General features: G+C 35.0%; 1 protein-coding gene across 1 annotated transcript; it reads right to left on the reverse strand.

Annotated features, from left to right (window-relative positions):
* Window positions 1-6744: 6744 nt before the first annotated feature.
* Window positions 6745-31194, reverse strand: LOC117337800 (iroquois-class homeodomain protein irx-5-like). Its single transcript, XM_033898919.1, has 6 exons — window positions 31041-31194; window positions 17646-17876; window positions 14707-14828; window positions 14266-14573; window positions 7778-8365; window positions 6745-7512 (listed from the first exon to the last, which is right to left on the reverse strand). The coding sequence occupies exons 1-6, from the start codon at window positions 31101-31103 to the stop codon at window positions 7490-7492; spliced, it is 1335 nt and encodes a 444-aa protein (XP_033754810.1). The 5' UTR covers window positions 31104-31194; the 3' UTR covers window positions 6745-7489.
* Between the last annotated feature and the right edge of the window lie 40895 nt (window positions 31195-72089).

Here is a 72089-nt window from a genome sequence, read left to right on the forward strand (position 1 = left end):
GGCGTTTCGTCGTATACATGACAAATTTTTCTTTTTAATAAAATTTCTCGTTTTCTCGATAATTTTTTTTTTAAAAAAAGGTTATGTAAATATATGAATTGAATAGACTTTTTAATTTTCATTGCGGCTATGAATACCAGTAGCTAGCTACATATCCCGTGGCGCGCGGTAGCGCGCCTCGGAGGATATGTAGCTAGCTACTGGTATTCATAGCCGCAATGAAAGTTAAAAAAAAAATCTATTCAGTCCATATATAACATCGTTTTCTGAAAGATAGGAAACAACGAGTCGCTATTCATGGAAATAATTCTGAATGGAGATCAGTAACATCGGGAGTTCCACAAGGGTCTGTACTAGGTCCTATACTTTTTGTCATCTATATAAACGATCTATCGACTCTCTATCTGTCCTTCAGAATTTACAATCACGAGATCCAAAGAATATACTCATACAAAACCTTGTTTTACGAATATCTTGTATCTTAAAAAAATGCAAAATAACATTACTTTGGATTCCGAGCCATGTCGGAATTAAAGGCAACGAACTTGTTGACCGCCAAGCAAAACTTGCTCTAAATCCGCAACAAACAAATATTAAAATACCATATACAGATTTCAAACCTGTAATTAGTTCTGCCATTCAGAGTAAATGGCAGCAACGCTGGTCTCTCGAGACGAGCAACAAACTTTTTAAAGTACAACCAAAACTTAAAACATCAAAACCAAGTCGGAAGGATCGTAGAGAGGAAATAGTCCTCTCTCGGCTCCGTACCGGGCACACATATCCTACTCATTCGTTCCTTTTGAAACGAGAGGATCCATCGGTGTGTTATGCATGTGATGCTCAATTCACAGTGGAGCATTTTTTAATAGAATGTTCCGATTTCAAGCACATTCGTGATAAATACTTTCGAGTCCCGGATATGAAAACCCTTTTCAGTTCCGTGGATTCGAAAACAATATTTAGCTACTTGAAAGAAATCGATCTATTTTATAGACTTTGATGTCTTTTACGTTACTGTCTTTGACGTTCTATTTATATAACCAAGTTCACATAATCTATTCGTACATATACATATTTTACCATTTTTAACCAACTTTTTTTTCATAATGATCTAAATATACAAAACGGATGCTTTTAAAAATGACAAATTTTATCTGATTTTAACTTTAGAAATAAAACATGTTAGTATATTGTTTGGCCCTAAATGACCCTAGTTGTCGATGGGCCGTAAAACATAAACAAACAAACAAATAAACGATCTACCAGACACTCTGAATTCGGAGGTGTACTTGTTCGCAGACGACACGAAAATATATGGTTTTCAAATTCAAGATTGCTATCAATATTACTCCTAGGTCTTTTTCTGATTCCGATCTTTTTAAAGTTGTATCCGCAAGATGGTAAGTAAAATCCTTTATAGTGGTTTTTCCTAGATGCATATGAACACATTTCCCTGGTTGAAGTTTTAATAGCCATGTATCACACCATTTTTCTATTCGATTTAGATTTAGAGCATTTATAGATTTGGACAGAGAAACATTTTTTTTTATTTTATAAATCATTAGTCAGAACTTGATTTCGCAAGCGCTATTTGGTTTCCATTACAGTACAAGTACATTGAAAAAATCGAAGGTGTTCAGAGAAGGGCAACAAAACTGGTCGCCGAAGTAAACATCTGCTATATCCAGAAAGAAGTGATGGGAAAATGTTTCAAATCGGTCTGGAAACAAAGGAAATCCTTTGAAAATATACCCTCAACAGTGTTCACGTATGAAGAGGAAAAATAGCTTTTACTACGAACTGTAAATGTGTGGAATGGCCTACCAGAAAGTGTAGTGTGTGCTAATAATTTGAATTGTTTCAAAAATGAACTGAATAAACACTGGAAAAACATTGATTTATTTTACAATTTCAGGGCCAGTTTATGAACTGTAGTGTCGTTACATTATTATTATAACAATTACCATGTCCTGAGTCTGGTGTAGAGGATGCACTATATCTGTACCAGAAATATATCGTTAAACGTCATTAAACATTAAAAATACTGCGTTCGGAACAACATATATGTATACATTTCAGTATTAATTGCTATCAAGATATTACAGTAAAGGTAATCTATTATTTTAATTCTACGTTTTCTGGAATAATTGCTGTCGATATCCCTGACAGTGGTGATTGTTGTTTTCTATGCTATGTTCCCATTTGTTTACATTACACTGTATGTATCTCTGCTTTTGCGATTTTGAAATGACTTTTTTATATCACCATTTTGTACCCAAAATCCTTGCACACTTCTTCGGGGAAGTTTGTTTTGTAAATTTAAATCACAGTATACCCCTACGTCTCAATTTATATTAAGCATCGGACAATTGAAAGAGCATACATTATGTACCTTGCAATGTTGGATAAATATTTACCTTAAAGATGAAAATTAAACACTCTAATTCATTACTATGATATTAGAGATTTTGCAACAATAGGATAAGCTACCCATTTTGCACATGTACATCTAGTCGAGCTGACAATCGATGGACAATGTCAATTGTAAAATAAACTAAAGATTTACAAAAATAAAATCAAAACCAAGCGTTCCGGAAGGGTAAGAGCACATAGATTGGTGGTATTTTCTCCAATCATTCACGGATTTGTATCCCGTTCAACTGTTATAGATCTTTTCCTCAAGTATGTGGGATGTAAATCGTGCTGGCAATAATACAATGACGTCACGTCGGCAATTCAACGACGTCACGTCGACATTGTACTGCATTACCATATTTGTTTCTAAATATTCGAACAACTGAATGGTGCGTAGATAAGATATTAAAATGACAAAAAAATAAATCATCCTCGTACATGAGGACGTGACAGAGTAAACTCTAACACTCGGGGTGATAAAGTGTAACCCTCGTTGTGATATCGTCTAACCCTCGGGGTGATATCGTCTAACCCTCGGGGTGATATCGTGTAACCCTCGGGGCGATAAAGTGTAACCCTCGGGGTGATATCGTCTAACCCTCGGGGTGATATCGTGTAACCCTCGGGGTGATATCGTGTAACCTCGGCGTGATATCGTGTTACCTTCGGGGTGATCAAGTGTAACCCTCGGGGTGATAAAGTGTAACCTCGGGGTGATCAAGTGTAACCCTGGGGGTGATAAAGTGTAACCTCGGGGTGATATCGTGTTACCCTCGGGGTGATCAAGTGTAACCCTCGGGGTGATAAAGTGTAACCCTCGGGGTGATAAAATGTAACCTTCGGGGTGATATTGTGTAACCACGGGGTGATATCTTGTAACCTCGGGGTGATATCGTGTAACCTCGGGGTGTTATCGTGTAACCTCGGGGTGATATCGTGTAACCCCCGGGGTGATATCGTGTAACCCTCGTTGTGATATCGTGTAACCTCGGGGTGATATCTTGTAACCCTCGAGGTGATATCGTGTAACCCCCGGGGTGATATCGTGTAACCTCGGGGTGATATCGTGTAACCCTCGAGGTGTTATCGTGTAACCTCGGGGTGATATCGTGTAACCCCCGGGGTGATATCGTGTAACCCTCGTTGTGATATCGTGTAACCTCGGGGTGATATCTTGTAACCCTTGAGGTGATATCGTGTAACCCCCGGGGTGATATCGTGTAACCTCGGGGTGATATCGTGTAACCCTCGAGGTGATATCGTGTAACCTCGGGGTGATATCGTGTAACCCTCGAGGTGATATCGTGTAACCTCGGGGTGATATCGTGTAACCCTCGAGGTGATATCGTGTAACCTCGAGGTGATATCGTGTAACCCTCGTTGTGATATCGTGTAACCTCGGGGTGATATCTTGTAACCCTCGAGGTGATATCGTGTAACCTCGGGGTGATATCGTGTAACCTCGGTGTGATATCGTGTAACCCCCGGGGTGATATCGTGTAACCCTCGTTGTGATATCGTGTAACCTCCGGGGTGATATCGTGTAACCCTCGAGGTGATATCGTCTAACCCTCGGGATGATAAAGTGTAGCTCTCAGGGTGATATCGTGTCACCCTCGGGGTGATATCTTGTAACCTCGGGGTGATATCTTGTAACCCTCGAGGTGATATCGTCTAACCCTCGGGATGATAAAGTGTAGCTCTAACACGAGGGCGTGACAGAAAAAAACTCTCGGGTGATATCGTCTAACCCTCTGGGTGATATCGTCTAACCCTCGGGTGATATCGTCTAACCCTTGGGTGATATCGTCTAACCCTTAGGTGATATCGTCTAACCCTTGGGTGATATCGTCTAACCCTTGGGTGATATCGTCTAACCCTTGGGTGATATCGTCTAACCCTCTGGGTGATATCGTCTAACCCTTGGGTGATATCGTCTAACCCTCGGGGTGATATCGTCTAACCCTTGGGTGATATCGTCTAACCCTCGGGGTGATATCGTCTAACCCTTGGGTGATATCGTCTAACCCTTGGGTGATATCGTCTAACCCTCTGGGTGATATCGTCTAACCCTCTGGGTGATATCGTCTAACCCTTGGGTGATATCGTCTAACCCTCGGGGTGATATCGTCTAACCCTCGGGTGATATCGTCTAACCCTTGGGTGATATCGTCTAACCCTTGGGTGATATCGTCTAACCCTCTGGGTGATATCGTCTAACCCTTGGGTGATATCGTCTAACCCTTGGGTGATATCGTCTAACCCTCTGAGTGATATCGTCTAACCCTTGGGTGATATCGTCTAACCCTCGGGGTGATATCGTCTAACCCTTGGGTGATATCGTCTAACCCTCGGGGTGATATCGTCTAACCCTTGGGTGATATCGTCTAACCCTTGGGTGATATCGTCTAACCCTCTGGGTAATATCGTCTAACCCTCTGGGTGATATCGTCTAACCCTTGGGTGATATCGTCTAACCCTTGGGTGATATCGTCTAACCCTCTGGGTAATATCGTCTAACCCTCTGGGTGATATCGTCTAACCCTTGGGTGATATCGTCTAACCCTTGGGTGATATCGTCTAACCCTCTGGGTAATATCGTCTAACCCTCTGGGTGATATCGTCTAACCCTTGGGTGATATCGTCTAACCCTCGGGGTGATATCGTCTAACCCTCGGGGTGATATCGTCTTACCCTTGGGTGATATCGTCTAACCCTTGGGTGACATCTTCTAACCCTCTGGGTAATATCGTCTAACCCTCTGGGTGATATCGTCTAACCCTCGGGTGATATCGTCTAACCCTTGGGTGATATCGTCTAACCCTCTGGGTGATATCATCTAACCCTTGGGTGATATTGTCTAACCCTTGGGTGATATCGTCTAACCCTCGGGGTGATATCGTCTAACCTCGGGTGATATCGTCTAACCCTCTGGGTGATATCGTCTAACCCTCTGGGTGATATCGTCTAACCCTCTGTGTGATATCATCTAACCCTTGGGTGATATTGTCTAACCCTTGGGTGATATCGTCGAACCCTTGGGTGATATCGTCTAACCCTCTGGGTGATATCGTCTAACCCTTGGGTGATATCGTCTAACCCTTGGGTGATATTGTCTAACCCTTGGGTGATATCGTCTAACCCTTGGGTGATATCGTCTAACCCTCTGGGTGATATCGTCTGACCCTTGGGTAATATCGTCTAACCCTCTGGGTGGTATCGTCTAACCCTTGGGTGATATCCTTGAATGTCTAAGCTGCCAAACAATCCAGCCTGTTACCCTCAGGTCGTAATTTTCTCGACGTCCTCAAGAGACTAGAAGATTATATCACCTTTATCTAATCCATGTAATGTGACGTGTTCAAAGTTTATGGAACTCTTACAAGTTGGGAAATGCCGTGCATCACTAAAGGAAACATTCCGATGGAATTCTGATGGTGCTCATACTCTTCATTACATTGTGTGTTTTTGGAATATGGTACATTGCCCGTCAGTAATTCGTCGTGCAATACATGTTATCAGGACTAAGCCGTTTGGGTATCTAATCAGTTGTAACATACGGACACTGTAGGTGTTACCAACAGATATGTTGCTGTTAAGGAAGAGAAATTTCTCGAAATCCAGATTGGCACGTTCATCTCAAATTAGTGATGAGTTATCCCAGTGACTGATTTGGAATATGATGTAATGACCTTGATGTCAAGTTTCAGAAGGTTTAATCGGTCGAAGTAAATATAATAACAAAAAAATACGATGAATTCGTATGAAATTGAAGGACGTGCGTGTGCTGGCTAGGCCTATAATAAATTGAACGACGTTCCAAGTCCTAGATACTCCTATGATAAATTGAGGGATATTCCACGTGCTGGCTAGGGCTATGATAAATTGAGGGATGTTCCATGTGCTAGTTATAGGCCTATTAAAATTGAAGGAGGTCCCACGTGTTGGCTAAACATATGATAAATTGAGGAATGTTCCATGTGCTGGCAAGGGCTATGATAAATTGAAGGGCTTTCGTCGTGCTGGCTAGGGCTATGATCAAATGAAGGACGTTCCTTGTGCTGGCTAGGGCTATGATAAATCGAAAGACGTTCCACGTGCTAGGCCCATGATAAATTGAAAGACGTTCCAGGTCCTAGCTACTCCTATGACAAATTGAAGGACGTTCCATGTGCTGGCTAAGCCTATGATCAATTGAAGGACGTCCCATGTGCTGGCTAAGATGTAAAAGATACCAATGCAATTCATGTGAGTGAACTAAAACAGCTCTTCCACAGTGTTCGAACGTAGAATTCTACTTTCATTGTAACAACAAGAACGATGACGATAATGATATAAACAGATTTATTCAATAAATAGAGTATATAATAAGTGCATAGATTAACCACCACACTGAGTCTGTTTTAGTTAGCACTTCTCTTGTGTTATGTGTTCAGCGTTACAAATATTTAACGCAATACCTGTTCCCTAATACACGTGTTTCACATTACACATATTTAACGCAATACCTGTTCCCTTATACACGTGTTTCACATTACACATATTTAACATAATACCTGTTCCCTAATACACGTGTTTTACGTCACAAATATTTAACGTAATACCTGTTCCCTAATACACGTGTTTTACGTTACAAATACCGTTAAAACGCGTGCTTAATGCCATACCTCTGTTAATTATGTATACCAAACTTCACGTGTAATACATACACACTGACATTTGTATGTACGGGTAACATATCACATGTTCACTATTACTTAACCAACGTTTAAATAGCACGTGCCCATCACGCATTAATTAGCAAAAATAACGATGTAGCTGATAGCACACATGTAAAAACTTCACGGCAAAATATTGAACATAACACACGTTCAATATTTCACCCATCCAATTTCGATTAATGCGGCATAATGTCAAGCAGCACACCATTGACCAATGGAATACATGCAAAGAGACCAGACGAACGACGCCCTTGTCGTATGAGTTCAAACCACATGACCTGGATATTGCCAGAGTAGTCGTAATCTATTAAGCAATGCATCACCCATTCAATGTACCTCTTCCTTCCTGGCTATCTGTTACTGGATTCTGAATCTAAAAACAAAAGAATTATTTTATTAAGTGTTATCGATTTTCTTTATTTGTTTCGTTTAATTAGCAGTACCTCTGTAATATATGATTTTACAGTTAGATGTGTGTATATTATGGCAGGGACATATATACATGTAGGTACGGCCCTGACTTTGTTGTATAATCTCCGGGTAAAATAGCATAGAAACAGAAATCCTCATAGAATTTAAAGACGAAATGTTTTGATTTATTTAACCGTTGTGTATTGTAAAATGATTTATCTTTGTACCTGTATGTTGTGATGTGGATTGGTCTTCTTGTGTCTTTTCTTTCTCGCCCATAGATAAGTTGAGTGCCTTCCCCTGTACACTCTCTCCTCCTGTGTGTGTATGTTTGGATTTTCGCTCTCCCTGTGATACGTCACTTCCGGTGGGCAGTTTTCTGTCGTCGTTTAATGCTGGAATCACTCTTTGTTGTGATAAAGTTTCGCAGCTCTGAACAGTCCTAGTTTCACTTTTGTCTGTTACTTTACTTGATGTATTTACAAATTCAGCAATCGACCAAATCTTTGGCTTTGGATTTATTTGATTACTAATGCTTGATGACGTTGAATTTGATGTGGTATTCCTAGAAACTGCAGAGTGTGTAGTTAAATATCGATGAGGTACAAAAAGTGGTGACGTTTCAGCTGCTGCTCTATTAAAGTTCAGTAACAATTGATTTGATTGGCCCATTGGTGTAGTATCTGGGTTTGGCTGAGTGCATCTGTCGTCGTCTGTGTCCGAGATGTCTGAAAGGTCAGAGGTCGTCACATGGACATCACCATCCTCATCTTCCCGGAAATGTCGAGAAACACCTGTTATCAGTTCCTCTTTACCTGTAAAATAAGTATAAATAATGTAAACACTCAACAGCAACATAGAAGTGAAGATAAATAAATATCCTTAAGTAATTCAGTGTTTTTAGTGCTTCAATGTCTACACATTCCATTGTTTTGTAATATTTTGTTTTTAAAGAGGGTTTGGTTAAGTATTAATATTGCCCAGATCATATAAATAGAATAGAAGATGATTCATGTATATGGAATTCATTATTGTAGATTCAGTTGATATTAATTATCAGCATTATGTGTTTTTCCAAACGAGTATTTTGTTGTTAGGTAGTATGTATGACATACATAAACACCTGTTAAGTGTTAAAAGAAGTCTGTTTCAATAAAATCTTCAAGTATCCAATGACCATAATGAGGACAGAGCTTTCCTATATCAAACCAGGACGATTGTTTTTTATTAAAACATATCACAGATATATGGTTACAAAAAAAAAACGATATGAATTTTAAGTAACTCCTGAGTTTTTCTCTGAATGAATTACTATCGCTGACCGCGTGGTGATTGTCACGGTTTGGCGATTCGGCCGGGTGACATGACACGGCCATATCCCCTGCTGTTTGTAACTCTACACACTAGGGTTGATGGTGCCCTTAGATAACCGGACACGGACACCAAACTGAGGCTCAGGTTCGAATGTCATTTACTCCTAGACTAACATGATCCGTCTGAACACTAACACCGCTAACGGGGAGTAAATACGGACGGGAGTCCAAGTAGCATGGAAGTATGATTAATATTCAATAAAATGCGAAGATAAAATGATATATGCGTCAATTTTGATCTTGATAGAATTAATGTTTTTTACCAGTGGTATTTCAATGTAATTTAATGCACAAAACATATGTTATGCAATTTTATCCTACCGACCATTTTGTGATGCTTTAAGTGCGATAATGCCGTGCTGATCCTATTAAGTATTCTGTATTAAATACAAACTCATTCGCCTGCGGAAAATCTCATGTTCGGTATTGTTGGTAGGGCCATGACACGAGGGGATATCCCGTGCTATCAAATGATATCTTGATTTTAACACATGAAATATCAGCCGCCTTGTGTGATGGGTCCCCGTGAATACTGAAGGCTATCACCGCGCTAGCTAGTTTGTCTGTCCCCATTTCATCTTGAGATCTTATCTACGGATTCTCTGACAATGGACGGTTAGGATTACAACTATTAAAAATGGAAATGAATTCAAGATGGCGATCATGAATATTGCCATAATTCTCCAATATGCATTGTGTACTGGCCAAAAATCTTCTACAAAATTAGGGAGATGGTTTCTTGATCCGCTAGTCTTTGTGTCATTAAATGTTTATTAGTTTTACATCTGTACTCCTGTCAGGGGTTCGGCTTACATAGATTTTTTACTTCTTGACATTTTAAATGATATTGGGGTGTCACTAACTAGACGGACCGGTAATACGGCTACGAGTGTTCTAGGTGAATAGTCCATACTTAAGCTCGTGGTAGGAGGTAGGAATAACATTGATGGGAATGAGAATAAAAATACAGTATAAGATCTCGGGTAATACAGGAATAATATATTCTGTCAGTGTACGTCAGTTGGTCATAAACTCAGTAGATAATGCATACAGTTTTATTCAATGTTTGTCATTCTATTCTCAATGAGTATAATGCGGCTTTTTTCGGTTGTTGTTGATTTGCCTGATAGAAATCAATCATTTTAACGATTAAGAAATTATCTATAACCCCCAAAACATCCCGCAATTTGATTAAGAACGTAGGATTACAAACACGAAAACATCTTGTAAACAGGAATAAACAGGGAATAAAGGCCGCCACAACAGTATCCATACACGATTATATCAATTAGGACTTCCATCGCCACACACATGGTCGAAAACAAGAACGTCAAAGGTGACACGCTATAACAGACCACAGGTGGTCGCTAGAACGGAACAACAATTCAATGTCAAATCATGGAGGTTGTGTACGATAGTAATTTTCGGTAACATTCAGTGGACCGACTACAGAATAAAAAAAATATGTGAAAAAAATTGTTTAATCTATCAAAAATACTTTTAGAATATTGGAGATCAGCAACCATTTTCTTTCAACTTTTAATCAAAAGATATTTTTCTCAGCCTTTCAACCACATTGAGTGTAAATGGATAGCAGAATTAGAAAATAATAACTATATAATCCCATTTACTTAGGCATTTAACGCTTTACACCAACCCAATGTCATTACAGGGGGAAAAACAACAGGAATACGTATTCAAAGACCTAAAACGTTGTGCGAAGGAAGCTGCGGACAAGGACTACATTTGTAGTTTAACTAACAACACGTTTGTGTGTTGGGAGTTTAACTAACATGTTTCTGTGTTTGAAGTTTAACTAACAACATGTTTCTGTGTTGGGAGTTTAACTAAAACATGTTTCTGTGTTAGAAGTTTAACTAACAACATGTTTCTGTGTTGGCAGTTTAACTAACAACATGTTTCTGTGTTGGGAGTTTAACTAACAACATGTTTCTGTGTTGGGAGTTTAACTAACAACATGTTTCTGTGTTGGGAGTTTAACTAACAACATGTTTCTGTGTTAGAAGTTTAACTAACAACATGTTTCTGTGTTGAGAGTTTAACTAACAACATGTTTCTTTGTTGGGAGTTTAACTAACAACATGTTTCTATGTTGGCAGTTTAACTAACAACATGTTTCTGTGTTGGCAGTTTAACTAACAACATGTTTCTGTGTTGGCAGTTTAACTAACAACATGTTTCTGTGTAAGAAGTTTAACTAACATGTTTCTGTGTTGGGAGTTTAACTAACAACATGTTTCTGTGTTGGCAGTTTAACTAACAACATGTTTCTGTGTTAGAAGTTTAACTAACAACATGTTTGTGTGTTAGAAGTTTAACTAACAACATGTTTGTGTGTTAGAAGTTTAACTAACAACATGTTTCTGTGTTAGAAGTTTAACAAACAACATGTTTCTGTGTTGAGAGTTTAACTAACAACATGTTTCTTTGTTGGGAGTTTAACTAACAACATGTTTCTATGTTGGCAGTTTAACTAACAATATGTTTCTGTGTTGGCAGTTTAACTAACAACATGTTTCTGTGTTGGCAGTTTAACTAACAACATGTTTCTGTGTTAGAAGTTTAACTAACATGTTTCTGTGTTGGGAGTTTAACTAACAACATGTTTCTGTGTTGGCAGTTTAACTAACAACATGTTTCTGTGTTGGGAGTTTAACTAACAACACGTTTCTGTGTTAGAAGTTTAACTAACAACATGTTTCTGTGTTGGGAGTTTAACTAACAACTTGTTTCTGTGTTGGGAGTTTAACTAACATGTTTCTGTGTTGGGAGTTTAACTAACAACACGTTTCTGTGTTAGAAGTTTAACTAACATGTTTCTGTGTTGGGAGTTTAACTTACAACTTGTTTCTGTGTTGGGAGTTTAACTAACAACATGTTTCTGTGTTGGGAGTTTAACTAACAACATGTTTCCGTGTTGGGAGTTTAACTAACAACATGTTTGTGTGTTGGGAGTTTAACTAACAACATGTTTCCGTGTTGGGAGTTTAACTAACAACATGTTTCTGTGTTAGAAGTTTAACTAACAACATGTTTCTGTGTTGGGGTTTAACTAACAACATGTTTCTGTGTTGGGGTTTAACTAACAACATGTTTCTGTGTTGGGAGTTTAACTAACAACATGTTTCTGTGTTGGGAGTTTAACTAACAACACGTTTGTGTGTTGGGAGTTTAACTAACAACATGTTTCTATGTTGGGGTTTAACTAACAACATGTTTCTGAGTTGGGAGTTTAACTAACAACATGTTTCTTTGTTGGGAGTTTAACTAACAACATGTTTCTGTGTTGGGAGTTTAACTAACAACATGTTTCTGTGTTGGGAGTTTAACTAACAACATGTTTCTGTGTTGGGAGTTAAACTAACAGCATGTTTCTGTGTTAGAAGTTTAACTAACAACATGTTTCTGTGTTGGGGGTTTAACTAACAACATGTTTCTGTGTTAGAAGTTTAACAAACAACATGTTTCTGTGTTAGAAGTTTAACTAACAACATGTTTCTATGTTGGGAGTTTAACTAACAACATGTTACTGTGTTGGGGTTTAACTAACAACATGTTTCTTTGTTGGGGGTTTAACTAACAACATGTTTCTGTGTTGGGGTTTAACTAACAACATGTTTCTTTGTTGGGGGTTTAACTAACAACATGTTTCTGTGTTAGAAGTTTAACAAACAACATGTTTCTGTGTTAGAAGTTTAACTAACAACATGTTTCTATGTTGGGAGTTTAACTAACAACATGTTACTGTGTTGGGAGTTTAACTAACAACATGTTTCTGTGTTTGGAGTTTAACTAACAACATGTTTCTTTGTTGGGAGTTTAACTAACAACATGTTTCTGTGTTGAGAGTTTAACTAACAACATGTTTCTATGTTGGGAGTTTAACTAACAACAGGTTTCTTTGTTGGGAGTTTAACTAACAACATGTTTCTGTGTTGGGGTTTAACTAACAACAGTTTTCTGTGTTGGGAGTTTTTCCCTATTAGTGTAATTCTGCAGAAGATAAAGTCAAATCTCAAGTGTGTAAATTTTTTATCATTTTTTATAGTAGTCATATTAAAAGGGTTTTAATATTCTTACAAGAATATGGGAGAGTAATAGAATTCTATTTTATATAGATTTAGTAAGTAAAGTATTTAATTCAACGTAAGTTTTACATATATTTGTTAGCTGAAGTTGTTTTTACATTAATATGCTAGGAAATGTGTTTCAATAGCAAATCTATTTGACATGAATACGGTAGGTAAGCCTTATGCCAGGGATTAAGTGTCACTTCACCAATGTGTAGGGGACGGTAAGTCTGAGCGCCTAGCAGAGATCCCTACCGCTGTAAGGTGATACACCGTCACACATATCTCAAATGTAACTTCTCTACCTGTAGGTGGTAAACGTACTTTCTAAACGTCAAAGAAAGATATCATATTTTAGAGACATTAAATGTGTGTATTTCTTGTACAAAAGATGTTTATACGAAGGACTTACAGAATGGAACCATATGCCCCACGCCTGTTTAATGAAAGGAATTAATAGTTAGGGCTTTATATGCAATGCTTTAAATGTGCTAGATGACACCTCAGTATGACAGATATTCAATTTATGCGGACATCTCCTCTGACAAGATACTTATCGCATAATTTGTTGTAATATTATATCTTGAAAGAATAATACTAGCTCGTAAAATTTATGAAACGTTTCAAGGTAGTATGGTAGCAGTGCTACACTGTGACGTACAAAGAGGAAATGTGCCCGATAAGATCGCCTGTCACTGGGCCCCGCGCTAGCCCTGCCGTTGAGGTGTGTACAAGCGTTTATCTTCTTATTGACTAAAGGTGTCCGCTTTCCTAAATAGGTGCGAGTTACTCGCGGCCTTTCATTGTTAAAAAGACACCCGTTTGATAAATCGAACTAAGCGCTCCTATTACAAATTTCTTATGTCCAAAATACATGCATTAGTGTCGAATGTCGTCGAGGCGAGTTTACATCATCGGCTTACTATTCATTGCAGGCATCTGCTACCCAGGTACAGGCGATCAGGTCCAGATTATAGTTTTAATTAAGCAAGTAGGCTTTCAGATTATACCACGAAACATAAATCCCTGGCCTGTATGAGTAGCAATGACAACCTCGCACGATCTCCTCCATACAACCCAACCTCTACGTCTAGAGATGACAAATCGGGTACATCACCGATCCCAGAATTATGTTCGAAAGGAAAAGTTTGCTTTCGATGGCAGTGGGATGTGGATATCTTGCGATGAGTCTATAAGACATATATGACCCCTAACTTGTATTATTAATTTTATATACATAACGAGTAATACCTTCATCGTCAGAATCATCGGCTGTTCCTCTGCCATCCACGTCCACATCGCTGTCATCGTTATCGTCGATATCTTTATCTTTACTCCAACCAACTTTGCTTTCCTTTTTGAGCCTCCTTCTGGCGTTGGCGAACCACGTGCTGACCTGCGTGAGGGTCATCTTGGTGATGATGGCGAGCATGATTTTCTCGCCCTTGGTGGGGTATGGGTTCTTCCTGTGTTCGTATAACCACGCTTTCAGAGCACTTGTTGTTTCCCGGGTAGCATTCTTCCTACGAGCCGCGTTGTTTAGGTCAAAGCCACCATAACTGTTACACAGATGAAGTGCGATATTATATAGATATCGATTTGTAATTGTATTACATTTTTGTACCTTCTCTTATATTACGTATCATGTATATTGACGTGTTACAATATAAATTTACTGATTTGCATACTCACAAGGCACCATAAGGGTGTGTTGCCAACATTGGATCAAAGGGGTACAGCACGGGGGACTGGTGGTGCAGGTTCTTCCACAGTTCATGTGACCGGTCAACGGATAACCCCTGGGCAGCCCCATTCTGGAAAAATATCATCAAATGTGAAAGGAACCAGGGAAAGGGATTTTAAAAGTCGATACATTTGTTATTATCACTACAAATGAAATACCACTGATAACTACTAGTGTCTATGTGTAAGACTCTCGACGCAAGGATTCGTATGCATTCTACGTAACTTACGGTATTATTGTAAACTATTTAGAATAAGGTTTCCGAATACCTCGATAAGATAGTTTAATTTGTAAAGGATCTAATAAAATAGACAGTTGTTTCAGTAATTATTATTCGAATGGCAAAACATACGAGATCTAATTGATGCTAATCAAACATACTTCTACATCAGAAATATTTTCGGAATCAAAGTGATTGATACGAGTGTTTCCTATATTGTTGCTGGTGTATTTTTCATTATATTCTTTTACATAATTGTAAGTATTTATGAAAAGGTCGATGACAATGTTTTGCTTCAAAAGAGTATGTCAATTTTGCATTAAATAGAAGTTATATTGGACAAAGTTTATAAAATGATAATATTTCTATGGTATAGTTTTAAGGAAATGATAATACTGTATTTGGTTTAAATTTTCGACAATGCTGATTGATGAAACACCTTTTACTACAATTCTGATTGGTGAGACACCTTTACGACAATTTTGATTGGTGAGACACCTTTTACGACAATTCTGATTGGTGAGACACCTTTACGACAATTCTGATTGGTGAGACACCTTTTACGACAATTCTGATTGGTGAGACACCTTTCACGACAATTCTGATTGGTGAGACACCTTTTACGACAATTCTGATTGGTGAGACACTTTTTACGACAATTCTGATTGGTGAGACACCTTTTACGACAATTCTGATTGGTGAGACACCTTTCACGACAATTCTGATTGGTGAGACACCTTTCACGACAATTCTGATTGGTGAGACACTTTTTACGACAATTCTGATTGGTGAGACACCTTTTACGACAATTCTGATTGGTGAGACACCTTTTACGACAATTCTGATTGGTGGGACACCTTTTTGACGTTGTCTTGCTGCATTGGTAAACATATGTAAATATAATGTGTTCGCAAAACTGTTTTATAGCTAAAAACAAACCCAATATTACGAATTCAATTTGTTGCAAATATTATGGTACGTAAACATGATAGATAACGACAAACTGGATAGAACTTTTGAGCATTATTTTAATTTCTCAAATATTTCTAGTTATCGATTAACAAATATGATGTAACGATATCGGCTTTTTTTTAACAATAATGTTACTTTACTCAGATGCATATTAAGAAAGGTTGTGTGAAGGTAGAACTAACTGTCAGCCTGTTGATTTAAGGATTGCCTGTTGACATTTAAAAAGTTTTAGACTCTGTTAGTTTGTGTTTTGTATCACTTGGGAAACAGGTCAGTTTATCTAATTCGATAGACTTAAGCGTTCATTCAACACAGTGTATACATTGTAGATCACATGTAATCCTTTTAGTTAGAGTTCATGTTGAAATTTATTGATATGATTATAGCCAGGATATTTATGAAAAAAACTCAATTAAAAGAATTGCAAATTAGACGTTGCAGAAATTAACTGAACAAATCACCAAATGTTGTGTTTGCCTAAGTGGCGTTCAGCTTTTCCCGTCAGTAACTTTGCAACATATTGATACCATTAAATTCAGCAAATAATGATAATGAAATTTAAAGAACTTGTTTGGTGATACATTAGACGATCCAAACGAGATTGATTATTCTGTTTTCTTTTTAAACAAAATATTGATAGAATCTTATTATACATTATGACATAAACTTATTTGTATACACTAATAATATGTTTACGACTTCCATGTAAAGTATGATGTTTGTTTCAAAGTCAAATAAATTTTCAAAATTCTTCATCCACATAGTTATAAAGAGTGATATCGTTATTTCAATGTGTATCCGATTTCAAGCATTAAACTACTTTGTATGTATATAAATATTTAATCACACGTACAATGTATGTACCTTTTAACATGAAATGTTCACGTGTACTTTCTTCCGTAGTATAAACCTTTCAAATTATTTCGTAGATACAACCTTTCTTGGTAAGTTCATGTAAAATAATATAACAATAACACATTCGTGGAAAGTGAATACATAACGAACTTATCATGGTATTCAGTATCTTAGATTAAGTTGAATATAAGAGAAGTTTTGGTTCAACAAATAGTTAAATAAAAAGTTTAAACTGTATTTTATTTTAAAATGTCCATTTAACATTCTATACTACATATCAATAAAGAATCAGAAACAAGTCCCAAAAATAGTTAAATAAATAAATAATAAATATTAATAGGCATTATTTAAGTAAATAGTTAAATAAATGGTTAATATGTAGCTAAATAAATAATAAGCACTGGTTAAATAAAAAAGCTATAAAAAAAAGTTTCGAAAAAAATGTTGAATAAATAGTTAGATAAATAATTAATATGTATAGCTTTCGTTAGTAACAGTTTAACAGATACTTTAATGATTATACACTACAGCATATCATTTCGATCAATTAAAAACAAATTAGTGTTATTAAAAATATTGGTTTTGGTGTAACCTATGAGTTTTTTTATCTGTTTTGTATGATGTTACTTTACCAAGTGCGATGAAATGTTTACTGCGAGCACGCTATTTTTCACTTTCATTTCTATAAAGAATATCTTTATGAACAGGAATGCTACTGTTTAAATACCAATATATTTATGCTAAATAGTAAATACATGTATCATCTAAAATTAAGACAGTAAGCAAACTTTATCAACATGTCAATTATACTTTACCGCGTACAAAGTTAAAGAGACTTACCAGGGCGTAGAAGGCTGAGGGCTCGATCCCGGTACCCGGAGGGCTCATAGCTGCCTGGGCGTACACATTCTCGGGCAAACCAGCCATCCGTGAAAGATACGGTATCGCTGCACCGACGGGCATCCCTTCCCCTGGTAACACAGCACGTCCATCTGCAGGAAGTAGGCCACGCCCACCGTCAGCCACCCCTGGGGAGGACTGCCTGCCGGTTGTCTTTGTTGATAACATCAACTGAAATAATGTAAACTAATATTACACTTTGTGATTATTGATGCCATCAGTAAATCGTGAGCAACATTCTTTCTACGTAACACGATCTCTTGATAGAAACATTTGTATAATATTGATCACCAATACTACTTATAGCAATGTGAACAAAACAGTATGTAAAATTACCATAATTTACATTGGCCAGGTGTCTTTTATAAAGGCCAGCTGACGATATGTGATCCCAGTATGTAAAAACTCATAAATGCGTTAGTATTACACGTTTATGTAAAGACAAACATAAAGAACTACCTTGGCAGGATTGATTGATACAGTAATTGTTTGTTAAAACAGTGCAACAGATGTGAAACACTTCACATGCCACCTAAAACTAAACACCTCATTGCGAGTGTGTTGTTTACCAAGCTTTTATAAATGAATCTCGTTAATCAAAGTGAATCTCGTTCACCAAGGTGAATCTTCAAGATAACGTTCTAAGTAAAACACGAAACATATCCTACAACTAAGATTAAAATAAAATGGCAAGAACGGTCAATGTGGAGATAAGCCATGGGAAAAAACAACACAGTTACCGTGGAAACAACAAGGCACGAGGAAAGGAAACAGCGGTTACTGTGGAGACAACAAGGCACGAGGAAAGAAAACAACGGTTACTTTGGAGACAACAAGGAACGAGGAAAGAAAACAACGGTTACTTTGGAGACAACAAGGCACGAGGAAAGAAAACAACGGTTACTTTGGAGACAACAAGGAACGAGGAAAGAAAACAACGGTTACTTTGGAGACAACAAGGAACGAGGAAAGAAAACAACGGTTACTTTGGAGACAACAAGGAACGAGGAAAGAAAACAACGGTTACTTTGGAGACAACAAGGCACGAGGAAAGAAAACAACGGTTACTGTGGAGACAACAAGACACAGGGGAAAATAATGGTTAATATGAAGAGATACTATGAAAAAAGACAACACGGTTACTGCGGAGACAACAATCAACGGAGAAAGAGAATAACGATTACTGTGGAGACAAGCCATGGGGAGGTGGGGAGTCAACAACGGTTAATGTGGAGACAAGCCATGGGGAGGTGGGGAGTCAACAACGGTTACTGTGGAGACAAGCCATGGGGAGGTGGGGAGTCAACAACGGTTACTGTGGAGACAAGCCATGGGGAGGTGGGGAGTCAACAACGGTTACTGTGGAGACAAGCCATGGGGAGGTGGGGAGTCAACAACGGTTACTGTGGAGACAACAAGCCACGGGGAAAACGACAACAGTTACTGTGTGAGATACCGAGCAATAGAGGATGACAACAACGGGTACTGAGTGAAATACCGAGCCACAGGGAAAGACAACAACGGGTACTGTGTGAGATACCGGGTCATAGCGAAAGACAACAGTGGGAAATGAGACGCCGAGCCATAGGGAAAGACCACAGAGGGTTATGAGACACCAAGCCATAGGGAAAGACAACAGTGGGTTATGAGACACCAAGCCATAGGGAAAGACTACAGAGGGTAGTGTGGGGAAATTATACCCAATGGAAAGATAGTAATAACCACTTATGAAAACCATTATTAAAAGGAGTGACAACTGTAACAATATGGGAACTGAGAATACACAATACATCAAAATGAGACAACTGTGGAACAGAAAAGACATCAATCCAAAATAATAGACAGCAGCGGGTATTGAGGAGACGCACTATCAGAAAGGACGACAACAGTGTGAACTTGAGTTGTTGGAGACACGTTATTTGGCTCATTTCATATACTGATATCATAAACCATGGTTTTCCTTCTTACCTTATATAATGATTTTTGTTTACGTATGTGTTTAAGACGATGTTTGTTTACGTATGTGTTTAAGACATTAACATCCAATTCATATACAACACAAGCTCTTTTGAAATTCAACGTGCATTTGTTTTTGAAATGTATTAAATGTTGGAGGAGTGGAGCCTAATCTAGATTTTGACATTTCTTTTGGCCAAATTTTAACTTACTCACTCGCATTATATCTTTAAAAAATTAACGCACTTAACACCAATATCAAGTCCTAGAAAAACGAAAGTTTAGTACTACCGTGTCTAATTCTCAATTCGTTTAGAAATATGTTAATATATTGTGTATTTTCGTTTAATCTTTCGTATACCTCACATCATAATCATTACAGAATTCCACGATATAATATTTCCATGTAAAATGTTTCTTAATGTATTTTCATGTTGCATCTGTTACAAGACATCCTCTTAGTAATGATGTAAATTAAACACAAACATACTAAAATCAATTTCTTAAGCCATTTTATTAAAAACTCAAGTAGGATGTTTTGTAATCATTTCCACTAGAAACATTATCAAACCTGACAAACATGTTATTTTCTCTCTCATTTGTCAAATCATATATGTATATAATTGCTCATGGATATCCCTTGATAAATAAATATAAACTTTGTTTAGTATCAAAACTTAGTATAAAAATAGTTACTATTCCATGAATAACATTAGATTATAACAGTAAAGGAAATATCAACATTAGTAAAAGAATATTTAAATATTTTAATATCAGACAAAGGTAAGTTTATGTCAATATTTAAGAATGTATAGTATAGTAACTATTGATAATATTTTGGTATAGTTACAATGTCTGTATAAGATACTCTTACCTGTTACATAAATCATGTACATTTCATATTAACAAGAAACTGAATTGTCGTTGTCAGTGCCAGTTAACACAAATATCTAACATTAACTAGCAAACAAAATTGTGTTTGTCGGTGTCAGTTAACACAAATATCTAACATTAACTAGCAAACTGAATTGTCTTTGTCAGTGCCAATTAACACAAATATCTAACATTAACTAGCAAACAGAATTTTGTTTGTCAGTGTCAGTTAACACAAATATCTAACATTAACTAGCAAACAGAATTGTCTTTGTCAGTGTCAGTTAACACAAATATCTAACATTAACTAGCAAACTACAAATCGCAACATTGTGTTTATTTTATTTTAGTGTTGATTGATGATGTATGGTGACTTCTGCGTGGGACCGATCTTCCCAATTGATCTCTGTACGAGATTTAAAATGCTACTCACAGATAACATGACTATCTCCTAAAATCTCAAGTGCGAAAACATTTTTATTGGAGTTTAAAGTTTAAAATGGACTACAAAAATGAAATTATTTTCGAAGTGCCGTTCTCTCCCATTTGTCGTCTCCGCTTAGAACACTCTGACAATTTGCCGCTCAAGATAATGACAAGAATATATTTAATGTAGCAACATTTGTACTCAATAAATAAAACATGTTGTCAACGCTATACCCAGAGCAATATATACCGATCAGATACAGCTATTATACGGCAGACCTTAAGTCATAAAATACCGATATAAAAAGATGGCGTATCTATCAGTTTGGCTAATTTCCTCATTACGTAGAGATCTTCTCAGCGTTTTACTACGATCTACCTGGGTTTTTACCAAGATCGCTTGGCTGACTAATACAATTTATTGACAATGATGAGTTGCACAAATTATTTATAATATCTCGCATAAATATCTTCCACAGAAGGTTTACATTATCAAATATATCCATTAAACCCCATTTAAATTGCCAAGAAGCATCTTATTTAAATGATTTTGCAAGGATGTAAACATGAGAGGCGACAATGGTGTGATTTGCATCTGTCTATTCGAGTCTACATTAGGATCATGCCCGTTCAGATGAACATCAGGGAACACTCCGTACATGTAAGTGTCAGCTTTTATCGGTGATGATTTGTCTATCACCTCGGTCCTGTTATACTGTGTCGTCGTACATCATCACCATTAGTAAACACCACTTAACAAATCTTTATAAAAATACTTAATTTCATTTCTACCGATACGGTGTCTAAGTACAGCGTGACCGGGTGATATAGATACAATGTACATAGCATTATTATATACCCAGACTATCGTAGATATGCAAATGATATATATTGTATGTTGTAATCATAACCGTACACGATACCGCATATATATATACAGACGAATTAAAGATTTATTGAGATAACATTACAAAATATCAGCGCACTTGCTATATTTACTGCGTGATGTAAGTTCATGAAATATATAAAAGGGTTATAAGAGGTATATATTGTTAATATTTAGAAGTTGAAGGTGCTATTTCAGAATCTACCAATACCATACAACATATCTTGTTCAACAAACGGTGAATTTCTTACGTTATTTCCACTATAGGAAAATTCTATCAGGCTTCACATCCCTGCAAAAGGCATGTTGGCTATAGTCTTAACTACTAGTATCATAATTTATTTCTTAATATATATTTATGATACTTTCTTGACTTTTTATCACTAACAACTAAAACATTCTTTTTAGATTTTTAATTGTATTTTCAAAAAGGAGGTAGGGCTACCTCAATTTCTGGTTAAAACATTATGGTAGGTATTGCAAACTTGAGGCAAATTTTCTCGGATGTTTTTTTTTTTATAAATCACCAATCAACATTAACTTCACAGGCACTGACAGCGCTTTACACACGTACAACTATATACAAAATACAGCAAAATGCGAAGAAATCTGGCAGAGGTATTTAACATAAAGATAAATTAAACGGAACAATAGAATATACGTCTTTATTCGCTTTAGACGTGTACATAATCGCTCATTGTTGTATTGGTATTTTGTCACGAGATATATAATGATCTCATTTTAACTGATGTAATGTATTTAACTTATATTCTTCCTGCTCCTGATGTTTTCCTTATATGTGTACTTAAAAAATCCATCGACTGTTTCTTCGACGAGGTATGTATAATGGGTATCCCACATTATATATGTAGGACCAACACCTGACTGATCAATGTACATTTTAATATTATCCTATTACCGTACAGCTGTATTCATAATTGATAACAGGAAAAACTTTTAGCAAAAGTATTGTCACTTTAGAAATGAAATGGAAAAAATATTTATCTTATGTTGACTGCGTCATCATTCCTGGACAATGAGTAAACGATGATACGATAAAGCTACCTAAAACCTAGGTTATACAACCTGTCCCGGAATTGTAAGCGTGCCCTCCTTCTAAATGTTCTATACACAAAGTTATATACTCAGAGGAACAAGCACTCAGGTTAATACAATTACGTATATATATATACAAATGAAATAATAATAATAAAAAAAAAATCCCGGATTTTCCCGCAAGGCCTTTCTTCCTTTATATGTTTCTTCATCTTACACCCTCGAAATGCTAATTACGCATATATTACGAATTACAGGATTTGTGTATGACCATTGATATGAAAAAGGAATGAATTGATTTAATGCATTAAAAACCACAAGACAACGATATTTCGATTAGAGTTATAATGCATCATCAATACATCTCATTTAGCCTGTACTGTTACCTCTGACGACAGTACATGGTTTTTTATTGTTTATTTTAACGAATTTGATCGACATTCATTTGCTTGTTGATTTCAAATGTCTATACATTAAATTGTCAAATATCAATAGTATTAAGAACTAGTAGACCTGAGGGATGAGTATATAATTATAGAAGTATGACCTCTGAATATCATATGTAATTCATTATGAAAGATATCGATCTTTTTAAGGGTATAAAACACGAATTGATAGTTTCGGTATATTTTTCCATGATTAGAAAATAACTAAAAAAATCAGCAATAATGTCCTATTTTGAATTGGCTGCTCTAAACAAGTTCTATTATTTAATATTGGAAACGGAATTGCTTTTAAAACAATTATCAATCGTGTATTTAAACAAACAAACAAAAACGTAAGGTAATCAGCATTAATGCTTATCTGACGAAACAGTAGAGTTAACGTGGTGAATAGGTTCTAATTGATTTAACACTATAACCATACCAGGTATACTGTCATACTAGTTTGATACCAGTGATGATATCAAACTCTTTATATCACCACGCTATCACATGTCGATCATTTCTTATTTTATATGGGTATGTGTATCATTTGGTGATTAATTATCAGTGTTCAGGTTGTTTACATTCCAAATTAAAAATCAATGATGTAGTGTGGCAATGCTATCTAGCTGGTATATCTGATCGTGGTGTTATCATTAGATAAGACAAACGCTACGTAGATATTGCAATCAATATTAAATAACGAAAAATATTAAGTAGGTTTTACAGTATATATTAAATAAGACACACATTGGGTAGTTTTTACAGTATATATTAAATAAGACGCACATTAAGGTAGTTTTTACAGTCAATATTAAATAAGACGCACATTAAGGTAGTTTTTACAGTCAATATTAAATAAGACGCACATTAAGTAGTTTTTACAGTCAATATTAAATAAGACACACACTAAGCACTTTTTACAGTCGGTATTAAATAAGACACATATTAAGTGGTTTTACTATCAATATTAAATAAGATATTATTAAGTAGTTTTTTTTACAGTCAATATCAAATTAGACACACTTTAAGTGGTTTTACTGTCAATATTATATAAGATATAATTAAGTAGTTTTTTTTCAGTAAATATTAAATAAGACACACATTAAGTAGTTTTTACAGTCAATGTTAAATAAGACACACATTAAGTAGGTTTTACATTCAATATTAAATAAGACACACATTAGGTAGTTTTTTTCAGTAAATATTAAATAAGACACACACTAAGTAGTTTTTACAGTCAATGTTAAATAAGACACACATTAAGTAGGTTTTACATTCAATATTAAATAAGACACACATTAGGTAGTTTTTTTTCAGTAAATATTAAATAAGACACACATTAGGTAGTTTTTTCAGTCGGTATTAAATAAGACACACACTAAGTAGTTTTTACAGTCAATGTTAAATAAGACACATATTAAATAGGTTTTACATTCAATGTTAAATAAGACACACATTAAGTAGGTTTTACATTCAATGTTAAATAAGACACACATTAGGTAGTTTTTTCAGTCGGTATTAAATAAGACACACACTAAGTATTTTTTACAGTCAATATTAAATAAGACACATATTAAGTAGGTTTTACATTCAATATTAAATAAGCACACATTAAGTAAGTTTTACATTCAATATTAAATAAGCACACATTAAGTAGTTTTTAGAGTCAATATTAAATTAGACACAAATTAAGTAGATTTTACAGTCAATATTAAATAAGCACATATTAGGTAGTTTTTACAGATAAAGACCTGTTTAGGCCGATTTCTCTCCGAAACCTTCAAATTTCTGGAACTTGTCATCTCTCGTTCCTCATTACGTTACAGTAAATAACAGTGACTTTAGATTTGAAAAAAAAAATATTTCAAAAGTGCAGTATTTTTACACGCCGACTTCATCGATGAAAAATCGAACACCAGATTATAAGTGATGGAAAAATTTCTGCTTTGATTGGAATTTTATGTTTAAGTCTTTGAAATAAAAGTTCATCGGTTTGTTATTCCACTGATCACGGGTTATTTTTTCTCGTTTATTTCACTCTGTGTTAATTAGATAAGGCCAAGATTGCATTATTCGAGGAAAATGTAACTTGATTACCATTTCTGTTTTTTTTTAAATAATAGTCATTCTCAATGTTATGTCATAAAGTTTATAATTGGAAGCTTAATTATTTGTTTCGTTGAGTTACAGAAAACCTGCAATGACATGGTTAATAATAAAACTAATAAAAGTTGAACTATGTACACCGTGTGTAGTTAAATCATTTTATATGAATTATTGCACAAGCTGAATTATTTATATAATATTAGTGTAAGATAAATGTTCCTAATCTATTATAAATTCTAATTTACAACAGATGAAATATGTTCAGCATTTGTAAAGCAAGATATATGTGATATCACTAGTCATACCGATTCATTAGTACGATTGCAATTGATATACTAGAATAGCTGGAGTATATCTTGATGTGAACATTTAGGTAAGTGTTACATAAGAAATTATATGAAAAGTGCATGCTAAGCGATACACTTGACAGATCCATCTCGTGAGAGGGCTAGAGTCATTTCGTGAGAATGCTAAAGTCATCTCGTGAGAGGGCTAGAGTTATCTCGTGAGAAGGCTAGAGTCATCTCGTGAGAGGGCTAGAGTCATCTCGTGAGAGGGCTAGAGTTATCTCGTGAGAAGGCTAGAGTCATCTCGTAAGAAGGCTAGAGTCATTTCGTGAGAGGGCTAGAGTCATTTCGTGAGAGGGCTAGAGTCATCTCGTGAGAAGGCTAGAGTTATCTCGTGAGAAGGCTAGAGTCATTTCGTGAGAATGCTATAGTCATCTCGTGAGAGGGCTAGAGTTATCTCGTGAGAGGGCTAGAGTCATTTCGTGAGAATGCTAGAGTCATCTCGTGAGAGGGCCAGAGTTATCTCGTGAGAAGGCTAGAGTCATTTCGTGAGAAGGCTAGAGTTATCTCGTGAGAAGGCTAGAGTTATTTCGTGAGAAGGCTAGAGTCATTTCGTGAGAAGGCTAGAGTCATTTCGTGAGAGGGCTAGAGTTATCTCGTGAGAAGGCTAGAGTCATCTCGTGAGAGGGCTAGAGTCATTTCGTGAGAATGCTAGAGTCATCTCGTGAGAGGGCTAGAGTTATCTCGTGAGAAGGCTAGAGTCATCTCGTGAGAGGGCTAGAGTCATTTCGTGAGAAGGCTAGAGTTATCTCGTGAGAAGGCTAGAGTTATCTCGTGAGAAGGCTAGAGTCATCTCGTGAGAAGGCCAGAGTCATTTCGTGAGTAGGCCAGAGTTATCTCGTGAGAAGGCTAGAGTCATATCGTAAGAAGGCTAGAGTTATCTCGTGAGAAGGCTACAGTCTCGTGAGAGGGCTAGAGTCATCTCGTGAGAGGGCTAGAGTTATCTCGTGAGAAGGCTAGAGTCATCTCGTGAGAGGGCTAGTCATTTTGTGAGAAGGCTAGCGTTATCTCGTGAGAAGGCCAGAGTCATTTCGTGAGTAGGCCAGAGTTATCTCGTGAGAAGGCTAGAGTCATATCGTAAGAAGGCTAGAGTTATCTCGTGAGAAGGCTACAGTCTCGTGAGAGGGCTAGAGTCATCTCGTGAGAGGGCTAGAGTCATTTCGTGAGAATGCTAGAGTCATCTCGTGAGAGGGCCAGAGTTATCTCGTGAGAAGGCTAGAGTCATTTCGTGAGAAGGCTAGAGTTATTTCGTGAGAAGGCTAGAGTCATTTCGTGAGAGGGCTAAAGTCATTTCGTGAGAGGGCTAGAGTTATCTCGTGAGAGGGCTAGAGTCATTTCGTGAGAAGGCTAGAGTCATCTCGTGAGAGGGCTAGAGTCATTTCGTGAGAATGCTAGAGTCATCTCGTGAGAGGGCTAGAGTTATCTCGTGAGAAGGCTAGAGTCATCTCGTGAGAGGGCTAGTCATTTTGTGAGAAGGCTAGCGTTATCTCGTGAGAAGGCCAGAGTCATTTCGTGAGTAGGCCAGAGTTATCTCGTGAGAAGGCTAGAGTCATATCGTAAGAAGGCTAGAGTCATCTCGTGAGAAGGCTACAGTCTCGTGAGAGGGCTAGAGTCATTTCGTTAGAAGGCTAGAGTCATTTCGTGAGAAGGCTAGAGTCATTTCGTTAGAAGGCTAGAGTCATTTCGTGAGAGGGCTAGAGTTATCTCGTGAGAAGGCTAGAGTCATTTCGTGAGAAGGCTAGAGTCATCTCGTGAGAGGGCTAGAGTCATCTCGTGAGAAGGCTAGAGTCATCTCGTGAGAAGGCTAGAGTCATCTCGTGAGAAGGCTAGAGTCATCTCGTGAGAGGGCTAGAGTCATCTCGTGAGAGGGCTAGAGTTATCTCGTGAGAAGGCTAGAGTCATTTCGTTAGAAGGCTAGAGTCATTTCGTGAGAGGGCTAGAGTTATCTCGTGAGAGGGCTAGAGTCATTTCGTGAGAAGGCTAGAGTCATCTCGTGAGAGGGCTAGAGTCATCTCGTGAGAGGGCTAGAGTCATCTCGTGAGAGGGCTAGAGTTATCTCGTGAGAAGGCTAGAGTCATTTCGTGAGTAGGCCAGAGTTATCTCGTGAGAAGGCTAGAGTCATATCGTAAGAAGGCTAGAGTCATCTCGTGAGAAGGCTACAGTCTCGTGAGAGGGCTAGAGTCATTTCGTGAGAAGGCTAGAGTCATCTCGTGAGAAGGCCAGAGTTATTGCGTCATTTGATGCTTTGGTTAAATTGAAGTTCCATCATTTAAGTTCCATCATTTTAACTATATTTAATACTACAAATAACAGTGACTACGATATCTTTAAGAAGTAATGTTAACGCTACTTCTAGAACAGATAACAATGTGTTATAACAGACATTATTGCTCTACACATTAATGCATTTGCTCATCAATTAACATGCCATATTGAAACATATTGCAACATTGTTACCAATGATAGTGGTATAGAATTCAACATATTACAGCTATGTTGTTTAGTAAATGTATTTGTAGAAACGATTATGTCAGAAAATGTCTGAATGTTGAAATACATATCACATAGAACATACAACCTCCAGTCTCTGTACAATGGACTTGCTGGAAGACCAGGTCAATCTGTCTAAAGGAGACATCATATGTTATTGGTCCATGTGTTCTAGGGTGAATGAGGATCCAATAAGTTATCAAGGCGATGACCCCTAATTAAACTACTAAGTAGATCGTTAGACTGAACGCGCATTACTTATTACAATGTCGACAAATTAAGATTATGTTTATTCACTATTCATATATTTTTTTAAATCACTATTCTTTGGTGTATGGCATTAAAGAGTTAAAATATAATTATCAGTCATTCTTTCTGTCCATTATTAAATATTTTAATTTTTATTGCAGTATCGTCAGCTTATACAACAATTGTCTACTTAATCCTAACTTTTCAGTACTGTACATATTTTAACTTTTAACACTCTACTATTTCTTGGAATACATGTATACTGTACCATTTGACATCATTTTGTGTTCTATACTAAATACTATCTAACTTTACTGTACAATTGATGTATATATATTCTACAAATGTACCACCATATACTATATATGCAAAGGATGAATAAAAAATATTTTAAAACTGAAAAGATTTGTTAATGTTTAAGAGGAATGGCAACAAAGGAATGAATATGATTCTCAAAATTCCCTCTGTGTTGTTTCATTATAGAGTTTCTTAACTTTCACTACTCACAATCCAAAAATAAAAATGTTTGGACTTTTTCTGCGATACATTAACATAGATACGTGGTTTTACGTAATTTCGTAATTATCAATAAAAATGATCCTTAGCTGCGCTACAGTGAACTTTTAAAGCAGAGATTTCTAAAAGCAAATTGAAAATAAATATTATCTAAATATAATCCCGTGAACATATTCTGACGGATAATTACTGAAAGAGTCTCTCTATGTGACATTGTCATGGACAATCTGACGGAAGGAGACTGAATCCTGCTGTTGTTCCTCGTACTGTACCACATTGGTGTATATAACTAGTATCGTCAATACTACCTATCAAATTAAGTTCGAAAGTTACTTCGCTTTTAAACTATTTTCAACCTTATTACACTTGTATGGTTGACGGATTTTAAAAAGGGTGCACATATGAATATAATAATCAAGTATGAATGTCGAACAATGAGTATTAAATGTAACAATGCCTCGTACAGCCGTTACTCTTCAGTGACGCTATCGGATGGGCCAGAAATGTGGAAATCAAGAGCGGAAGTCAGTATATGTTAATAAATGGTTTTCGACTTTTGATGTGTATGTTTTAATTGTCTCTCATAAAACTGATTAGCCTGTTTGTACAGTGATGACATGAGATATGTTGTATCCAGATATTGTAGTCATGGTGTAACACTTAAGGCGGGAAAACCACAGTAGGTAAAATCAATAGTTATCAATACTTAATTATCCTAATTGTATTACACTTGTTGAGGCTAATAACGATATTAATTTACTGCAAGTCTCACTTTGTTTTCAAATCACAGCTTACTGTTGCTGGGTATTGTTATTGAAGATAAATGTTATTTATTCTACACAAAACATGTAGTATTTAGACTTCATATATCTATCTAAGTACTTCGCGAATTATTGTTGTTTTATTTGAGTTATATTGAATATTTTTATGCAAAAAACACAGAAAAGGAAAAAGAAATATTTGTTATCATTATATGTTGATTTCAATTTAGTTGTGATTTTTAATTTGGCACCATATTACAGAAACTGTCATCTGAACTATAAAATAATCACTTTTATAGTTTGTGTAATGAGCTCTAAGGTACGTAAATATATATCCATACTCTCATACGTGCCAACGCATTTGCATACAATATTTTTAAGTTATATCTCCCATATTTCTTAGTTGCATAATTGTCTGTATACATGTATAAACCAGAGTTAGAGGGGCCTTATATCCGTTACGGCGAGGATGTTTAGGCCTTCACTCGGTAATAATAATGAAATATTTCGTTCGCATTGCCTTTTTAACTTTCCGTAAATGATCATTTGGTTATAATGTGAAATGATGTTAATGGATGGAATTATACGGTATACATATCCATGTTTCTACTTTTCTACTAGATAAGTTATATCTCTATTTCCTTAAATTAATAAATACTTTCTTTTCACTTCACTTAAATAATGTTTACATTTTCCCCAAGCTATATTAGTAAACGATATTTCTATGGAGTCCAAATAGATGTTGTGTAGATACATAGTATAAAACAGTTAAACTTCATATATTTATGTATGTATGTATGTAAATACAATTAGTCAAATGTGTATAAAAAAATAACCCAGTGTTGTTTCACTTAACTTAAGATGTACAGCTTTCTTCCTTATTTAGCTATTATTTTGTTTATCGATAGTATCAGGTTTTTAAAAATTTTGATGGGCATGTACATACTCTTTTGGTTATTTTCCTCTTATTAATTATCGACATCCGTGTTTATTATGGTTTGTCAATATATTTTTATTCAAATTTCGACTCCTTTATGATGATACTTATCAAATAAATATCACGCCTAACTCAGATGATGTATCCGACACACTATATACACGGTTAAGGTACAGTATGTAGGGATATCGGCTGTCTGAATGAAAACACATGGTATATAGAGGGCTACACAAAACATAAAGGAAGTGACGATAATACGACCCAGGTAAGTATGAGGATCTATAGGATGAGGATGCTGACTTACCTGCTGTGCCTGTAAAGCCCCGGATGTTGGAGGCGAGAAGCCGAAATGGGCAGCAAACGCCATGGTAGTATATTGTCACAGGACAAGGTAGTGTTTATAAAGAGAAGCTAGGTATAGTCAGTGACAAGCCTAACGACCTGATTATGTTTGTATTCTAATATCTCACACGTCTTCACTTCCACCGAACGGAAGGTGTCAAAACATGGCGGGGAGGGGCACAGATCCTAACTCCAGACCACCACCAGCCACAGGCGCATTGGTCCCTGTCAACGGCGCCGCGCCCACTGACAGGTTCGCTCCGCCCCTTTATGGTCGGGTAGGCCGGGTACAGTAGCGCCCAAGGCCCGCCCATTTATCATTTGTTACTCGTTTATGCTCTATCGTGATCGCCGTTATACAGCGCTGTGGTTTTAGAGCATAAACAGTTTTTGTTTCGATATAAATTAGATATTGACACAATATTAATTAATTCAGTTGTATGACTGGACGATTGTAAACCATGTATTGTAATTACTAAGCAATTCAATTGCGTGGCCGATCAGCGCCAGACTGCCCAGGGCGATTGGCGTCAGAGCCTACTACAGTGGCTACAATGGCCGGGTGACAAGGCCATAAAGAGGATCGCTTATCTTATCTATTACTGCATGTATTTACTACAGGATTTCTACCTGTGTTAATGTTATTGACCAAAAGTGACCATTAGATTAGATGACAAAGCCGAATATATGCCCAATAACGGTGATGTGAGAATGCAAAGGTGGAGCATTATTGTAGTGGTCTGCCTCGCGTAATTTCTCATTACCGTACACAAAGCAGTATTGACCAGACCGTGAAAGGACCTGCCGTCTCGCGCCGTAATATGCAGTATAAGTGTCACGTTGTCACCAATACCGATAATAACGTCACGAGGACAAATTCTGTTGAGTTGCCCTCATTTATCATCCAGTAGTATCCCTATTGATCTGCTCATGTTTTCTGTTGTGTTGGCCGATTACCGAGGTCGATTAGTGTTTAATGCGACTGTAAACGAGGACCACCCTTATAAGTCACACCAACAATCATGAAAACAAAACCTTTCCATCCCGGCGTCAGTCTATCACCATTACTCCTTTCCCGTTTATTTTTACGAATAAAACAAACAGGGTACAAATACTTTCGTTTTGAATGGAATTAAAATTTGACATGCGACAAATCAATACACCGACATGTACAACCAGTGCTTACTATTCAATTACCCAATAGATCGCTCATATTTCCTAATTTGCTGACTGAATTCTATAATATGATTAATGTATCTTGTCATTTCCGGTTCCGGTTTGTGTAAACGGCACAAGAGTGTACCCATATATAGAAACAGAGATTGGGTTTATAACAGCATATCAGTTTTTATTTGTATTGTATTGTATAATATCAAAACCTTTGAAGGCCACATGGCGTCAATCTACCCGATGGTTCGCGGATCTTTTTTTTCAGTAATCTTTAATTGTGTACAAGTCGAATCAAAGTTTTATTTATAGTCGGTAACATATTAAAAACACATCAACATTAGCTCTATTGAGCTATTAAAACCGATTCGTACGGTATAATACATACAAAGTTACATAATAAATAAACCATAAAAAAAACAAAAGTTTGGGGGATACATTGCAGAAACTTCAGAAATTAGGCATTATTTACTTTCATTTATTTGTTTTATTTATCTTTTGTTCGTGTTTATTGATTTTATATATTGCTACTACTTAATACCAATCCAAACATTTTCATTTTAAATCCTTTTTGGTAGATGCATTAATAGCTATATATGGATGTTCATTATGATTTGATTCAATTTAACAATTTAGTATTTAGGGTACTTATGAAATATAATTATATTGGGTACATCGGTTATGGACCTTATATATATCCTAATGTAGCAACATTCATCTTACTCTTATAACTGTCTTTCTTCCTGTTTATCATTAAAAGTATACTGTGTCGCTATTACAATCTTTGTAATATATATTTTGTGGGGAGGGCTTTTATAAGTTGTTAAAAACTTGTGCCCAATCCAGTTGTGTCTAAACAATAAAGTACGTTCAAAGATTCTTATGATTATTAATTAGCTTATACTGGAGAATGAAATAAATTGAAACTACAATTACATTGCGCGAGATGAGAAATCGATCTTGAGCCATTTCAGTAATTAGGCATTATAAAATCTATCACTCTCTCGACTAGCTCGTTCGAGAAGGTGTATTAACGTGTCGTGATGTACCTGAGAAAATTAGCAGTCAATGCTGTTTAACTGTAGTTATATCTAAATTATATTATCATTATGTATATCTAATTGTCAGAAGAACGTGCATACGGACTAAGATAAACATTAGGCTCACAAACTACGTTAAAATGTCAACGGAAAATGACGCAATACGCATAACTTCTTACATACCTGTAAGTGAACCATCTTTAAAATTAGTATTTATAACATTTTACGTTCTTGTTAAATTCTACCTTCTGCATAGAAATGCTATAATACGAAAATATTAAATGAAGTTGTGCTTTACGCTGAATGGAAACATATCTCTTTGAAATAATTAAAATAGAAAAGTGAATGGATTACGCCTCAGTGATTTTTTTATTTTTTTTTTGTTCTTGTTTGTTTTTAGTGTGATAATAAGTTTGAAATAACCTTTACGGTAACAGTAATCCTGATGAGGTTTACTCTACTAGTACATGCAGTATAATTTGATAGAAGTCAAGTCATTTGAAATAATTACCTGAAATAATTAACTTGTATTCGGAATATAACGTTATTGCTTGTAGGAATGATTTACTACAAGATTGATATACATATTTGAGAATCACTGTCTCCTTAATACTCAGAAGGGAGTAAATTACATGTAGTATACGCGTAGGATGACCGTAACACGCGCTCACGTGAAACATTGATTTTAAGAAGGAATGTCCCATTACGACAAGGCATGTACACACGACAACAACACTTTAATACCCAGTTAGTTCACATAATTACATTTAACTGATAAACAGACATCAGCTGAATCTTTATATTCTCTCTGGTGCAAAATGATTTTTACGGTTTAGTAAAGTGGTGTACATTCCGTTCCGTTAAGATGGCGGTCCTGATAATATACTATTAACCTGTCATGCCATGATGGACCCAATCGTATACGAAACCACGTCTGTACTACATCGTCGCTTATTACAGCGTCTGTATGACACGGATCGCCGCTGCTTCATCGTTGGTTATTTTAGAGCTTCTACCACCCGGATCACCGTCGCTTCACCGTTAGTTATTAAAGCGCTTCTACCACCCGGATCACCGTCGCTTCACCGTAAGTAATTACAGCACTTCTATCACCCGGATCACCGTCGCTTCACCGTTAGTTATTTTAGAGCTTCTACCACCCGGATCACCGTCGCTTCACCGTTAGTAATTACAGCGCTTCTACCGCCCGGATCACCATCGCTTCACCGTTAGTTATTAAAGCGCTTCTACCACCCGGATCACCGTCGCTTCATCGTTAGTTTTTAAAGTGCTTCTACCACCCGGATCACCGTCGCTTCACCGTTAGTTATTAAAGCGCTTCTACCACCGGGATCACCATCGCTTCACCGTTATTTATAACACCGTTTTCACCACCCGGATCACCGTTGCTTCGCCGTTCGTCATTAAAGCGCTTCTACCACCCGGATCACCGTTGGTTATTACAGCGTTTGTACCACTGGGACCAAGATTGCTTATTTCAGCACGTGGGCGACCGTGGTCGCCATCGCTAAACAGTTTTGTTTATTACAGCGCATGTTTTGAGTTAGAAATATTGTATTTCAATAAACAAATGGGTACAGATTATAACAACTTACTAATCCCGATTTTAGAATTGATGGTGTGAAAAAGACAAGGAACATAGCAAAACAAGGGAAAAAAGCATCTTTTCTACAGATTACAGCAATTTCTTATAGCAACATTACGACAGAGATTACAACAACTTAATATATCGCCAGTACAACACATATTACAACAACTTATTATAGCGCCAGTAGAACACAGATTACAGCAACTTATTATAGCGCCAGTACAACACATATTACAGCAACTTAATATAGCGCCAGTACGACACAGATTACAGCAACTTAATATATCGCCAGTACAACACAGATTACAGTAACTTAATATACCACCAGTACGACACAGATTACAGCAACTTATCATAGCGCCAGTACGACACAGATTACAGCAACTTATTATAGCCCCAGTACGACACAGATTACAGCAACTTAATATACCACCAGTACGACACAGATTACAGCAACTTATTATAGCCCCAGTACGACACAGATTACAGCAACTTAATATACCACCAGTACGACACAGATTACAGCAACTTATTATAGCCCCAGTACGACACATATTACAGCACCTTAATATATCGCCAGTACAACACAGATTACAGCAACTTATTATAGCCCCAGTACAACACAGATCACAGCAACTTATTATAGCGCCAGTACAACACAGATTACAGCAACTTAATATATCGCCAGTACAACACAGATTACAGCAACTTATTATATCGCCAGTACAACACAGATTACAGCAACTTATTATAGCGCCAGTACGACACAGATTACAGCAACTAAATATATCGCCAGTACGACACAGATTACAGCAACTTATTATAGCGCCAGTACAACACAGATTACAGCAACTTAATATATCGCCAGTACGACACAGATTACAGCAACTTAATATATCGCCAGTACGACACAGATTACAGCAACTTATTATAGCGCCAGTACGACACAGATTACAGCAACTTATTATATCGCCAGTACGACACAGATTACAGCAACTTATTATAGGGCCAGTACAACACAGATCACAGCAACTTATTATAGGGCCAGTACGACACATATCAGTGCTTCTTATTGTAGCACGTACGTGTTCGACGGCTAAAGAAAGACCATTACTTGCAACTATAAAACCGTCTTTACGACGCAGCTGAAAGTTTGGGATCAACGGCCGTTCGGGGATCATCGCCATTATTGCAGGTACACCGCTGCTGTTGAGTACAAAGGGCCTGTTTCCAAAATGGCCCCTTCTCTGATTCAAATTTCCTGTTGGTGGTGCATTGCCCATGCCGTTGTGGTCACAAATCTATAAAGTATAAAGATTTAGGTCACTTGGTTTGTTTTTTATGGTTCCTCAAAGTTGTACCTTTCAGAAGCTGTCTAAGTGTTGATAAAATGTGCATGTTATGTAAAATATTAATGAAAATCTAATCAAATGATGGTCACCGTAAAGAATACGTTCATGGCATGATTGTGACAAGAAATCATGTTTCCATCGCGCCATTTGGCTGTTTTATGGAAGAAACAATCTCAAAAATGCCATTTTCGATAATAACATTTTAGACACAAAAACTGTGTTTTTTAGAGAATACACCCTTTTATGGGCGTTGGATGCAAACCAATTTTTATCCTATTAAACAGTACGTAATATGCTATTGATGAGAGGAAAAATCATCAATATGTAAGTGGTGGAACATTTTCAAATCTTGGGTTGAATTAGCCTATGGTTGAATTGCCGATTTTCCACTTTCTTTAGATAATTAACAAAAACACGAGAGTATTTGCTCGGTATGTTGAGAATATGTACACAGATATGAAAAAAGTGAGAGAAACACTTTTTCATAAAAAAAATCCAAGATGGCTACTTCACAAGTCCCCGTGGTTGAAGACATTGGCTGACAAATAGACATAACAACAAACAAAACTAGATCAAGATCAAAACACAGGATTACCAACTAGAAAATGATTGCAGACATGTTCTCGTTCTGACGAACGCTTTTGTACGTTTTACCTACGATTTCTCTTCGTTTTCTCTTCGCTTCCCTTCTTTAACCGATCAATTGACTTTCAACCCTCTCTGTGACCTTGAACTTCGAAGGTCAAGGTCAAATATATGCATACCTTTTGTAGCCAGTCATTAATGCTTTATATGTGCCAATTATCAAGTCTGTTGGTGTCAGAGTATTGGAGGAAAAACATTTCAAGTGTAATTGTAGGATAATATTTAATTTTGGCAGTTAAATGTTTTCCTATGTATTTTTTCTGAGATAAAGTTGACGTTTTGACCTGGAAACGTTGCAAACATCTTCAAACAAACGTTTTCTTAAATATACAATATAAATTAACCGTTTGAAAGAGAATTTGACATTTTCGATTTTTGATCATTTGACCTCTGTGACCTTGAACGAAGGTCAAGGTCATTGAAAAGCAATCAAGTTTGTAGGCATCCGTACATGCTATCACTGTGCCAAATATAATATCTGTGTATGTAAAAATTTTGGAGCAGAGGGTAATTAAGGGCATTTTGGGGAAAATTTGAATTTTGGCGGGAAAACAAACATTTTTCAAAGTGCCATTTCTACGTCATTTTTTATCGCACGACCATAAAACTTGCACCGTTCGTCTTCATTATTCATGCACTTTGCAATGCAGTCAAAAATTAACTCATTTTGAATTTTGAATTTTTGACCTTGATTTGACCTTGCGCTTAGACCTTGACCTTGACATATTTTCTGATAACATATCGTGGAGAAAAGTGAGCCCCGCCAATGAACTACAAGATGCATTGATTGTTTAAGGAAAAAAACGAACGAACAAAGAACCTGATTCAAAAGAATTTTAAATCTTTATATCGATACTGTTTATTTAGTCGTTAGATATCATAAAACTGTCATGAAAATATCCGCTCTGATATTCAATATAAAATTTTGTATATAATAAGCTATATAATAGGGTTTCAGACAAGGTTGTTACTCATTTCCCCTTTTCTTTCAATTTACAACCACATTCAGGCGGCGATATGAGAACGTTCCACCACATGGAATTAGCTGATTTTTGGTACACATATGAAACAAGTAAAGCTCTATCCGATTTTGTGATGGAAATTTGCATCCAAAACTATATAACTGGAGAAAATTGCAATTTTATGGTATTTTTCTTCATAATTGTGTCTCTGCAAGTGCATTTTCATCCGAGAAAATTTTTGTTTTATGTTTTATGAATAAACACGATTTTTTGGAAATATTTATCAAAAGAAATTTATACTATGTTGCGAATTACAATTTCGAGATAACCTTCTTTTATTTACGACCTTATGTCTTTGATGCTCAAAATGACAACTTTATAAAAATACATTTTCACTGACATTATGAAATCTGGGTGTCGGAAAGGTGTAAAATTATTCTTCGGAAAAGAAAAAAACTGTAGTTGAGCTAGATAAGAAATTATACGGGGGCAGGCTCCTATGGAGAATTAACATTACTGGAAACAGGCCCTTTCTACCAAAGCGTCTATATGATACAGATTTTAGCTGAAGCTTATCATTACTCAATCTAAATGACGCATCCTCATAAACGTTTAAAATACACGGGAGGGGGTGCATGGTTTATTGACGGAACTGTTTGTTATCTTAGGCATTTTAATGCACGTCTTGCTGATTGTAACCACCATTAGCTGTACCATCAATATCCACTACCTAATTATGTACCTATGTAAAGTGCGGTCTCTTTGTCATCGCTGCAGTTTAATGTATTTAATTAGTCACTTAGCATAAACTATTGTACTGTTATATTTTAATGATCGTCCGTCATATATCTTACACATATACACAGGAGAGGTGACGCCGCCACACAAATTTACTTGTAAATGAAAATGTTAACAGCAAACCTCAAAATAATTCTATCAAAATGTATCTGAATACATTAGATAATCATTACTTATTTTGCTGTGGGAAAATAATGTAACCATGTACTTATAACATTACTATATATTATGACTTGAGTTATCAATTTGACTGGTAAAGGAATGCCGTGCAAATGTAATACCCAACAAACACTTGTAGTTTAATAATTAATAATTTATTGAATGATTATAATGTAGGGAACCAGACATTGTATTTATACTGTATGATGATGATCATATAGGCTTTATTTGCCAAAAGCATTACCAGGTATAATGTTACTACTTATTGCATAATGCGTTTGATTTTCCTTAACTATACGTATAAGCCATGAGACGTTTCGGAATTTAGACTTTCCCTTTCAAGCGTCTAAGTCACTCAGATGTCAACATTGCCAGACAAAAGCCATGGCGCCTTTTAGGCCTACAGGAAAGTCGAGATTTCAGTGATTCTAAGTGTGTTTTAGTGATTATGTAATAAAACAAGTATATCATGGGTGTCTTCGGCTTCGTGCAATCGAACATTGGTCCATTACCAATACCTCGTGTGAAATATTCTGGACTTTTGCACAGACACCCATGATATGTTTGTATAATAGTGAGCGAAGGATGTTATAAGCATAATTTCACATATCCTTTAGTTAATAGCATTTAACTTCATTCTATTTTTGTAAATAAACAAAAGTTTTAATTATTGCTATTTTCTGATGTCGTTTAATATAAAACATATATATTTGAACATATTCGGTCTAACATAATGTTTTCTATTTAACAAAAATGACCAATTATACTGATTTTCAATTTGAGTACAATCACTAAAATGGTACATATTTTTGTATGATATATAGGGGAGTCGACTGAGTTCGAACCAACAACCTTAGAATAGCTGAATGGAAATCCCCCAGAAAATGCTGTGGTCGAGCTATATATTTCTCATTTTACAGTTCTATCATCAATGGAAAGGAAACAAAAGACATTTTGTAAACTACCAGAAGTTGAACTTGCAAGTGACAGTCAAGTCTGATGCTACACAAACTGACCAAACAGGAAACACAAGAAATGTATCGATTTTACAAGTAAGAGAAATTTTCCAACTAGTGGCTTTATCAAGTTATATGAAACAAATTTTGTGAACCCTAGTACAAAAATTAAAATCCAATTAAATCAGAATAAGGCAACATTATAAAGACATGTAACCACAAGACTATTTTGACAGTAACACGAATTTCCGGTGTCACTTAGGCCTTTCTGGGACATATCCACTACTTATAAGGTGCGTTGGTCTCGTCACTAATAGACTCTAATTCCTCAAGAGCGAAATGTCCTTTTCTTAATCTATTCCAATCAAAAATGAAATAAACAGCGTCGAAATGTTTGCATAAGTCAGAGGATGATTGGCAATTTGTGCGTGTTTTTATCATGATAGAAACCCGGCGAACACATCAGGACAGGTAGGTATTGCAGAACACATGTAAACAGTCTTGTCAGTGCTACATTTATCACCCCCACTACCAAACATTGGTCCGTGTTTGTCTCCGGTAATAAGCTAGTGGCGTACACAACACCGATAAGTTTACACGACTGGCGACCCCCGATACCCCGCGCCATGGCAGTATAGGACAAGTGGAGGGCTAGTTTAGCAATCGTTTGACAGTGGCAAAACATGTGACCCTGTCGCAATCTCTAAGTTTGCTTATTTTTCCCATAATGTTAGTTGTAGGATTAGGTTGACGTGTGATGACTTTTGGCCAGGTAAACAGTTCCCACAACAGTCAGTGCCTCCGTCCTCCCCGAGGTAACCAATGACCCAGTACACATTTCTCATAGTTATATATTTAAATAACACCGAACCCTCCTCCCTCCTTGGCCCAGTCGTTCAAACGGCAATTAGGCTAATCACAGTTCAACAACAATTTTAAAATCCTGATAAAATCATTGCTGGTAAAACTAACTTGACAAATTTTTATGAAAACTCTAGCACTCTCCAGTCTCTTCCTACTTGCTTATTTCAAGAAAAAATACACACTCAGGTTTTTATGTAAAAAAGAACTGAGGTTTTCACTAAATAAGTGATTAAGCTAATCACCTTTTGAACAACAGGGCCCTGGTGTTTAGCGTAACGTTACTACGGCGTCCATTACGTCTTACGTTGATTTCCTAAAGCTATCCCCAAGGACAGTGCTAAGTTGTTTTTTTTAAATCAGTAGCCCTGTCTTGCTCGGGGTAACTTAGCATGGAAATGGTTTATCGTTGTGTGTACATGTATTTGTGAGAGAGAGGAAAAAATATAACCGTCATCTTTTTTAAATTCTTAAAATTTATTGCTGGTTTTAATGAAATTTTAAACATGCAAGAATATTTCTGAATTAGAATCAAACGACACAATTGCATTACCGAATAAAAGTAATTCTACGTCACAAGCTATTTTTAAATTCATATTGTTTAGATGTTGCAAAAGGACAAGCGTTATTCCCCTCTGTATATACCTAAGCATCGGTTTCATCAATATACCTTAACTTAAGGAAGTTTCATTGGAGAGCATAAATCAATATATTAAAGCAAAAATGCCCTAACTTAGATTTGCCCTTAAGTCCCAAAATTTAAAAGTTATTTCATAGGAAATTAAAGGAATTTCCTGACGTTGGAGATCGGTGACGAAACCTATTGTTGTCCAGTATAAGCAGTTTCCTTCTTACTTCTTAGTTCCCTCCGTTTGTGTTCGTCAGAGACGACTAATGTAGGAAAACCCTGCGGAATTCAGGCTTTGCATTCTTGTCCTTTACTGTGGGACACGAAAGAGACCAAATTATTCGTAATACTTAGGATGTATGATTTCTCTCCTGTTCTTGGAACTGCATGGATCTGACCGAGTTTACTGCTTTCTCGTAGACATTTCGTTTAAACAGATTGGCGATGAGGACTGGTTAGCCCGTTGTCAGTAAAGTTTGACCTAGAGAGGTGCCATACCACGTGCCGTTATAATGGCGTTTCGGTGCACGTGTCTTCACGTTTGATCTCCTCATCCCTATACTGTATCATGGCAAATTTGAAAGCACGTTGGTATCTATTAAATTGGTATTAGGAGAAACAAACCGATCAATCACTAAGCCATTGCATGTCTTTTCGAGATTACAGACGAGCGACAGTAACGTCTAAAGCCAGTCTGTATAACGAACGGTATGGTGACCCGAGGATTGGTTAAGGATCAAAAGGTTACCCTATCTATTTCAACATCAACCTATATTCCAACGATGTAGATCGAAGGTAAACGTATCCCCTATCCAGGTTGGGGATGTAAAACAGTAAACAGTCAGACATAAAACAAACAAATTTTGTAAGTTAATGTAAAGAAACCAATTTAATTATATCGTTATCAACTGAGGAACACAAATACTACAGAAAGCGTGTGATGTATGGCACAGTTTATATTTTAATTGTCGATAAATTGCAAAATAGTTTTATTTCCGTCATCATTGAGAAAAACTTCAAGTAGAATTATACACTAAAATCAAGAATTTTCTATATCAATTAACAATAATGTAACATAGTTACTTACTTTAAGTTTTACCAGAAATTGTATGATACTAGTATCGAATGTCTTAAATAACACTCCTAAAAGAAATGAAATAGAAATACCGATTCATTGTGTAGATTTTTTCGATGGGGTTATTTTCAAACACAGAAATGACCTGTTTTGAAAAATAAAATAATATTTTTTTACGAATATCAGTCTGGTTTCAAAACCAAAATCATTCAAATTGGTGATCTGTAGTATTTCAAAAGCCAGTAGTCGTGTTAGGGATAAAGGCTCATTATAAATTAATATCACATGGAAATTCCGAGAGCTGTTGAATCGGTTAACACAGTTCCAATCAGATAAACAACATTATGCGCGATGTATTATACAAGAGAGACACACACGAATAAGAACTTCGAATTAGATAATGTATATGTCGAATAACTTAGTAGTTTCTAACCTGTACAACCAGGGGACTCTAGGTCTCCGTCCGTCTGGTACGTCCGAACGTAACGCCCGAGTTTGTCAGCATTCTAGCAGCTTCAGTTCTTGAAGGATTTGGATTAAACTTCACAAAATAATGAAGGACCATATTATCTCGGACAAGTTTCAGGAATTCGGGTCAATTTTAAGGTCACTGTTACTATTTATAGTGAGGGTCGGTAGGGGACATATATTGCAACTCTTATTGTAATAACAGTGATCAATGTAATAATTATTATATTAAGCGTTGCAACTGCTACGCTTAATGTAGTAAGTATTACATTTAAATATGCAACATAGACACAGGAGTTTAAAACAGTCCATTTTAGACATTTCAGAGCCCATTCTGTTTTAGCGTTGGGGGTTGGGGTAGCTTAGTCTGATAGAGCGCCGACCACGCGTAACCTCATGTGAAGCAAACAAACAAGCAATTTTAGTGTTGTGTAACCACTATGTCTCATGTTATCGTTATGGTCTCTATATCTTTACAGATGACGATCTCTAAATACATACATTTGTATCTCCTCCATAATTTCAACAGAAACATGCATCAGCTAAAAAAAATATCCTGAATTTTGAAAAAAATATAGCTAATTTCGATGCCAGCTAAAATGTGTTTTATTTATCAACGCAAGAGAAGGAGTATTTAACGTTGAAATATTTGCTTATTTGTTGTTGTGGACAACTGCAGTACCCTGGTAGATTCGGTTATCATCTAACTATATACATATCTGTGATGGTTAAAAGCTATATTCTCTCGATATTTTCGTTTATGCTCAAAAAGGAAATTGTTGAGTCTTTTTTAACCTTTTAATATGTATTATTGTTGTAAACTACTTAATGAGAAATTGACAGTGTGGAGACGCCCCTATTATCACAGACTTTCTTATGTGATATGTAGAAATTACTGTTTATGTTTTAAGTTGGCGATCAGACAGGAAACACTATTAAGATAAATTGAATACACACTGCATGCATGGTGTAACTTCCTTTATGGAGGTTCTACCAACAACATTGACCAAATAGATAAACGTCTTCTATAACTAGGAAGGATTATGCAAGGCTTGGCTTCAGATATCTATGTACAATAGTATGTTTCCTACTTCTGATGTTGTGTGATCTTAGACCAGCATCGATGTTGCACGGATATCGTCAACCAGTTGAGGACATTTAGAAAATGTTTTTGGCAAAAAAGTGCATAGGAAAACAAAGGAAATTCCTTTACATACAATTTCAATAGGAAAAGATTGGTAATTTTACTATGGACACTTCTAAAATGGGAGAACATTGATGGAACTTGGACTTTGGAATCAAGATCTACGCAAAGAAAGTAACAACATACATCAATTGAAATTTTAAACATTTATAAACGGTAATTTATGTGTATATATAAATACTTAAATGTTTGTTGTAAACATATTGATAATATCTACCTAGTTTTGTTTATATTGATGTACGCTCAGGTCTCAAATATAACAACGTATATGGATAATGTTCAATAAGTGAGTCTAATCCTTACATGTAACTGTTTATGTTCGAGTTGTTTTGTTTTTAACTCAATGACGCCTTGTGTATATTTTTATTTGAATGTCGCACACTTGATTACAACAATGTTCGAGAAGTTTTTATTTCATTTTCAGTGCTTATTCTGAAAAAAATAATTCAGGTGACAATATGTCTGCATACCTACCTATAATTAACATACATATGTATTGGTACAAGTTGATAACAACAATCCTACACTAAGTGAGCTGACCACAGTCTCTACGTCAAGTATTGACAGCAATGCCACAGCTGAAAGCATTGAAACATTTTCATTTTCGCTCGTATTGTTTAACAAGAGAATAAGAAATAAAAATAAAATTATTTATTACATAAGTACATATGTAACTTACTAATTTTTATTTTACCTCATAACTACCCGTTACCTTTCGTAGAATCTAATTACAGGTGACATCACTTAAAGAAGAGACGCGAAGTCGAAGAAAATTAAATCGTTTCAGCAATAATATTGTTTACGTAGACATGGATTTATAAAGATTTCTTGGTTATGTAGTAACATACCCTTAAATATGTTGCAATCTAATAAGAAACTTATCAGTTCGCTTTTTCTCCCTTTTTATCTTGCCTCTAAAAATTTAAGACTATTTTCGTAAAATCGCATGCCTATGAAATGGAAATTCATGTAAAATCGCCAGTTTCCTTACCTCACAAATTAGTTAATTTTACAAATTAGATATTGAAATGGATAGTAAAGGAACTTGAAAAGTTATGACGAAAACTAATTTTTTATTTGAAAATAAATTCAAGATTCAATACAAGAAATGAAAAATTACAAGAAAAAATATATAAAAAGAAGAGATGAAAATGTAAGTGCAGCAAATTACATTTCCTTGTTAATTAAAAGTAAGATGGATGAACAAATACAATCATATCAATTAATTGATTAATCACTGTAATTAGAAATTTAAGAAGATAAAAGTTTTCTTCTTCAGAATCTGTACATCAACCGCAACCTAAGTTATGAAACTATCGTATTATTTATGTAAAATTAATAAACAAGCAAATATTGATTTCCCCATCAAGATAAATGGAGTGTTGTTGTTTGTTTCAAAATATCAATACAAGCGGCGTATCTATCCTCCTGGTGAACTATAATATTATGATTCAAAACCCAGAGGCTTTTGCGAAGCTAATAAGATCAAAACAAAGCTATAATTCTAATAATGTACATGATATCATGCCATTTATTGAGTGTTGATTAATCGTTTGAATATATATTTACATCAGTTTCAATTAAAGTGCATGTAGTGATTCAACAGATTACGATATGATAAGAAAATCATTCTATAATCTAAAGTAAAAAAAAATAACATGTTATGAAATGACATATTTTCAATATAGTGAAAACTGGTCATCTAGAATAACGACCTCCTTGGTATATTAATATATTTGTAAACAACGCTATAATAGATTATTTACAAAACTATAAATGGTGTGTCTATACCTCTAAGCACATTAATCACTTATCTTTAATATAATGTCAATGCCTGCGTTTCTGCCAGTAAAACTCCCCTTCAACACCTGGTTGTATATTCTGACACACAGATCTGTCAAACAAGCACCATACTTTCTTATATATTTACGCCTAAACTTTTGGTAACGTAAATATACATCAAACCTTATAATATTCTTACAAAGTATACCCTAGACCATGGAAAATATTTTGTCAAACATCTATTAATTAATTTACTTGTATACCTAGGTATGACTAGGAATGGTAACCTCAACAACTCCTCCTGTGCTACAATGTTTTTACTCGTAATTCTCTGACAATCCTTAAAGGTATTCAAACACTTAGTACCGTATACTATCAACTACGACACTGATATAGATACTAATAACTAATTATACTGTACCAACGTGTCTGACAATTAAATGTACAATAAAATATTCATTGTCATATATCACAACTACTGTAATTCATATAGATAAATAATACATATAACGTGGATTAGTCTTGATAAAACAAGAAATGATTAAAGCATATATTTACCTTGAATATAAAACCAATGTATTACAATATATTTAAACACCTTTTGATAAAATAATACCCTAGTCTGTGACAATTGAACCTATCTAAACGAAAAGCCTACCCTTTTTTCAATCAGACAAAAGGTCAAATACAATTGTAATATACCGCGGGGTCTTTTTATCATCAAGGGCTGAGACTTGATGTATCTAATATCATCTCCATTTACCGATGTATCTGAAAATAAAACAGTTTTAACACTTATAACCTATTTCACCTACGTCTGGCCATTAAACATGTATCAACACAAATTAATTATATATTTATATATATGCGCCTCTAACAATACAAGATCTACACACATAAACACTCCTATTTAGTTCAAATTTAAATGTCTTTATTTGTTAACATCTCTTGTCCGAGGGTCATTATTCTAGTACTTGTATTTTGTATTACTAGTAAAATATAATTCAAATGCAGCTTAAAAGTGCATGTATCACTTATTACAGGGGCATTCCTTCGTTCGGACAGTTGAAACATGCACAATTTCTATTGATTGTTTGTGCCTACTAGGACTAAAATTAACGCCGAAATGTACAGAAAAAAATGACGAATAGTACATATATACCGCCTGTCTTTGCGGTGATTAGTGATACTTCGGGGCGAATTCAGAATTTCCAGGACTTCGGTTTACCTAGCGAGTAAAACTACCGATTTAATGTAAAGATTATAATTTTCACTACTTGGGAAAAATACACATTTGCCATAGTTCCATTTTGACGACCTAAACTTTTTTTCAAACGAAGGAATGCCGCTTTAACCAAAGCACTTTTTATGACAAATATATCCAGTGATCATTAGATTCGGAGCAAGTATTATCGACCTGACTTAAACCTACATAATGTACGTATTAGATACAAATATCAGATGATCTTTGTAAGCATGCTGCGAACCCAGAAATGTTTGGATTATTGTATTAATGCTGAAAACAAATCGTGATAATTTTATCTTAGCAATGTTATCGACCTCACCGTCAGAACCAAGCTGTGTGTGTGTAAGACAGTATCTACCTCACATAAGATTCAGATAGTGTGACATGTGTAGGGGATGTTGGTACATACAGATACGTGTTGTAAGATGTAACGTATTATTTAAGGAAACATTGATACTGTGTGAGGATAGGTATATAATTAACTTGGTTTTGTCCTACGTGCCTCCCATTATAAGAGTGTCAGTGGATTCCACGCCAGTGTTTTTGTATACAATTTGCTTGTCATGTCCTGATGAAATTAAAGGTCTGTAAAATGTAACTTGCTCCCAAACAGCCACTCATATTCTGGCCTTAGTCTCGATCTTAGTTGACGTATACATGCAAAAGCAAATATATTACTTGTCTCAAATTTGTTATTTTAGCATATCCGTTTGATTTGCGGTGCCGACTGTAATCCAGCGTGAATTGTCAAAGGCGAATCTTATCCCGTATAATTACTGCCTGTCAACAGAGTGAGATGCCCCGGCCTAGACGTGGCCAAATCCACAAAACCCGATACCCAGGCCGCCGGTATCTCGTTTTATGAGCATCTCATCATTTTAATTATGTGTTCACGCTTGAAGAAAATATGAGTTGTATTACACGAAAGAAACAAAGGTATTCACCGACATCGCTTGGTGGTCTGAAGGGACGACACGGCACATATCAACAATTTAATATAGAATTACTCCATAATCAGGTCTACTATTTCCCAATGCATTATCCGTCCCTCTGAGCGATGCTTATCGAGGGATCAGTATATAAAAACCCGTATTAGCACATCATAAAAATTCCCGTGTTTGAAAGAATATAATAAAAGCTATCACCGACGTGCTATCATTAAACTTAACACTTGTGGCCGAGTCGATTCACATAGGTAGTCATTACTAGCACATGTCAAACATACATAGCCCATCGTGCCACCGAAATGTCGCCAACACGAGGTCTATTAACCACAACAATTGAGGACAGTAAGCTAAACGACTTAACACGTGTATATCATCATACTAACAAGTACAAGGATTATAACTTGGAAGTTATATCAATGTTTATCAGAATGATACTATAATAAGCTGTTGAATAGTAAAAAAAACAAAAAAAAACAAACAAAACAAAACAAAAAACAAAAAAAACAAACAAAAACAACAACAAAACAAAACAACAACAAAAGAAGAAGAAAAAAAACCCAGCAATAACAACAAAACAGCTATCTACCTGTGTTTAAAATCATTTTATTTCATAACAATACTTTTGACCTGAGCTTAAATGATTTTCATTCTTTGTTTTGAAAATATTTGGGATTCAGAAAATAATACTTTTTACGTGTTTAGTCATTCTGGGACGTATACGAACACTATAAAAATGTTCTTTCATATGAATTAATTTTTAAGGTGTTTTAAACAATAAGAAGGAAACGAAATTATAGAACCACAAAATTATGTTTTGAGTGCTTTACCACTGACAGCCGTGTTATTATGTAAATCGTTCCGGGTAGGTAAAGAAATAAATATCTGTACACAATAGGTTATTCAATCCCAACTAATATATCACTACGTTGTTTATTTTCAGTGCAAAAGTTACCAACCGCATCGCAGAACTAGAACAAAGACCCTCATCCTTGTCCCGCTCCCTGCTGGATTTTTGGGTTACTTTATCAAAAGGGTATATATGGAAAAACTCATATGACTTTTGACATATTCAGAAAGTGAAATTGCAATACGTTTACAATGTTACTACCAATACAAACATTTTATTAATGCATTTATATCTCGAAATGCTCAAAAGTTAAAGTAAGGTGATGGACATACGGACGGAAAGACAGGACAAAATCATACTATCGCTCCGCGTTATAAATTTAAAGATGTTATAAATATAATAACTAGGAAAGAGGGATGCGAATATTGCGAATCTTAAGTCTGTAAGTCACTGGCTATTACACGTGTTACATAGGGTATTGAGATATGTCGTTCTCGGATTTAGAATGCTACCACAGATGAGCGAGTTATGTGTAAAACGAAATACATGTATGAGTGTATGAGAATATCATTGTAGTTTTTTTAATTTGATAAATTGTTAGATATTGGCATCAAAGTACAGGGAAGATGACGTCTATAAGTCAAAAATAAATATTATAAATTATGATATTATATTCATATTGTTTCACTTAACTTTTCTTAGTTTTGATATTCTAGAGAGAGTGGACTGCCTATACATTACTGTATTGTATGATTAATTAAAAACGGAATTCCTATAATTCGGTGTTGATAGCGCACTGGCTGTGTCCGACTTTGATCTATGTCCGAACGCCACTTGTGGGCGATCTGTTACCCGTGCCGTGTAAGGGCCATGTATCTGACGGCCACTCAGATCCCCTCTAGAGAGCAGATCGTGTTGCTCTAGCCAGCAACCCACGTATTGCGTCCCCGAATGCGTGTTCGAGTGGCGCTCGGCGTTAACGCGCTGGGTGTCAAACCAGTCGTAAGAGACTAAACAATGAAAAAGGTGAAGTGGACAAGAGACCCGGCCCCTGCTGGGCAGGAGACGGAGAGGATAAACGTATTATCGCTCAGGAATAAATGTCAAAGCAAAACATTATTGTTTGTTTTGGTGTTAAAACAATATGACTAACACAGTAACAAGACTTAAAAGCACTCATCTGGGTAGGACAAGAAATGATTTCAAATGATTAAATGTTGACTGTTCTCAAAGTGCATGCGGTAGATCTCTTGCATTTTGTGCATACCTATTTTATCTGACTAGTTCAAATAATTGGACCAACAAAGAAGGAATACCTTACGACCTGTCATACAGAATCTTAAGATATTCAATTATAAAGTCGAGCTACTTGTGGATTGATATAAACTAATTATGGCATTTGAAGGAAAACTGGTATTTTATCAGAATAATTAATCAGTAAAATTCATGTTATGTTAGCAGAACACTATCATTGCGGAGACTTTGTATTGTGTTAGTTGTCATTGCACATATTTTGCTGTTTGAGTACCCCTCCTTTCATAAGGAAACATTATATCTGTCTAAATACAACAATCATAAAGAATAAATCATGATATCAAAATATTTAAATAATAATAATAGAATGAATACATCTAGCTGTTTTATTTTCTTTTAAAACGTATAGATAGGGACCAGTCTCGTTAGATGAGAAGGAGATACGAGGAACGAGATAACAGCCACTTGAGTTTGTGCCAGAGAAAGGTATAGCATGTATCTGCTGGAGTGCAGCGTACCCGCCAGACATATGTTGTTTGGGATGTAGAACTCGACATACCAGGAGCGTGAGTGCGTCCATTTATCACTCCTTACACCATGCCAATCCGCACGACAGGTCACCAAGGTCCTTCTGTTAGCCATGTTAGCAATTGTCTGTCATACAAACAGATAAATTGAATAGTTTGTCGTTATGACCAAGGACTTATTGATCACAGACTCTGTTTGTGCCTACGTGGATGAGTTCAATTACATCATTAGTAAGCTATGTGTTCAAAATACCTTAGATTTCCGAAAAATTCAAACGTTAATTTCTATATTGAAATATTCAGAATTTCTATCAGTAAGAGTTATTTTTGAACCTTTTTCCGGAGACACTGGTTCGAATAATATTCCAAAGACTATAGCTAGATTTTGTTCAATGACTAACATATCCCGCGGTAGTTTTTATGACTGACGGTTAAATTTCCTCAGCTGGGCTGAATGTTATTCATTATAGGATTATATTGACAACATCACAAAACGCCATTCTGATTTTGAACGGATCCCATGCCATGAGTTAGATATTTCAGATTGCCCAGATTATAACATAAAAACTGTTTTAGATAAACTGGGGGTATGGATCCAAGGCTCCAAATATGGGATCGCTCGAGATATTAGTGTTAAATGGTTCTGCCTCCTTTTATAGATATCTAACACTTGGGACTCCAATTACCGTTCACGAGAGATCGACCTGTCAGATTCGTTTGTTATTACGGCATCCTATTTTGGTTAACACACCACATTGTTCTTCATATGATACACTTCCATCGACACGCTTTCCTGATCGAACTTAGTTATGATAATTATTAAAGTTGTTTATGTTAATGAAACATATATCGGTGAGTTCAATCTAATAATGATATTTGTGTTATTATCTCGTCCAAGATATTGCCACCCAATAAAACATTGAAGGTTTTCTCTCAAAATGTTAATTAACGGTACGTGGGTGTTATAGATTTATGGTTTTATTGTACAAATGAAAAATGCAATAAAATTTGAATTTATCCAAATATACAATATACAATGTATTATGATTATAAAACTGCATCTACCTTTGTATAGTCCTTTTAAGACATGGAAGTGATGAGATTGAGTTCAGAAATGTTGATGAAACTAGGACAATCAACTAGGGAATTTAAATGGTAGAAACGCATATCAAATGTGGAAGGGAACTAAAACTATACCTTTATCATAATTTTGATGATACATTTATCAAACAATTGTATTCTTGTTAACGAACCTAAACACGTTGGTGAGATACATAATTAAACATTTGATAATTGAAGTGACATATCCCTGCACCCATGATGAATTTGCCTTATACAGTGCCTTTGATTAAGTACACAGTTGCTAAGCCTTAATTTCTATATGAATTAATAACATAACGTGTTTATCAATACATCCTATCCACGAAATGAATTATTACCGCTGACATATTTCAAATAGTTGTTTAAAGAAGACAGCAACTGAATCTATATTTATATATTAAGAATGTATTAAATGTCAACACGTTTTTCTTAACGTATCATTTAATAAATGTAATGCTTCTATAACAATTTTATCTCAGATACCATTAATCAATAATATCATAACAGATATATTAAACAACTAATTCCAATATTTATAAAATAGCCCTCTATATGTATACACATAGGGGATCCGATACTACAGTACCCGCTAATCTTTAACACGTACAATTGTGATGGACGAAATGTTCAAGTACCAGGTAAACCAGACGCAATAATAGATAAGTATGACAGACACTCATGTTTACTCTCGTGGGGTCAGTTGATCCCTTTGTTAGACAATACCAGTGTCCACAACCCGTTGTCTGTACTCCAAAACAAGGCAATTTCGTGTCAAACATAATACATCTGTTCCGTTGTTCTCCTCACCAAAGATATACAGATTCTTGATTAATATCATCATCTGTTCCTCCACACAAAACCTGCATAGCTACGTTAAAAGTAAGGGACATGTTGACAAAGTGATAACACTGAAAATATTCGACCACTACATTAACTAGCTCCATTTCCACTCCACCGAAACTCCACTCCAACTCCACTCCAACTCTACCCTTACTCGACTTCAGTTCCACCCCAACTCTACTCCAACTCGACTCCAACTCTACTCCAACTCCACTCCAAATCTACCCTGACTCCAGTCCAACTAAACCATAACTCCACTCCAACTCCACTCCAGCTCCACCCCATCTCTACTCCAACTGTACTCCAACTTTACCTTAACTCCACTCCAACTCCAACCCCACTCCAACTCTACCGAAACTCTACTTCAACTCCACGGCTACGCTACCCTAACTCCACTTTAGCTCCACTCCAGCTCCACCCGATCTCCACTTCAACTCTCCCTCACTCCACTCCACTCCAGCGCCACCCCAAGTCTACTCCAACTTTACTCCAACTTCATTCTACCCAAACTCTACTCCCCCTTTTCAAGGTCGACTCCCACTTTAACATAACTCCATTCCAACTCCAGCTCCAACTCCACTCCAGCTCCACTGAAGTAACATCAAGTGTAAAGCGTATTTCATTATCTATAATGGTGCCTCAATCGTTTTGCACGTACAATGTAGATTGGGATAAGCTGAATTGGGTTAACGTTAAAGTTGACAACAGGCTAATGAAAAAAAATAAGACAAATGAAATAAAACTCCTTTTTTTACAAAAATCCCAAATGTTTCCCAGACTGAATATCTTATTTGACGAATTTTCTTACTCGTGTTTCAGCTCATCCTTGAAACGAATGTTCCCTTCTGTGATAGAAATAAATGTACCCTAAAATCTCGATAATAAGTCTTAATCGAAAATAGGCCGGTTTTGAAAATAAGCCTCGGATTCCTTACCAAAAAAGACAATAAGCCGCGGCTTATTATCGAGATTTTAGGGTATTATGGTTCTCAAAAATATGTCGAAAACTAACTGAAAACTTAAGAAGAAAGGGTTCAGATTCGAAAGTATGTAGAGACAAAACACATGTTCATCTTGGCCACTTTGATGTTATGGGCAGTTTTACTTTTCCTTTTGCGATATAACGCTATGACTGTGCTTCATGTTGTGACCTGTTGTTTCTACTCCGACTCTGACGTCGAGGACCAGTTACTATTACTATTAGCAGTTATATCGTTTTGTCATATATAGGGTATGTGAGAATACTATTCAGATCATTGAGGAAAATCAATTATAATATGACATTACTTTTATTTGACGTTAGACATTTAAGATAAAAACAACAGTACACACCCTTATATTAAACGTAATGTATTCAAATATATGACCAATCCATGTACTGAAGATAAACTTGGGTGGTAAGGAGCAAAACATTAAGTTTTTGATATAGCTTTATATTGACATATTGATAACTGCCCCCGAATGATGTGCCAACCTGACCAGGTCTTCAATGACAATAGTTTATAAAAGAAATACCCCCTGTGTTCCGAAAATTTGAATAAGAATCAAGAATAAGTTGTTAGCGATTAAAATTTGACACTACCAAGACATATTTAAATAAATATGCGAGTATAGATTAACATAATCATGTCAATGGGCCTATCTGGAGCATGTTCTGTCACATGTTGCCAATAAATGGATATGTTAAGTATTTCTTGATCAGTGCCGTTCCGTTTTTGCCTTTCATCTGAATAACATTTCAAAAAGTAAATGCATTATGCAACTGTCAATACTTGCCTTCTGTACATTGTAAGCTGTGTTAACAATGTGTATATGTTTAATGGAAAATTAAAGTTGATGATCAGAATTATTCATTTATGCGCGGTATAACTAGTAATGAACTACAGCCATATAATAGGAACGATTAACGAGGAAATTTTTTCTCAGATGTTGCTAACTTGTTTCTGCTATCTATATTCAATGGCTGTTGGTAGGAAAATGGTCTCCATCATAGTTATAGAATGTTGTTCTAAAAAAAGCACGTTTTTAGGTTTTTATGATGGAAGTTCCAAACCACCGTATCGAGTTTATTAGAATCAAACATACGTAAACTAATTTAAATCTAATGTACCTTAGTCATAATCCATGTTCAAGTACTTATGTCTAGTATCGCAATATCCATGGACGATGTTGCCAGCATTCCATGAGATAGTGGAAGAAGAAGAAGATGAAGAAGAAGAAGAAGAAGAAGAAGAAGAAGAAGAAGGACATTTTCTGGTTAGCATCATGATCTCATTGGAAATATGATACTTTCGTGTGAGATATATCATTCGAGTTAGTCGATATATGGTTTTCTTGTCACTTCCCAGATCCTCCTTTTTAAAACGTCACATTACCTGACCTAGATTTGAACGACTGGAGCGATGAAGTAGAACAGACTTGCCCATTCGGAACACATAACTTAACTCTCTTTGTGCTTTTACAATCGTGAATGTAATTTTCTGGTGTTCATCTTTCCCCTTCATATCGTAGAATTTAGGTTCGAATCATGATTTTGTTGGCATAAGGGTATACTCTTGTTGATTTATATCACCCATGTAGATGCTTAACATAATATGTTTTATGTGTACAAATCAATTCGGCTCTCGTAGATGAAATACTGCTATAACACTTATAGATAATTAATACTGATGTTAGAAATGAAATCAATACACATCCGTTTTATGCACCCTGCACTCTAACAATTGGCAGATAATCATTGATTAGCGTTATCGTAAATTACAAGATAAGTATAATACGATTACATAACTAACATATATTGGTTAGGGAAATAACAATGTTGTATACATCATGTAAAGTTAGAACTTTAGAAGGACTTCCATTGTTAATTATTCATTAAGGTTATTGCCCATAAAATCAATATTTTGTTCCAATACATCAATATAACATTGTTTTGAAAACTATTTTAATGATTAAATACTGGGGCGTTAGAATTGTTTTCAATCTGTTAAATTGAAACTCTGATCCCCGTCGGTCATCATCACTACAAAAGTGTATTTATTATACATAAGAAGTAAGTCTGGGGCTGTCTGAGACAGTGTTAGGCTGTGTAAAGCAGCAGGCAAATGTCGGTACTACACGACAACAAGCATACGTGTTACATGGCTACCACTCGAGAGGCGGGCATCGCCTTTGTCACCGTCCACCGGGACACCACAAAATTGCTGGTATTCATTTACCGGCCGCAAGTTTTCTCGCTTCCCTCCGTGATATATGGGCGTTACGCGCCTCAGGTGTCTGGAGAGCGAACAAAGGGGAGGTCATCATCTGTACCAAACTGTATCATTATACAAATGATTCAACTTTTATTATATCTGTTTTATTTTCCGTTTAATTTGGTAGGCGTAGCAACAGAAGCAGTATCATGTAATGTCTGGAACGTCTCGGTGATAGACGAGTGTTAGGTACAGGACTGTCCAGATTCTCACTTTGTACAATAACAACCCAAAGTGCATACCGTACCTCCTCATACCCCCATACCTCACTAACAAAGCAACCGTGAAAACCAAGGAACAAAGATTCATCGAAGGATTGTACAAAATTCACACAAGATGTAGGAATATTTAAATACATTAATAATTAGACAGAGAAGAGCCAAAATGACTTACATTCGTATGTAAACTTTTTCACACACTGTTGCTTCAATGTAAGGGCCTAATGTATTTATACCCAGGGGGCGACGACCGAGAAATGGTAAGATATATCATAATCTGGATGAGGAGGTGCAAACAACTCATACTTCAATAATAAAAAAGAATCTTTATACAAGGGTATTATATATAAATATTGAAAGATTGGAAACATGAACAGTTTCGATATTAGAATCACCATGGTAAGCATCAGTACGACCATGTTAGACAAACCAGTCATCTTAAACTCTGCAAAACTCTAGGTGTGCCACCTAGTACCTGACTGCTTTGCAAATTGTACATGCTGCCCCCATTGCATGATCGTAACAGGCGACTAAATTTGGGATCTTATCTTTTCTCTCCTTTTTAAACAACATAATATCTTCCTTGCCACTGTCTTACTTTTGGCCTATAGTTGGCCGAGACTCATTGAGGTCGATAAAAATGGTAGTTGCTACTACAGCTAAACGATATTTTGGGGATAGGGCAACAGGATCATACTATAACGTCGGCATCTTTTCTACGTTATCTCAAGGAGACAAACACGTACATTCTGCATCGTTCTAAAAATTACGCCACATGCATGCGTCTCGCACAAAAGGGAGTCCGTCCACAAATGACCATAGCTAATGATAGGACGTTAACCAAAACCGTGTCCTTTATTACAATTGACACATGATGTACATGTTGGAATTGTTTAAGGTATTACTCATGTGTCTATTCAATTAAATACATAAACCGGAAATGTAATATAACTCATGTCATACCCAACTAGATCTGGTATAACTATGAAGGATACGGATTTAATATATGTCTACTTGGAATACGATATCTCACTGAAACCTCGTACCGCTACATTTAAGTATGTTGAACGCTTTTCCTGGTATATTGTAAGAACTTAAGTCGTCGCGACAACGTGTTTTGTTTTACAGAATGACACAACAGCAACAACAGTACTAACCGATATGACTAAACTATGACGTCACTATGGTATTTTAATTCGTCTGAATGTTGAGACAAAAAAAAAACAAGCACTCTTTGTCTTTCATCAGGGTTCGCATTATCATCATGAAACCTTTTTATAGAAGAGTGTTTACAGAACCGTGTTTGTAAATGATTTCTGTTATATATTTTAGATTATGTTTAGCTAATTTGTTAATTTGGTATTTGTTATTAATGTGATTTTAATTTCCCTGTGATGAATTTTCCATTATCAGTAGGTAACATTACTGCTCTCAGTTTTTGTTATGTTTTTTCTCTCTCTCTATTTCCATCTTCATTTCAATGACGGACATTGTAGTTGAAGGCTAACAAGCATATCCTCTCGGAACACCTGATCATTTTGTACTTCATCCTTGGTTTTAATCTAAAATTTACTGCATTCATATTTCGTCTCCTTTTTATCGGTACTTAGTTAATGTTGGTTTCCATTACAAGTTGTTTTAGTATGCTATGTATATTCTGTTTTATGAACTATGTGTTTTGTATCTTTTTGTACAATGGGTCTATCATATACTTATTATAAACACTACCAGCTTTTTATTGCGCGTGATGGTAATGGATTAGAATCGCTGTAATAGTGTGCCTGTTTTATGCCTCTAAAACCATGAGAGGTTAACCCTGCGTATCAATATAACTGCTGGCGCCCATGTAATGGTCTGGTTCACACTCGAGCTGCCTACTAAACACTCTGGTGATACGGTATTATTCCAGCGGGTTCGCGGGATCACAAAATCCGATCTACCTCTGCATATTATTGGATTTTATACATCCCTTTCGTTCTTTATTGCGGATGGGGGATGATAATCCTACACACCATAACCCGATCGTTTACACGTCACATCTAACGCTCATGAATATATATTGCATCGTCAAACAAAGGCCTTCAGTTGGCGACACCTACAGGTGGAAGTTTAACTTACCAACAACATCCAGTCATGTACACCTTTATCATCTTAATCACACTTTTTCTTAATTCTTTCAATTATCTTATATTTATTTGGAAAATTATAAGGTGTATGGCGATTTAACTGAACTGTTCCTGCTAGACTGATGGTAGATATGTACTGTTATTTTGATGTTCATGAAAAGTTGTATTTGATTTGTTGTTGTTTTTATTTCTGAGTCTGCCGTATGTGAATATGAAGTCAATGAAGGCGATCCTAAACGAAGATTGAAAATATTCCGTTTTACTCTGTGGAGAATATCCTTGTCAAGCTATACATGTGTATATATGTTTTTCTTACCAACCATTCATCGATTTTAAAGGTTTGTTTCTTGTAATATTACTTATTTACACGTTTCTTTCTTCCCCTGCCGTAGTGTTAATTTACTGTAGATAAAGGATTTTTATTATCTGATTTCTTATAACATCTCAAAAGTGAACAAACATTTGTAGGAATTGACAAAATATATTATCAATTGATAACAATCTCAAATATAGATAACAAAACACTCGCCGAGATAAAAGACACTGAGACAAGGACTATCCCGTCGCATGTGTCTACAATCAATACAACATGCTACCAGCCTTAAGATCCATGGACGAATTGAATCACATACGGTTATATAATGTATATGATACACTTTGTCAAATCCATCTTAATTCAATCAAATGTGTGACACCCTATTGGAATACAACACCATACAATTAAACAACACAATAAACATCCGTTGCATTTCAGACTATCAGTTGTATTAAATCGTTGAGAACAAGGACATGTGCATGATAATATGAGATGTCGCCAATTACAAGGTTTTACGCATATCATTTTAATGATAACATGAAAAATAAACAATCTAAATGTTAGCCGTAATGATTCGGACAAAATGTGACACGTTACATTTGCGTTTACTACGATGCTATTTTCTAACGAAAGTACAAAAATCCCGGAAATTGGGAAATTTTGCAGCAAAGGAGCCATATTTATGGATATAAGAAATAAATGATTAAAAGTTGATAGAGTTAACAAAACAATGAAAATAATATCGATAAGCATTTGTTATTAGGTTCGCAAAAGGAAATCAAGGATTTGCGCATAAATGTTCGTCATTTGTCGAATTTTACAGTAATTTTTTATTGTTTAATTTGATTTGATTCAATTTATAATTTTCGTAAGTTGGTGATTAGATATGAATGGGAATATCGTGCCCTCACTATAGGATTAGATGATGAGAACAAACCATTACAGTCACTAAGAGAGGTTAATGATTAGAAATATAGAACCTACCATTACAGTCACTAGGGGAGGTTAATGTTTGGAAATATAGAACCTACCATTACAGTCACTAGGGGAGGTCAATAATTGGAAATATAGAACCTACCATTACAGTCACTAGGAGAGGTTAATAATTGGAAATATAGAACAAACCATTACAGTCACTAGGGGAGGTTAATAATTGGAAATATAGAACAAACCATTACAGTCACTAGGGGAGGTTAATAATTGGAAATATAGAACAAACCATTACAGTCACTAGGGGAGGTTAATAATTGGAAATATAGAACCTACCATTACAGTCACTAGGGGAGGTCAATAATTGGAAATATAGAACAAACCATTACAGTCACTAGGGGAGGTTAATAATTGGAAATATAGAACCTTCCATTACAGTCACTAGGGGAGGTTAATAATTGGAAATATAGAACCTTCCATTACAGTCACTAGGGGAGGTCAATAATTGGAAATATAGAACAAACCATTACAGTCACTAGGGGAGGTCAATAATTGGAAATATAGAACAAACCATTACAGTCACTAGGGGAGGTTAATAATTGGAAATATAGAACCTACCATTACAGTCACTAGGGGAGGTCAATAATTGGAAATATAGAACAAACCATTACAGTCACTAGGGGAGGTCAATAATTGGAAATATAGAACCTACCATTACAGTCACTAGAGGAGGTCCATAATTGGAAATATAGAACCTACCACTACAGTCACTAGGAGAGGTTAATGTTTGAAAATATAGAACCTACCATTACAGTCACTAGGGGAGGTTAATAATTGGAAATATAGAACAAACCATTACAGTCACTAGGGGAGGTCAATAATTGGAAATATAGAACAAACCATTACAGTCACTAGGGGAGGTCAATAATTGGAAATATAGAACAAACCATTACAGTCACTAGAGGAGGTTAATGTTTGAAAATATAGAACCTACCATTACAGTCACTAGGGGAGGTTAATGTTTGAAAATATAGAACCTACCATTACAGTCACTAGGGGAGGTTAATAATTGAAAATATAGAACCTACCATTACAGTCACTAGGGGAGGTTAATAATTGGAAATATAGAACAATCCATTACAGTCACTAGGGGAGGTCAATAATTGGAAATATAGAAAATATACTATAGAAAGTATCTAGGAGTGGTGAACTATTGGAAATACAGAGCAAACCATTACAGTCAATAGGAGAGGTCAACGATTAATATATACTAGCACTGTAACTGTGGGTTTATATATACTAACACTGTAACTGTGGGTTTATATAAACTAACACAGTAACTGTGGGTTTATATATACTAACACAGTAACTGTGGGTTTATGTATACTAACACTGTAACTGTGGGTTTATATATACTAACACTGTAACTGTGGGTTTATATATACTAACACTGTAACTGTGGGTTTATATATACTAACACTGTAACTGTGGGTTTATATATACTAACACAGTAACGGTGGGTTTATATATACTAACACAGTAACTCTGGGTTTATATATACTAACACTGTAACTGTGGGTTTATATATACTAACACAGTAACTGTAGGTTTATATATACTAACACTGTAACTGTGGGTTTATATATACTAACACTGTAACTGTGGGTTTATATATACTAACACTGTAACTGTAGGTTTATATATACTAACACTGTAACTGTGGGTTAATATATACTAACACAGTAACTCTGGGTTTATATATACTAACACAGTAACTCTGGGTTTATATATACTAACACTGTAACTGTGGGTTTATATATACTAACACAGTAACTGTAGGTTTATATATACTAACACTGTAACTGTGGGTTTATATATACTAACACTGTAACTGTGGGTTTATATATACTAACACTGTAACTGTAGGTTTATATATACTAACACTGTAACTGTGGGTTTATATATACTAACACTGTAACTGTGGGTTTATATATACTAACACTGTAACGGTGGGTTTATATATACTAACACTGTAGCTGTGGGTTTATATATACTAACACAGTAACTGTGGATTTATATATACTAACATTGTAACTGTGGGTTTATATATACTAACACAGTAACTGTGGGTTTATATATACTAACACAGTAACTGTGGGTTTATATATACTAACACAGTAACTCTGGGTTTATATATACTAGCACTGTAACTGTGGGTTTATATATACTAACACAGTAACTCTGGGTTTATATATACTAACACTGTAACTGTGGGTTTATATATACTAACACAGTAACTGTGGGTTTATATATACTAACACAGTAACTGTGGGTTTATATATACTAACACAGTAACTCTGGGTTTATATATACTAGCACTGTAACTGTGGGTTGATATATACTAACACAGTAACTGTGGGTTTAGATATACTAACACTGTCACTGTGGGTTGATATATACTAACACAGTAACTGTGGGTTTAGATATACTAACACTGTCCCTGTGGGTTTATATATACTAACACTGCAACTGTGGTTTATATATATTAACACAGTAACTCTGGGTTTATATATAGTAACACTGTAACTGTGGGTTTATATATACTAACACAGTAACTGTGAGGTTATATATACTAACACAGTAACTGTGAGTTTATATATACTAACACAGTAATTGTGGATTTATATATACTAACACTGTAACTGTAGGTTTATATATACTAACACAGTAACTGTGGGTTGATATATACTAACACTGTAACTGTGGGTTTATATATACTAACACTGTAACTGTGGGTTTATATATACTAACACAGTAACTGTGGGTTGATATATAGTAACACAGTAACTGTGAGTTTATATATACTAACACAGTAACTGTGGATTTATATATACTAACACAGTAACTGTGGGTTTATATATACTAACACTGTAACTGTGGGTTTATATATACTAACACAGTAACTGTGGTTTATATATACTAACACTGTAACTGTGGGTTTATATATACTAACACTGTAACTGTGGGTTGATATATACTAACACTGTAACTGTGGGTTTATATATACTAACACAGTAACTGTTGGTTTATATATAGTAACACTGTAACTGTGGGTTTATATATACTAACACTAACTGTGGGTTTATATATACTAACACAGTAACTGTGGGTTTATATATACTAACACTGTAACTGTGGGTTTATATATACTAACACAGTAACTGTGGGTTTATATATAGTAACACTGTAACTGTGGGTTTATATATACTAACACTAACTGTGGGTTTATATATACTAACACAGTAACTGTGGGTTTATATATACTAACACTGTAACTGTAGGTTTATATATACTAACACTGTAACTGTGGGTTTATATATAGTAACACTGTAACTGTGGGTTTATATATACTAACACAGTAACTGTTGGTTTATATATAGTAACACTGTAACTGTGGGTTTATATATACTAACACTAACTGTGGGTTTATATATACTAACACTATAACTGTGGGTTTATATATACTAACACAGTAACTGTTGGTTTATATATAGTAACACTGTAACTGTGGGTTTATATATACTAACACTAACTGTGGGTTTATATATACTAACACAGTAACTGTGGGTTTATATATACTAACACTGTAACTGTGGGTTTATATATACTAACACAGTAACTGTGGGTTTATATATAGTAACACTGTAACTGTGGGTTTATATATACTAACACTAACTGTGGGTTTATATATACTAACACAGTAACTGTGGGTTTATATATACTAACACTGTAACTGTAGGTTTATATATACTAACACTGTAACTGTGGGTTTATATATACTAACACTGTAACTGTGGGTTTATATATACTAACACTGTAACTGTGGGTTTATATATACTAACACAGTAACTGTGGGTTTATATATACTAGCACTGTAACTGTGGGTTGATATATACTAACACAGTAACTGTGGGTTTAGATATACTAACACTGTCCCTGTGGGTTTATATATACTAACACTGCAACTGTGGTTTATATATATTAACACAGTAACTCTGGGTTTATATATAGTAACACTGTAACTGTGGGTTTATATATACTAACACAGTAACTGTGAGGTTATATATACTAACACAGTAACTGTGAGTTTATATATACTAACACAGTAATTGTGGATTTATATATACTAACACAGTAACTGTGGGTTGATATATACTAACACTGTAACTGTGGGTTTATATATACTAACAGTGTAACTGTGGGTTTATATATACTAACACTGTAACTGTGGGTTGATATATACTAACACTGTAACTGTGGGTTTATATATACTAACACAGTAACTATTGGTTTATATATAGTAACACTGTAACTGTGGGTTTATATATACTAACACTAACTGTGGGTTTATATATACTAACACAGTAACTGTGGGTTTATATATACTAACACTGTAACTGTGGGTTTATATATACTAACACTGTAACTGTGGGTTTATATATACTAACACTGTAACTGTGGGTTTATATATACTAACACAGTAACTGTGGGTTTATATATACTAACACAGTAACTGTGGGTTTATATATACTAACACTGTAACTGTGGGTTTATATATACTAACACAGTAACTGTGGGTTTATATATACTAACACTGTAACTGTGGGTTTATATATACTAACACTAGTAACTGTGGGTTTATATATACTAACACGTAACTGTGGGTTTATATATACTAACACAGTAACTGTGGGTTATATATACTAACACAGTAACTGTGGGTTTATATATACTAACACTGTAACTGTGGGTTTATATATACTAACACTGTAACTGTGGGTTTATATATACTAACACAGTAACTGTGGGTTTATATATACTAACACAGTAACTGTGGGTTTATATATACTAACACTGTAACTGTGGGTTTATATATACTAACACAGTAACTGTGGGTTTATATATACTAACACAGTAACGGTGGGTTTATATATACTAACACAGTAACTGTGGATTTATATATACAAACACAGTAACTGTGGGTTTATATATACTAACACAGTAACTGTGGGTTTATATATACTAACACGGTAAATGTGGGTTTATATATAGTAACACAGTAACTGTGGGTTATATATACTAACACAGTAACTGTGGGTTTATATATACTAACACTGTAACTGTGGGTTTATATATACTAACACAGTAACTGTGGGTTTATATATACTAACATAGTAACTGTGGGTTTATATATACTAACACAGTACTGTGGGTTTATATATACTAACACAGTAACTGTGGGTTTATATATACTAACACAGTAACTGTGGGTTTATATATACTAACATAGTAACTGTGGGTTTATATATACTAACACAGTTACTGTGGGTTTATATATACTAACACAGTAACTGTGGGTTTATATATACTAACACAGTAACTGTGGGTTTATATATACTAACACTGTAACTGTGGGTTTATATATACTAACACTATAACTGTGGGTTTATATATACTAACACAGTAACTGTGGGTTTATATATAGTAACACTGTAACTGTGGGTTTATATATACTAACACTGTAACTGTGGGTTTATATATACTAACACTGTAACTGTGGGTTTATATATACTAACACTGTAACTGTGGATTTATATATACTAACACAGTAACTGTGGGTTTATATATACTAACACAGTAACTGTGGGTTTATATATACTAACACAGTAACTATGGGTTTATATATACTAACACAGTAACTGTGGGTTTATATATACCAACACAGTAACTGTGGGTTTATATATACTAACACAGTAACTGTGGGTTTATATATACTAACACAGTAACTGTGGGTTTATATATACTAACACAGTAACTGTGGGTTTATATATACTAACACAGTAACTATGGGTTTATATATACTAACACAGTAACTGTGGGTTTATATATACTAACACAGTAACTGTGGGTTTATATATACTAACACAGTAACTGTGGGTTTATATATACTAACACAGTAACTGTGGGTTTATATATACTAACACTGTAACTGTGGGTTTATATATACTAACACAGTAACTGTGGGTTTATATATACTAACACAGTAACTGTGGGTTTATATATACTACACTTAACTGTGGGTTTATATATACTAACACAGTAACTGTGGGTTTATATATACTAACACTGTAACTGTGGGTTTATATATACTAACACAGTAACTGTGGGTTTATATATACTAACACTGTAACTGTGGGTTTATATATACTAACACAGTAACTGTGGGTTTATATATACTAACACAGTAACTGTGGGTTTATATATACTAACACAGTAACTGTGGGTTTATATATACTAACACAGTAACTGTGGGTTTATATATACTAACACATGTAACTGTGGGTTTATATATACTAACATAGTAACTGTGGGTTTATATATACTAACACTGTAACTGTGGGTTTATATATACTAACACAGTAACTGTGGGTTTATATATACTAACACAGTAACTGTGGGTTTATATATACTAACACAGTAACTGTGGGTTTATATATACTAACACAGTAACTGTGGGTTTATATATACTAACACTGTAACTGTGGGTTTATATATACTAACACTGTAACTGTGGGTTATATATACTAACACAGTAACTGTGGGTTTATATATACTAACACATGTAACTGTGGGTTTATATATACTAACACAGTAACTGTGGGTTTATATATACTAACACAGTAACTGTGGGTTTATATATACTAACACTGTAACTGTGGGTTTATATATACTAACACAGTAACTGTGGGTTTATATATACTAACACTGTAACTGTGGGTTTATATATACTAACATAGTAACTGTGGGTTTATATATACTAACACTGTAACTGTGGGTTTATATATACTAACACAGTAACTGTGGGTTTATATATACTAACACTGTAACTGTGGGTTTATATATACTAACATAGTAACTGTGGGTTATATATACTAACACAGTAACTGTGGGTTTATATATACTAACACTGTAACTGTGGGTTATATATACTAACACTGTAACTGTGGGTTTATATATACTAACACTGTAACTGTGGGTTTATATATACTAACACAGTAACTGTGGGTTTATATATACTAACACAGTAACTGTGGGTTTATATATACTAACACAGTAACTGTGGGTTTATATATACTAACACAGTAACTGTGGGTTTATATATACTAACACTGTAACTGTGGGTTATATATACTAACACTAGTAACTGTGGGTTTATATATACTAACACAGTAACTGTGGGTTTATATATACTAACACAGTAACTGTGGGTTTATATATACTAACACTGTAACTGTGGGTTTATATATACTAACACTGTAACTGTGGGTTTATATATACTAACACAGTAACTGTGGGTTTATATATACTAACACAGTAACTGTGGGTTTATATATACTAACACTGTAACTGTGGGTTTATATATACAACACAGTAACTGTGGGTTTATATATACTAACACAGTAACTGTGGGTTTATATATACTAACACTGTAACTGTGGGTTTATATATACTAACACTGTAACTGTGGGTTTATATATACTAACACAGTAACTCTGGGTTTATATATACTAACACTGTAACTGTGGGTTTATATATAGTAACATTGTAACTGTGGGTTTATATATACTAACACTGTAACTGTGGGTTTATATATACTAACACAGTAACGGTGGGTTTATATATACTAACATAGTAACTGTGGGTTTATATATACTAACACGGTAACTGTGGGTTTATATATACTAACACAGTAACGGTGGGTTTATATATACTAACACAGTAACTGTGGATTTATATATACAAACACAGTAACTGTGGGTTTATATATACTAACACAGTAACTGTGGGTTTATATATACTAACACGGTAAATGTGGGTTTATATATAGTAACACAGTAACTGTGGGTTATATATACTAACACAGTAACTGTGGGTTTATATATACTAACACTGTAACTGTGGGTTTATATATACTAACACAGTAACTGTGGGTTTATATATACTAACATAGTAACTGTGGGTTTATATATACTAACACAGTTACTGTGGGTTTATATATACTAACACAGTAACTGTGGGTTTATATATACTAACACAGTAACTGTGGGTTTATATATACTAACATAGTAACTGTGGGTTTATATATACTAACACAGTTACTGTGGGTTTATATATACTAACACAGTAACTGTGGGTTTATATATACTAACACAGTAACTGTGGGTTTATATATACTAACACTGTAACTGTGGGTTTATATATACTAACACTATAACTGTGGGTTTATATATACTAACACAGTAACTGTGGGTTTATATATAGTAACACTGTAACTGTGGGTTTATATATACTAACACTGTAACTGTGGGTTTATATATACTAACACTGTAACTGTGGGTTTATATATACTAACACTGTAACTGTGGATTTATATATACTAACACTGTAACTGTGGGTTTATATATACTAACACAGTAACTGTGGGTTTATATATACTAACACAGTAACTGTGGGTTTATATATACTAACACAGTAACTGTGGGTTTATATATACTAACACAGTAACTGTGGGTTTATATATACCAACACAGTAACTGTGGGTTTATATATACTAACACAGTAACTGTGGGTTTATATATACTAACACAGTAACTGTGGGTTTATATATACTAACACAGTAACTGTGGGTTTATATATACTAACACAGTAACTATGGGTTTATATATACTAACACAGTAACTGTGGGTTTATATATACTAACACAGTAACTGTGGGTTTATATATACTAACACAGTAACTGTGGGTTTATATATACTAACACAGTAACTGTGGGTTTATATATACTAACACAGTAACTATGGGTTTATATATACTAACACAGTAACTGTGGGTTTATATATACTAACACTGTAACTGTGGGTTGATATATACTAGCACTGTAACTGTGGTTTTATATATACTAACACAGTAACTGTGGGTTTATATATACTAACACAGTAACTGTGGGTTTATATATACTAACACAGTAACTGTGGGTTTATATATACTAACACAGTAACTGTGGGTTTATATATAGCAACACAGTAACTGTGGGTTATATATACTAACACAGTAACTGTGGGTTTATATATACTAACATAGTAATTGTGGATTTATATATACTAACACAGTAACTGTGGGTTGATATATACTAACACTGTAACTGTGGGTTTATATATAGTAACACAGTAACTGTGAGTTTATATATACTAACATAGTAACTGTGGGTTATATATACTAACACAGTAACTGTGGGTTTATATATACTAACACAGTAACTGTGGGTTTATATATACTAACACAGTAACTGTGGGTTTATATATAGTAACACAGTAACTGTGGGTTATATATACTAACATAATAACTGTGGGTTTATATATACTAACACAGTAACTGTGGGTTATATATACTAACATAGTAACTGTGGGTTATATATACTAACACAGTAACTGTGGGTTATATATACTAACACAGTAACTGTAGGTTTATATATACTAACACAGTAACTGTGGATTTATATATACTAACACTAACTGTGGGTTTATATATACTAACACAGTAACTGTGGGTTTATATATACTAACACAGTAACTGTGGATTTATATATACTAACACTAACTGTGGGTTTATATATACTAACACAGTAACTGTGGATTTATATATACTAACACTACCTGTGGGTTTATATATACTAACACAGTAACTGTGGGTTTATATATACTAACATAGTAACTGTGGATTTATATATAGTAACACAGTAACTGTGGGTTTATATATACTAACACAGTAACTGTGGGTTTATATATACTAACACAGTAACTGTGGTTTATATATACTAACGCTGTAACTGTGGGTTTATATATACTAACATTGTAACTGTGGGTTTATATATACTAACACTGTAACTGTGGGTTTATATATACTAACATTGTAACTGTGGGTTTATATATACTAACACAGTAACTGTGGGTTTATATATACTAACACAGTAACTCTGGGTTTATATATACTAACACAGTAACTGTGGGTTTATATATACTAACACAGTAACTGTGGGTTTATATATACTAACATTGTAACTGTGGGTTTATATATAGTAACACAGTAACTGTGGGTTTATATATACTAACATAGTAACTGTGGATTTATATATACTAACACTGTAACTGTGAGTTTATATATAGTAACACAGTAACTGTGGGTTATATATACTAACACAGTAACTGTGGGTTTATATATACTAACATAGTAACTGTGGATTTATATATAGTAACACAGTAACTGTGGGTTTATATATACTAACACAGTAACTGTGGTTTATATATACTAACACTGTAACTGTGGGTTTATATATACTAACATTGTAACTGTGGGTTTATATATACTAACACAGTAACTCTGGGTTTATATATACAACATTGTAACTGTGGGTTTATATATACTAACACAGAAACTCTGGGTTTATATATACTAACACAGTAACTCTGGGTTTATATATACTAACACTGTAACTGTGGGTTTATATATAGTAACATTGTAACTGTGGGTTTATATATACTAACACTGTAACTGTGGGTTTATATATACTAACACAGTAACGGTGGGTTTATATATACTAACACAGTAACTGTGGGTTTATATATACTAACACAGTAACTGTGGGTTTATATATACTAACACAGTAACTGTGGGTTTATATATACTAACACAGTAACTCTGGGTTTATATATACTAACACTGTAACTGTGGGTTTATATATACTAACACGGTAACTGTGGGTTTATATATACTAACACAGTAACTTTGGGTTTATATATACTAACACAGTAACTGTGGGTTTATATATACTAACACAGTAACTGTGGGTTTATATATACTAACACAGTAACTGTGGGTTTATATATACTAACACAGTAACTTTGGGTTTATATATACTAACACAGTAACTGTGGGTTTATATATACTAACACTGTAACTGTGGGTTTATATATACTAACACTGTAACTGTGGGTTTATATATACTAACACTGTAGCTGTGGGTTTATATATACTAGCACTGTAACTGTTGGTTTATATATACTAACACAGTAACTGTGGGTTTATATATACTAACACTGTAACTGTGGGTTTATATATACTAACACAGTAACTGTGGGTTTATATATACTAACATTGGAACTTTTGGTTTAGTATAAATAATATCGTTATAATTATTGTGTTTCTTCTCAATTCGATTTAATGTTGTGTGTCAATTACGTAATATTTTTATCTCTCTCTATATCTTTATTCCCAATCGGGGATTATATTATGATCTGCAGTACCCAATCCAGTAAGGCGTATTTACCATTCCTACTACAGTATATATCATGTAACACTGACTACTGCATAACATATCAAATAGCTTTACTCTGATTGTGCTTAAAACACGATCATGTTTCCCATGTCATTAGCAATAATCCTGATTGTGATCTAAATTATTAAATGAAATAAAAATCACTGAGGTCGTAAAACGTCCATATCAGTATATCAAGTCCTCCTTTTTTAGGAATACGGGAAAACTTTCTTTGCTTTTAATTGTGTTTAATTATTGCGCACAATGTATCATTTTGAAATAGAAAATAAACAAAAGTTGTTTGCGTAAAGGAAAAGAACTATTAAAGAAATATATTGATATCTAGATATATATGTTAAATGTCTAAACGTGTTCAGGCGACCAGATGTTATTCTATGTATAAGTAAACTAGCATTCTTTTTGATATTGGACATTGGAAAATAATTGGTTTGTTTGCAATAAATGTACTAGATAATTTCTTTATAATTGCGAATTAATTTAAAAATTGATTAGACCGGCCACCCGTGGCTGTTGAGGAGGGATAAACTTTTGTGTCGGCGTTTAATTAACAGTTGAGTGATACGTCCCCCGTGTTATACACATAGATATACAGGCATTGTAACTGAAACGAATTACTTACTTATATCACAATGGTGTGAACACAAACCCACGCACCTGGCTCGCGCGCCCATTATCAGATGTGTTACTAATTATCTTTCAAATGAATTTTAAATGGGCACGCTTTAAAAGCTCAACATACAATGTACTTTTCAAAGCAAAATATGTTTATTTTATTTAATGATTAAACACCCGATGTATGTTTCAATCTTAAGACGTGTAAAGTCATGTATGAACGCCGATAAAACAGGCCGCTGTGTTGCTGAACATTATGTAAATTAAATTATTTGAGTAGAACTAGCATCGATACACATGTATTGTCCCGTTAAGGTGGCTAAGCATGTCCAGTTACAGACATAATATACCGATCACCTGATACATAAAATTAATTCTAATTACTGTATAGTACAATACACAGTGTAATCTGTTTAACATAACAGGCCACCGATCTCAGATTCATTATAATATATGTAGCAAAGCGACGAAGGCAATGTTTATTAAACTAATTTGACAGGAAAAAATGTAAATATTAAACATTTATTCAGAAATTAATTTTAACGTTATGTATATTATGTTAAATATGCAATATTCAATAAAATATATCGAAGACTAGCTTTGCATGTTTGTTTTGATATCTGTGTTAGATGTAA

This window comes from Pecten maximus, chromosome 11 (assembly GCF_902652985.1).
Source record: "Pecten maximus chromosome 11, xPecMax1.1, whole genome shotgun sequence".
In the NCBI taxonomy this organism is placed as follows: domain Eukaryota; kingdom Metazoa; phylum Mollusca; class Bivalvia; order Pectinida; family Pectinidae; genus Pecten; species Pecten maximus.

Coding starts and splice junctions, on each gene's coding strand:
- LOC117337800 (XM_033898919.1), bottom strand. CDS start 31,103: ATGGCGTTTGCTGCCCATTTCGGCTTCTCGCCTCCAACATCCGGGGCT. Junction 14,829..17,645: donor CCTCAGCCTTCTACGCCCTG/GTAAGTCTCTTT, acceptor ATATTTTTCCAG/AATGGGGCTGCCCAGGGGTT. Junction 14,574..14,706: donor ACACACCCTTATGGTGCCTT/GTGAGTATGCAA, acceptor TCTGTGTAACAG/TTATGGTGGCTTTGACCTAA.